General features: G+C 38.2%; 5 protein-coding genes across 5 annotated transcripts; all 5 read right to left on the bottom strand.

The window, feature by feature from the left end:
- Nucleotides 1-2,307: 2,307 nt before the first annotated feature.
- On the bottom strand, nucleotides 2,308-6,308 carry LOC121398945 (C3a anaphylatoxin chemotactic receptor-like). Its single transcript, XM_041578577.1, has 2 exons — nucleotides 6,255-6,308; nucleotides 2,308-3,718 (listed from the first exon to the last, which is right to left on the bottom strand). Exon 2 carries the CDS (start codon nucleotides 3,709-3,711, stop codon nucleotides 2,482-2,484), a length of 1,230 nt encoding a protein of 409 aa, XP_041434511.1. The 5' UTR covers nucleotides 3,712-3,718; nucleotides 6,255-6,308; the 3' UTR covers nucleotides 2,308-2,481.
- Nucleotides 6,309-23,226: 16,918 nt separating this feature from the next.
- LOC121398779 (chemokine-like receptor 1) lies at nucleotides 23,227-24,689 on the bottom strand. Its single transcript, XM_041578081.1, has one exon. It carries the CDS (start codon nucleotides 24,403-24,405, stop codon nucleotides 23,227-23,229), a length of 1,179 nt encoding a protein of 392 aa, XP_041434015.1. The 5' UTR covers nucleotides 24,406-24,689.
- A 14,641-nt stretch (nucleotides 24,690-39,330) lies between these two features.
- On the bottom strand, nucleotides 39,331-42,111 carry LOC121398952 (C3a anaphylatoxin chemotactic receptor-like). Its single transcript, XM_041578598.1, has 2 exons — nucleotides 41,900-42,111; nucleotides 39,331-40,659 (listed from the first exon to the last, which is right to left on the bottom strand). Exons 1-2 carry the CDS (start codon nucleotides 41,909-41,911, stop codon nucleotides 39,541-39,543), a joined length of 1,131 nt encoding a protein of 376 aa, XP_041434532.1. The 5' UTR covers nucleotides 41,912-42,111; the 3' UTR covers nucleotides 39,331-39,540.
- On the bottom strand, nucleotides 42,037-61,290 carry LOC121398778 (chemokine-like receptor 1). Its single transcript, XM_041578080.1, has 4 exons — nucleotides 61,279-61,290; nucleotides 59,082-59,917; nucleotides 45,331-45,484; nucleotides 42,037-42,117 (listed from the first exon to the last, which is right to left on the bottom strand). The coding sequence occupies exons 1-4, from the start codon at nucleotides 61,288-61,290 to the stop codon at nucleotides 42,037-42,039; spliced, it is 1,083 nt and encodes a 360-aa protein (XP_041434014.1).
- Nucleotides 61,291-64,561: 3,271 nt separating this feature from the next.
- LOC108702383 (chemokine-like receptor 1) lies at nucleotides 64,562-69,505 on the bottom strand. The gene is made up of 3 exons (XM_018237851.2): nucleotides 69,406-69,505; nucleotides 67,448-67,503; nucleotides 64,562-66,063 (listed from the first exon to the last, which is right to left on the bottom strand). Exon 3 carries the CDS (start codon nucleotides 66,052-66,054, stop codon nucleotides 64,903-64,905), a length of 1,152 nt encoding a protein of 383 aa, XP_018093340.1. The 5' UTR covers nucleotides 66,055-66,063; nucleotides 67,448-67,503; nucleotides 69,406-69,505; the 3' UTR covers nucleotides 64,562-64,902.
- Nucleotides 69,506-72,089: the final 2,584 nt, after the last annotated feature.

The following is a 72,089-nucleotide window of genomic DNA, read 5'->3' as shown; positions in this document are numbered from 1 at the left end:
CCCTTACAGGTTAATATATATATTCTTCCAAAGTGCTATCAATACCCTTTAGTATTTTTTTTTATATATATTTAGATTTTTTTTTTCCATTGTATTGCATTATTCATATGGCATTGTCATAGCAAAATGCTCTGTGTTATCAGCTGAAAATTATTCTCACATGTTAATTTGATTTTGCTTGTTTCTAGGGTGGAAATACTATTGCTGGTCTATGGACCATGAACTGCAATTATTTTGAAAATGGTATCAAGTATCAGTATCAACACATTCACTTATCCCTCTATGCTTTTCAGTTGACTGGGATATGCTATCGTTTAACAACTTAAAACCTTTGTGTTCCTTCTCTAAACCTGTATATGGGTAAGGCCACACTGGTCGTTTTGGGGAGCTTTGGTTGCCTGACGACTAATCACCTCGTCTTTGCGGCGACCAATCTCCCCAAAACGCCCAGAGTGGCCTAACCCTTAATGTGCCTTGTCCAAAATTGAAGGAAATCTGTTTCTGCTATAGAAAATCCACTAATCTGTAGTTGATGCTTAAAGGAGAAGGAAAGGTTAAAACTAAGTAAGCTTTATCAGAAAGGTCTAAACTAATAAACTAGTAAACCCTCAAAGTAATGCTGCTCTGAGTCCTCTGTCAAAAGAAACACAGCATTTCTTTCCTTCTATTGTGTATACATGGGCTTCTGTATCAGACTTCCTGTTTTCATCTTAAACTTTCAGGACTTGGGCTTGAGCATGCTCAGTTTGTTCCTCTCCCCCTCCCTCCTCCCCTCTCTGCTGTAATCTGAGCTTTGAGCTAAGCTATGAGTGAGCAGGGGGAGATATGGCAGTTGTTATCCTAAACAAATAGAGACAGTGTCTAAAGCTATTTACTCATGTATGGAAAAGCATTCAAAAGAAAAAATGGCGTTCTAGCTTGTACTGCTGTGGCTAATCTATTGACAATAAGCTGCCTTGGTAGCTTTCCTTCCCCTTTAATAAATTTGTTTTATAAACATTTTTTTTAAAGAAAAGAAATACATATAAAGACAGATTAATCAGATTTAATTTTAAAAAAATTTCTTATTTAATTGAAATGTAAAAAGTGTATACTTATTTATAAAAAAATACTCAAATGTCAAATACTCACGTAAAACATGAAAAAAAACAACTTGAACTTTCTACGATCATCATTTTCAATGAATCAAATTTTGAATTAACCTCAACATTGAGAATTGAATTTTGCTAATACACTTGGCATTGGCGTTGACTTGAGCTTGCCAGCTTTTAGGTGGCCAATTTTTATATTCACGTTTTTTTGTGTGCATTTTGCATTTTGCAATGTAATATTCGTCAACTGACATTCTGTGCAATGCAAACTTTTATTTTGCATAACACATTTTCAAGGCCTGCTTAAAGGTGTTTTAGATTTGCAGTAAGCAGCTATATTACTTCCACTATGGGGCAAACCATTTGCAATATTTCTTCCTCTGTCACTAAATCATTGCTTGGTTCAGAAAAGCTATATTTAATATGAGCTGAATTGTTCTAAAAAACGCAATCATTTTGCACATTGCCAATATATTTCTGTTGACATTTATTACATCTCTTTCTATGTGTTTTTACAGCACAATTTGATCTCCTTGCCAGACTTGCACAAATGCACAGCTTAGATGGAACATTGGTGCTTAAATTCCTTGCCTGGAGGCCAATGTGCCCCTTCCATTAAAAATCTACCAGCCCAAGGTTCTTTTTTGTAGATTGCTGCATCGCCATGTTTGTTCTGTTTCCCATGATGGAACCTATACAAATTGTAATATCTATAAACAGACATGCAACCATATATAAATGTTAATGTGATTTTTAAATTATTTGCATACAATCAATAAACAATCAATGGCCTTTAACTGACCGTGGCCTTGATTTGCAACATTTACAACTTTTTACATTTATGAAATATTTAAAGCAAAGTGTAATTTAAAGCCACATGCTGTTGCCAATATATAACACTAAAGGGGTTATTTATCAAGGTCCGAATTTATCTCAATATAGGCTGCTACAAACTCCGATTTAACTCGCTCGGGTTTTTAACGCTTATTTATTATTACATTTTCCCGAAAATTACCTTTGCGGGAAAAGCTCAGATTCTCACGATTTTTTTGTGAATTTTCACCTAAAACTCAGAATTTTTCGGAAGCTCCGAAAACATCGTGAAATTGCCCGAAACCCCCGACACAACCAAAAATCAATGGGACTGTTCCCATTGACTTTTATGCAACCTCGACAGGTTTGAGATGCCATGTTTTTATATTCAGGCTTTTAAGCCCTCGGGGTTTAATACATTTTTTTTTTAAAGCCTATTATAACACAAAAAATCACGAATTTTTCGGAATTCGGCTAAATTCCGGGTATTCGGAAGCTTAGTTAATAACCCCCTTAGAATGTGAATTGTAAAACTGTTAATTTCTATTTGGTGTGATATTTACATCATGTTGTGTTTTCACTCATTAGTGCCCTTGGATGAACTTTTCAGTGTTAATTTCTCTGTGTTGTCGGTTCCCTCATTGGTGCTCCTCTTTGAGCTGGTCTTTGTGAAACTCCTTATGGAAACTGACAACAGATCTCGAGCTTGCTTGCCTATCAGCACATATATAATCGGGTTTAGGCAGCTGTTGGTATAGGCAATGCTATTCAAGAGAGTCAAAAACACACTAACCTTAAAGACCAGTGCAATATTCATAGTGGACAGAGCTGTCAAGAAAACAATGTAAGCGATAATCAGCGGTGTCCATGTTATGAAATAAACCAGGACCACTGAAACCGTGATTTGATATAATTTGGAGGTCTTTGTTGACTGAGATTTCCATACCTGGCAAACAATGACTCCATTGGAGATTAGGATAACACAGAGTGGGATAAAATATCCAATAACCGCAACAGAGATGATAAAACAAAGTGTTTTAAATATCGATGCAGACCATATTGCAACTGTTTCTTCATTAGCACAACACTCATTGTCTATACACTGTTCTCTCAAACTTGGAAACCGGATGAATGTCTCATGATCATTGCTTGTATTGCTTGTCGTATTAGATATTGACAAGCTGCTCACAGCATAGCTAAATAAATTTTTTTTTGCAGCACTGTTATATTGTTCCTGATCATCCTGCCCAAGAATAAGCAACGAGCAAACTGTTTGATTGTCTATTGTATATATAGCACTTAAAAAAGGCGCTGGAAGACTAGCCAGAGCTGTTAGTATCCAAATACATGCGCAGGTCCTGTAACAAATGGTTCGAGTAAAGAACTTGTGATGCCACAATGGTTTGGCCACTGATATGGCGCGATCAACATTAAGGGCCGTCATGATGAAAATACTCGAGTACATGTTGAATGTTGAAAAGAAATGATAAAGTTTACATACATAGGATCCAAAAGGCCAGTTGCCTGTTATCGCAGTGGTTGCATCGAGCGGCAACCACAAAAGGAAAAAAAAATCTGCTACAGCCATGTTGAGGAACCAGATTTTGGATTTTTGCGTATTCATTTTGAAACCAGTGATGTAGATGACAATGCCATTGCCTAAAAGTCCGAGAACACACGTCAGAACAAAGATCCCAAAAGTGACATAACTTACAGGCATTGTGTCAGTGTTTGTTTTTCCGCCATTAGCATAGAGATGGTCCCACAAATAAAAGCAAATGTTTTCCGAGGCTTTCTTAACATTCATAATTGATCTGAAAATTGAAAGTAAAGACAGTTTCTTTAGACACAATAGAAAAACAGTGCTATTAGCATTTTTTTTTATTTCTCTATTGATTCAAAGTCTTTCTAGTTGTAGTCTAGTTGTTCAAATTTAAAGTAACTTGTCTCTAGTAGGATGTCAAGAGAGATAAGCTGCATGGTTTTTTTTTTTATTTGTGCTTTTTTAAATTGTTTAGCTGCTCTTTAGTTTGGAATTTCAGCAAGTTACCCTAGCAACCAGGCTGTGTAGGGTTGCTACCTTTTCTGGGGCCAGAAAATGGGCAGGGGACAGGGCGGATGATGTCTGAGGTTGGGCAGGGGGCGGGCAGATGGTGTCAGGGCGGGATCAGTTCATTGGGGCAGGACTGATGACGTGGCAATCAGCAATTGGCTGATCGCCATGTCATTATTTTCAATGTCTGGATTTCCTAATTTGGAAATCGCGTGCCAGGAAGGTTTCACACGGACAGCCCTTCAAAATACCGTGCTGTCTGGGTGAAATCCGCACAGGTGACAGCCCTGTGGTTTGAATACAAGGCAGGAATATGAATAGCAAAGGACCTGAACAGAAAGAAAAAAAAAATAAATTTTAGCCTCATGAAGCTTATGGGATTTATGAGTTACTGGGGTCAGTGACTCCAAATTGAAAGCTGGAAATAGAAGAAGGCAAATAATTAGCAATGAGAGTTTTTGTTGAAAAAGCATGAAATGAGTTGAAATCAATGGGTGCATTTTTTTTCCTGCAGAAAATGCGTTGAAGTCAATGGGCATTCTTTTGTGGCAACTTTTACACTGAAAATGTAAAAATTAAAAAGTGGTAAACTACCCATTTAACTTCTCAATACCAGCTAAATCCTCCATGCAGAAGCACTTACATTTACATGGTATAATTGATGACCCCATACTTTGTCAATAATATAGAGAATAATGAACCCCTGTTATAAAATATAAGGATATTATAAGTTTACTCTTGGATAATATTTTAATACTTTAATGGAAATTGGTTGCAATAGGTAAGTTCCCATGGGAAAATTTGCCCAGCATTGATAAATAAGCCCCACAGTGGGTGCAGCAGTTAATGGCTTCTTTTGGAGCTCCTTGATGAGTGTTTCCATTCTTATCAGTACTTTGCTTGAAACTTCAATATATAAAGTGCAGGCATTAATTTACTTTTCTGTAACACAGTAAATTAAGAAACAGTATATAGTCTGTTTAGAGCTCTACGTATATCATACCATACTGTATATGCTTGTTTTTTTTCAAACTAAATTCACATCCTTTAATGACAAAAAACAAAACGAAGATAAAACAATGGTGTCCATGGAAGTGTGCAAGGAGTCACAAAAGGGTGTAAGTACAGGAATGGGATCTGTTATCCATAAACCCGTTATCCAGAAAGCTCCAAATGTTTGAAATCTCAACTAAACCCACATTCTCTAAAACCACGAATGCCATGGAATTTATTTAAAAAAAATCCCAATATAAAGTACGAACAAATTTTTTTTAGAGCTTTTAAAAAATTTAAAAAAAACCACATTTTTCAAGACTCATGGAAAAAATTGAAATTTCATTGTTCGTAAATTGACCTCTTGGACAAAATATCACTCTGATACTGCTGTACAGGGAATTCTGCCTCCTCTTGAAATAGTGACCGCACATGCAGAGTGAGCGCAGCGGAGCCATCTTCTTCTCTTTGGTAGTCTTTGTGAAGTGAGCTGCATATTGGCGCATGTGCAGTTAGAGCAATCTTCCAGTTCGCGACAACTGTGCATGCACAGAACGAGACGGAAATTGCAGAAAGGGAATTGCAAAATATGGCGCCTGTGAGCTCTGCTGCGCTCACTCTGCAAGTGCGGTCACTATTTCAAGAGGGGACAGAATTCTGGGGTAAGACTGTGCAGAGGGGAGGCAGGGAGGGGGCCAGTGGGGACTTAACATTGCGGGGTTTAGTTCTCTTTAAGGTGAAGGTCACAACAATAAAGATGAAAAGAAGAACAGATACAAATAATAATAGATGCATTAAAAATTAGATCTACAAAGAAAGTAGGATTGCAAGCAAATTTGTCTTTGTCTGTTCCACCCAGTAAGAAATTAGGATTTTCTTTAACCATTGAAGTATAGCCAAATGTACCTATTCTGTCACAATAAAAGTTTGTATTTCTTCAAACTCTCATTCCAAAAAGTAATTATGTAACAAATAATATATATATATATATATATAATAGTCCAGAGAAAGCACTCACGGCCATGACCATCAGCTATATATCAAAATATATTTATTCGTGCATGGTGCATAATGCACCATGTACGAATAAATATATTTTGATATATAGCTGATGGTCATGGCTGTGAGTGCTTTCTCTGGACTATTATTGATAAATTTGGTAAGCACCCGGCGAATAATCGAGAGATTGGTGAGTCCCGTTTCCTTCAACATATATATATATATATATATATATATATATATATATATATATATATATATATATATATATATATATATATAAAAATAAAGAAGGTGATCCTTACCCAACACAGCATGTAGTATGTTCGTAGCGAAACCACACGTACTAGTGCAAATAAGAAGAAATGAACAGTGGATATCTTTTATGTCAGTATCGAGAGTCATAAGCCAATCCCCTTAAGGTCTCTCACTATAGGCTCTGCCTTTGTGTGTTTTGTTTAAGTTTTCTCTTTAATTGTATCTGCAGAGGGCACTGGGACCACACATAAAGATTCACGCAATATTGTTATGTCAAACTGCTTGAAAAATTTCTCACATAATATTCTGATTTGTGTTGTTTCTAGGGTGGAAATACAGCTTGTTCACTCTAAAGTGGGACCTTTTTCAGTGAGTTATTATTTTGCCAAATTTATAAATAAATATTCCAGTTTTCTATTGAAGTTTACATGCAAGAAATTTTAAATATTCTGCTGACGCAAAATTACCAGCACTGTCATAGTTGCTTCATTACATTACACTGTATTTAAACATGGGGATGAAGCTGGCCATAGATGCAAAGATCATTTGAATCCTTGAACGATCTCCCGACCTGCCATTAACCATTCCGATCAAATAAAGTAGTAAAAGAACAGATCAGCCGATATTCTGCCCCTGACAGCAATCGTACTAAAGTTATGTCTGGCAAAGCTGGTGTCTCCCACTGAAAATCGTCTGATCGGCAATACATGCAGAGAAATTGAAAAAGAAACTGCTGCGGAGCGCTGACACAAGTAACATCAAACTTCGGCTTTATTCAGACGCATGTGAGGTTGACAGTGGAGGGTGTACAAATACGGAGTGACCGGTGTATCGCGAGAGCAGTGATCAAACAGGCGACGCAGTGTTCTGGGTGAGCTCCGCCATTATCGCATCGGTAATTGAAAATTATTGGCAGCCGACAGAAATCTTTTAACCTGTCCGATCGACCAAAGGACCAATCTACGCGGACGAAAAATGTCAGGACTCTCCACACATGGTTTGAAAATCGTACGAATCCTCTATTCGTAATATCGGATCTTTGCGTCTATGGCCAGCTTTAAGGACACACTTGTAAATTATTGGGAAAAATGGGTTTCTTGCTTCCAACTCCAGTTGCAGGAACAAAGAACATGCAGCCAGATTTATGCAGATCAATTGGGACTCTTATTAAGGGATTATTTTGCATTTTCAGGCAGTCTCTGACTGTGGAATTTTGGGGAACTGTTTTATACAGTCCTAAAGTACAATATTCCTTTAGGTATACAACCCTGATGTTGCTGGACTATAGCTCCCAGCATGCCTTAACCTTGATCATATGTTATATTATTCTGGGATTTGTAGTCCTGCAACAAGTGTGTTTGAGCAGTGCAGTGTAGCATTGCTTACATCCCCTTTAACAATGTGTTTGTGAGATCTTCAACCTAACATTGTCTTCTGACTGCAAACAATACACTCATGAATGCAGGATCGGACTGGGCAGCAGTCCTGGTGGGCCCCTGGTCCCCCTCTGGCCCCACGGCCCTCTACTGTGACGCGAAGGCGCCGCTCGGCACGCTTGCTTGCGAAAAATTTCAGGAGAGGGGGTCTGGCACGGCGGGGTCGGGCCCACCGGGTTTTTTCAGACACTGCATGAATTGAAACTGCATGAATGTTTGAAACAGGATAAAATAGTAGGTTGAGGAAACACATTCATGAATTTCTCAAAATCCATAGTTACAATGAATAACACCTATTTCTGGAAAATAATTTGTAAACTTTTGCATTAGTGTCAGTTTACAACCTAGCTGTTGAACCCTTCTAAGGCCCATTTGCCCCAAAACGACATATACTTATGAGATCCATGAACACCTTCTGAAAAAAGCTGTATATGGCCTCAAGCTCCTTCTACTGACCACAGATAATACTCCAAGTAGTACAAGGTTAGATGCCCATTTACTAAAGGTCCAATTTTAGTGGTAGAGCTTTCTGAAACCACAATTTAACTCTATTTCTCTAAAATACCAAATGCCATGAATGTTATTAAAAAATCTGAATAAAAAAAGTACGAATGGAAAAAAACCCTTAACGATCTAAAAAAAACAAACAAATATATCTTTAAAATTTCTTTTTTTTTCTGGACAATTACTAGTGAAAAAAATATCTTAAAACTTCTAAAAGTCTGAATGGTAAAAAAAAAAGGTCAATAGCATTAGCGCAGCTCCCATTGACTTCTATGGGACCTCAACTACTTTTACTTGGCACAGTTTTGTATTAGAAGGAGTTTTAGAGAAAAATACGATTCGTGAAAAATAAAAGGAAGTGTGAATTTTAGTAAATTGACCCCATAGTTTCTAGTCTTTTGAAGAGATTTGTAGGAGACATACCACAACCACTAGAATAGTGGTTTTAACTATCTGTTTGTACTGTTCTGTAGGTTTCGGTATTAAGTGTGGGCATGAACTATTATGTCTCAACAACCCTTCTTCCTTGTGTTAATGGTAAGTAGCCAGATGGTAGGGCCCATTTATGAATGCAGTGTAAAATTCAGAAGCATATCCCTGTTTTCTACCCACAATGCATGTTTTTCCCCCTCAGAATCCCAATGAAACTGTATTATTGTCGCTAAATACAGTTCCCAACAATATAATAATATATTGTGCTGTCACCTTAAAGAAACAGTAACTCAAAAAATGAAAGTGGTTTAAAGGGGACCTGTCACACTAAGAAATAATTCCAAATTCATATCTATTTTGTGTTTGTTAAGCAAAATAAACTTTACTTACACTATATAAATTATTTAAATATTTGTTGGAGTCAGCCTTGTAATTCACAACCACAGCAAGCAGGCAGCAGCCATTTTGTGTAACCAGATTTGGCTGCTAGAAGTATGATTTTTTCGGTCGCAGCTCATAGGGCCTTATGGCTTAAGGCTTGGTTCGCAGATACTGCCTCCAAGAATGTCCTCTGTAAGCTCCTTTTGAAGGACAGATGCTCTTTGGAAAGGCCTTAGAGGAGATCATTAATAAGTTGTCAGGAGGGTAGAATACCTTTCTTCCTCAAACTCCCAGACATTTTAGAAAATCCTCCAAAGCGTCAGGATCGTTTCATGCCCAGACGAAGAGATGACACAAGATCTTATAGACCAGGTTAAGAGTTTTTTCGTCCCACTGCTTGGAAGGCTGGATAGTCAAATGTGTTCAAAGGGTTTAGACCCAAACAATCTAGATCCCCAAAGGGACAATCCAAGCAACAATGATATGAGGTTATAAAAGTTATTCAAGCTGTTTTGAGTTCGAATTAAACAGATGTATTCTATTCCCGCCCTTTTTTATTGCTTGGGTATTACCCGTCAGTTGATGCTGATGGGGGATGGCCAGGGAAAGGAGGAATTCTATCATACTTACCGTGATTCTCCTTTCCTGGCCATCCCCCTAGTCAGCATCCCCTCCAGAAACCTTTGTACAGAGACAGGGGAGAAGTAGGTAGGTGGGGTTTTAAACTCTGCTAGGGGACACATCTGTGAGTGGGAGGAATTCTGGTCAGTTAATGCTGACTAGGGGGATGGCCAGAAAAGGAGAATCATGGTAAGTATGATAGAATTCCTCCTTTGTGTAAAACACCTGTTGGCTGTGCTCTTGTTCACTATCTTGCTTACATGATCCAGTGAGTTTCCTGCAAAGCCTGTGTAAATTTTATATCAGATGGATAGATATATGATTGCCACCTTTGTGTGGTTCACGATCTTGGCAAGGGATGGCAGGTCAGTGAGGTTGCAGGTGGGGCGTGCTATGTCACATGAGCGGGGGCTATGGTGGTTATTATTGGCTGATTGCCATGTCAATCAGGGGAGATCCTGTCTGGTTTTCTTGACCCAGGCAGCGATTCTGAAAACCCGGGTTGTCCAGTTCAAATCCGAACAGATGGAAAACCCTAGATAGATAAAAAGAAGGAAATTAGAAATTTCCTGAAAGTTCATTGGCCTGTGGCTTCATGTTTTTATAGGGCTCAATTACAATGCCCTTTAATTGTTGAACTATTACGTGATGTGATCAGGGCCACGTCTGCCGTGAGGCAAGGTGAGACCCTTGCCTCAGACGGCAGCGAGCGGCCAGTTACAAGGTGCGACAAAAAGCCACCTCTTGTTTTAAATTCGGCTCCGCTAGTGCAGAGAGCGCCATTGCGCTTACTGCACTAGTGATACTGCCCCTTAGACCTGCTCCGATGCTAATTTTTAAGTGCGAAGCAGGAGAGGAGGAGGGTGGCCTCTGGGCTGCTGCCTCGGGCGGCAGTAGCCCCAGAATCGGCGCTGGATGTGATTTTTATATTTTCAGCACTACCTCCTGTTTGGGGCAAATGCACACTATGAATAACAAATGGCAATCACGGAGCTGAATGGACATGGGAAAACAAACAAAGGAGCATTAATTTTAAGGCATTTTCCTGGACCATAACTTTGTTTTGTTTTGTGTAAATATACATCCCATGTACTGTATATTTTATGTGTGTTCATTATGTAAAAGTCCTATGGTTCAACTTTTAATTTATTCTGAGATCAAAACATTGATGATTCAAGCCTGGAGTTGAAAATTATATTACCCTGAAATTTACAGAAAAGTTCAGCACAAGCTTTTATTGTATTCTTCAACTCAGGCTGCCTGAGGGGCAATAGTTTTCCCTTGATTAGGAAAAGTTAAAGGTCTGACATTTGTTTTGCAACAAAGCGGGGAGGTTGTAGCATTTACAAAAGCTAACTTAAAGGTGAACCACCCCTTTAATAGAGATTCATTAACATATGCAAAGATGTTTATCTGTACAATTTAGCAGCACAACACATGTTGTTGTTGGGTGGCTTCTAGAACTAAAACTTTCCATGTCTTGCTTTCAAGTCTTATATTTGCAGGTGGGTTGTTTACTAGCAATTATACAGTATGTCCAGTACTTTGGCTGAACTGTATATTGTCTTGTTCTTGTACATCTAGGGCCTTATTTATCAAAATCCAAATGTTTCTAATAATTGTATTAAAAAAGTCTGAGCAAACTAGAATCCACGATTTGACCTTATTTATTATTTAAAAAAAGAATGATTTTATCAGATTGGGGAAAAACTCGAGTGAAAATCCGAATCGTACAAATTTTTTTTTTGCCCAAAAAGTCTGAAATAGTCTGATTTTCGGGCTAATTCCAGTGTAGACCACAGAAACTTCAAAATAGGACAAGGACCTCTCCCATTGACTTATATACAACCTTGGCAGGTCTGAGATACCAGATTTCTGATTCAGACTTTTTCCATCTTTAGGGTATAATACATTTCGAAAACTTTGAGTTTTTTTTCCAAAAAAAAAAAAGTATGTTATAGGAAAAAAACCCTCAAATTGTTCGAGTTTTTGACATTCGGACTTTAATAAATAACTCCTTACAGTCTTGGAAAATCAGGTTCTAGACTAACAAATAAATATAAAATGAGAAAATGGGACGCAATCCAATAGATCAGTTTTTATTCAGTAACACAGAACTGGTAGATATAAATCAGAGGAAAAAACAAGTGCAACACACTCAGTCATATTTAGCTTGGATGATGCAGGAGGTTGCGCAGTTTCATTTCTGAACAGGGATGGCATATGCAGGTATTTTGAAATAACCCTTTTGGGTCCTATACAGAACCCAATTAATATCTATTTGTCAATTATTTGTCTATTCTTTGTCAATTTATGGTCAGTTTATTTATGCGTGGCTTGAATTTAGGCATGCAATTTTACATTTACTCATAAACCTTGTACAGCAGAGGTCCCCAATGTTTTTTTTACCCATGAGCAGCATTCAGATGTAAAAAGAGTTTGGAAGCAACAAAAGAATGAATAATGTTCCTGGGTGGTGCCAAACAAGGGCTGTGATTGGCCATTTGGCAGCCTACAAGAGTTTCTATTTGACAATACATCAGGTTTTTATGCAACCAAAATTTGCCTGGAATTTAAAAATAAACACCTGTTTTGAGGCCACTGGGAGCAACATTCAAGGGGTTGGAGAGCAACATGTTGCTTATGAGTCACTGGTTGGGGATCACTGTTGTACAGGTATTGCTGGAGAACCCTAAATATTTTACATAAGACTTTCTGCACTAACCCACAGATATTTCTGTTCAATTGCAGAAAATATATTTACCTATAATGTTGGAATCCAAAGCCATCTTCTTATGACTTCTCATTAGCAATAAAGAAATGTAACCAAATATATCGAGGTTGTTGCACAGTGGTGGAAACCTCTGCATATTTACTTAAATATCACTTTTAAAGCATGATGCAGGGTGTACAGTTTTTAGTAAAAACCTTGCTATAAATAGTATATATATATATATATATATATATATATATATATATATATATATATATATATATTTTATAAAGTCCTACACAAGCACACTGTGGATGTTATGTTTTCCACCAATGTCTCCTGGTGAACATTAAATTGGGGTTCTACTTTCTACACCCCAAAAAATACTGTAACTATGGTTGCCCTTGTAATAGATCACACTGACACAAAATTTTTCTTTCTTTATTATGATACAAAACATATTTAGGGTAATGTGTTTTCTACAACCCATAATATAAAATACACGCACTCTGTTTAATTGATATTTAGTCTGAATTTCTTGAAAATGTCAGTCTGGTATTGCTTAGAAAATCTGAGAGTGCACCCCTAACTCGTGTTCCAGCCAGCACATATATGATGGGGTTTAAGAAGCAGTTAGTATAAGCTATGCTAATCAACAGGGGCATTATCATAAAGACCTTATATACCAGTTCAATGTTCAGTTTGCTTAATGTGGCTAATAGTATAATCTCAGAGCTCACCAGGGGAGTTCAGGTTAAGAAGACAAGATTACAGCAGTTATAATCCTGTATAGTCTGGAGATTTGCTTCCTTGCAGAGCAACGATTACATTTGAAGACACAATTAGGGATGTAGCGAACGGCGGAAAAAATGTTCGCGAACATATTCGCGAACTTGCGACAAAACATGCGAATAGTTCGCGAACGTCGCGAACCCCATAGACTTCAATGGGAAGGCGAATTTTAAAAGCTAGAAAAGACATTTCTGGCCAGAAAAATGATTTTAAAGTTGTTTAAAGGGTGCAACGACCTGGACAGTGGCATGCCAGAGGGGGATCAAGGGCAAAAATGTATCTGAAAAATCCATTGTTGACACAGCGCTGCGTTTTGTGCTGTAAAGGGCAGAAATCACACTACGTCACTCAGGTGATGTTTCTGGACACGGAATGTGAAAAAGCTCACACAGCTAGGTGGCACTTGGTTAAAGACTGGGCAAATAATGCCTGCAAGGGCAACGTATACACTACAGCCGTTGGATACGGAATATATTATTGCTGCTTGAAAAACGTCACTCGGGTGGTGTTTCTGGAGACGGTATTATTATTGATATTTAGACAGCTAGGTGGCAGTTGTTTGAAGAACAGATGCAGATGAGAGATCAGCAGCAGGACAGACAGCTGCCCACAGCAGCTACATACAGAGCACTGCAGTAGAAGGTAGATTACTAGCCAGCAAAGCTACCTAACCTAAAATGTCCCTCAAATCCCTGCAGAGTTCTGTCCCTACAATACAGAGCAGTATCAAGTAGATTACTAGCCAGCAAAGTTACTATCAACTGTCCCTCAAATCACTAACAGCTCTCTCCCTACACTAGCTCTTCCAAGCACACACAGGCAGAATGAAAAAACGCTGCAGGGCTTCAGTTTATATATGGAAGGGGAGTGGTCCAGGGGGTGTGGGGGTGGTCCAGGAGGGAGAGCTTCCTGATTGGCTGCCATGTATCTGCTGGTCTGGGGTGAGAGGGCAAAAATAAGCGCCAGCTAAGGCGAACCCAAATTGGCGAACGTCGCGCGACGTTCGCGAACATTCGCCGAACGCGAATAGTCGATGTTCGCGCGAATTAGTTCGCGGGCGAACAGTCCGCGACATCCCTAGACACAATCACGATCAATGGGATAAAGTAACCAATAACTAGACAAGGAATTAAAGAACATTCTGTTATAAACACTATATCATCAAAGTCACGTCTACACCACCCCATTGGCTTTGGAATAAACACAAGTCTTGAATTTCAAAGATCTGTGCTTTTATTCCCAATGTGAATATCCTTCTCTACACTGTGACTCGGTTCTGCTTTATTGATATGGAGCAGGGGTCCACAAGCTTTTTCCACCCGTGAGCAACACTTGGATGTAAAAATAGATGGGGAGCAACACAAGCATGAAAATGTTCCTGGTTAGTGCTAAGTGAGCGTTGTGATTGACTATTGGTAGCCCCTATGTGGACTGGTGTTTATACAACCAGAGCTGACTGGTAGCTCATTTTCTGCCTAAAGCACTCTTTTTTTATTTACCACCAGAATCCTTTTCAGGCTATAGAAATCACTGCTTTGTGTACTGACCTCCATGACCTCCATGAAATAATAGCCAATAAGAATATGGGATATGGTGCATTTTTGATGACAGATGTAGGACTGAACCATCCTCACTGACCAGTCTGCACAGGTGAATGAGTACATGCAACACTGACATCCATTTCATTTCAGGTGTAAAAATCATTGTAGAAGTATTAAGAGAAGCACGACTTCCCCAGTTAACTTCTGAATAACCTATGTGCCCCACAATGTCAATATTTTAAAAGATGTGATTATCTTTTTTTATACGTTTGCCGACATTTCTAACATTTTGGAAAACATGCTTTGGAATTATTCTTAAGCTGTGTGTTTGTCCATTAAAAGTAGTGAAAGGATTATATAAAAATATTTGTGCTGGTACATTTTTAACATTTTCAGAGACATTTGTTTTACGATTTATAAGTAAATGAATAAATTGAGACAAGATGAGATAACCAGTAAATTGTGAATAGCAATATCGTTTGTTTAATGAGTATATGTGTGAGTTTATTACTTAATCAACTTATTATTTCAATAATTTCATGTCACTTTTGTTCTCTTCTTGTTGTACCCATTCTTTATCCTTCTACAAATCGTAACCTATGCTCCCTAGTCTTCTTACTTCTGGATATATTTGCAAACATATACAGGTGACGCTATATTTTTTTTGGTATAACATTTGAACCCCACCGACATTTCATTATTAAAGGCCATATCATCCCACTCATGATGCTTGGTGTATCCAGTATGGCAAATAAAAATGTTCCCATGTCCTCTTATTATATATTTTGTGTTTCAGCCCTACAGTTTGGGATCCTTTGCATTTTTTTCATAGTAGACACTGCCGCTCTGCCCACTCATTGTACCCTAAAATCATAATCTATAGAGTATTCCAGCTCCAAAAATCTACTGTACATTTGTATATCTGTATTTATATTGTGCTACTTGTGTATGCAGTAGTGTCCCCACAAATCTCCATCTACTCTACACATATTTTGCTACCCTCGCTGTATACCCAAAGATCTTGACCTATACATACACCTAAATATTATTCCTGTTCATTGACTCTTTATATCCAAATATTAACCCACACATTTTATTCTGATGTTAATCCAATAGTATCCCCATGTCCCCTTATATATGTATACATCTACTTCCTACTGCTCTTACACACACACAGGTAATGCTTTTGTTACTTAAAAAACTGAACTTTAATAGTTTGCATAAGATGCAATCACTTACCTTAAGGGGCAGCTAAATCTTATCCTGGTTCCTCTTCGGTATCAGACTGCACAAATATGTATCTTCTTTCCTTTGTCTTACAAAAGTTTTTTCCCCTGAGCTTTTAGCTAATGGAAATGGAATAAACTGACTAATGCAACATCATTTAGCATTTTCTGTAATTAACAAATATTTGTCATAATAGAACTGGATTGTTTTGTGAGCCAAGTGGTATCCATAAAAACATTCTAATAGCAAAATGGTGTGCTCTTCTTCTCTATTTAGAGCCATGTTCTGGCAAAGACAATAACATAGACATCTCATTTCAACTTGATGAAAAAGAATTGGCGCTTTTCTGTTAAATGAAAAATATGGCTCCATCTACTTTTTTCCAGTGACACATCTCTAATTGAATTTTACCTTAAATGAGACATCCATTTTTACTGTATGTGCTTCAGCTATATAGACTGCTCGACTATGGAAGGTAATAAAAGGCATTCTAATACCTTCTAGTGTTGGGTGTATAAAAATTCAGCACAAGCTGAATAAATAAATTCTTCTTCTAAAAAAAAAGTGTCTATTGTTTTTAAACTTATTGTATGGCACCAAAGTGGTTAATGAAGGGTGCCAGTGACTGTGGGGAGGTGGTTGGGAGGAAAGGAAACTCTGGGCATAACTACAGATGCAGCCACTTTGGTTTGTCTGTTTAACACAGAATAACTAAACACAGATATCCCATTTATCTCAATTAACACAGAAAACTGCGTCACAACATCCCATCTAATTAAAGCATTCACCATTGTGAACAATGGTGCTTTGGTATGCTAATGAAAAGGATAAATGCATTAAATGAGTTAAGATGACTTTAGATAACACAGTTTCTTCAATTACCCCTGAGTCATGATGCATTTAACTCACAAATCAAAGTGGCTTCATCTGTACATGGAGGTGAGGGATTGGTGATGGACACTAATAGGAGGGCTGATATAAAAAGGGAGATCACTTACCCTCCTCCTCTTTTAGCATCACAGGCACCTGGAGTGCAGTGGAGGCTTGGCAGCATGTCTGGTCTCCCATAATAGTGTCTGACCCCCCTCCCCACCCTATTGCATTGTTATATTTTACAATGTGTTACTGTAATATGTTTTTATTTAAAAAAAAATTGCTTACATTTGTCAATACGATATTAGTTGTATCACTGTTGATGTTGATGTCACAGCTGCTGGCGGTTATTGATTTTAGTCCTTGCCATTTGGGTCTGGTTAATAAAGCTACAGTGGCTGGCACTTAGGGTATCTGTGTTTTGGCATAATATGGCAAGGATGGGTTACTCTGTTTGATTAAACATGGTTTAATAAAGCTGTGGCCATTTTTATGTCAAGGATTAGGTAGGGGGCGCTGTGGAGACTGATAGTCCTTGAGGTAGGAGCTGTATATGCCTAGGGAACACTTAAAGGGGAGGAAGGAACAGGTTGATGAGGGCGAAGAGTCAGTCTGGATCAGGTGCAGAGCAGAATAGGACGGAGAGGGCGAAGATCTGGACTGGACTAGGCAGGAAGAAGAGGGTGACGACTCAGAACAGGAACAGACTAGACGGAGCAGGAGTGGAACAGGAACAGACTGGATGGGACAGGACGGTGTGGGCGTAGATCAGATCAAACTGGGGATAGAGTGCAGAAGGAGACTAGAGCAGGATAGCAAGAGAGGACTGGAGCAGGATAGCAAGAGAGGACTGGAGCGGGATAGCAAGAGAGGACTGGAGCGGGATAGCAAGAGAGGACTGGAGCGGGATAGCAAGAGAGGACTGGAGCGGGATAGCAAGAGAAGACTGGAGCGGGATAGCAAAAGAGGACTGGAGCGGGATAGCAAGAGAGGACTGGAGCGGGATAGCAAGAGAGGAGTACTAGGTAGGTTCAGAAAGCAAGAATCAGGAACAAGCAAGGCAGGGTCAGGTCAAGGCTGGGAAGGTACAAGATAGGGTAAAGCAGGACAAGACTAGACAAGGACAGGCAGACAAAGGCAAGGAGGGATAATAAGGGGAAAAGGGGCAAGAGCTAGAACTACCTAGTTAGGGGCGCTGCTGCAGTACTAGGGAGAAACAATATAATGCTCTGGCAAGGAGTGTTCTAAGTGCTGCCCTTAAATAGGGAAGAGTCAGCCCTCATTGACTGATTGCAACTAGGCAGCAGCTGGGCTGGGACTGCAGAGGCCAGGTAACACATAGGGAGCAACCCTACAGGCTGCTCACCTGGCCAAATGGTTAAGGTATTTAGCCAGAAACCCAAATGTCCCTGGCTTGAATTCCAGCAATACCTGACATTTTACAACACAAATTAAGAGTGTTAAAACAGTAGGGCTCATTAAGGGCTCTTATTTTATTATTATTATTATTAACATGTATTTATATAGCGCCAACATATTGCGTAGCACTGTAAAGTAAATGTGATTATACAACTACATCACATGAATTACATACATAGAATATATGGAGTAACAAACATCACAATCAATACAGGTACAAGAAGGTGAGGAAGGCCCTATGCATAGGCATACAGTCTAAAGGGAAGGGAGTAATACACAAGGTGTGGGAGTGGGCAAGATCGAATTGAGTGGGTGAGAAATGTGGTATTGCGTTTGGTAGTTAAGCAGAGTGAGGGTAGGCTTCTCGAAAGAAGTGCGTTTTCAGAGATTTCTTGAAAGTAGAAAGGTTGGGAGAAAGTCGGACAGACCGTGGGAGAGCGTTCCAGAGGAGGGGTGCAGCCCTTGCAAAGTCTTGAATGCGAGCATGTGAGGAGGTAATGAGAGAAGAGTTGAGTAGCAGGTCAGTAGAGGAGCGTAGTAAGCGAGTGGGTGAGTATATAGAGATGAGTTCAGAGATGTAGGGTGGGGCAGAGTTATGAAGTGCTTTGAAAGTCAGTGTCATTAATTTGAATTTGATTCTGAAAGGTAACGGAAGCCAGTGCAGGGATTGACAGAATGGCGAGGCAGAGGAGGAGCGGTTGCTGAGGTGTATGAGCCTCGCAGCAGTGTTCATTATGGACTGGAGAGGTGACAGTCTCTGGAGGGGTAGGCCAATTAAAAGAGAGTTACAGTAGTCTAGACGCGATATGATGAGAGAGTGAATAAGAATTTTGGCAGCGTCTTGGGTGATAAATGATCGTATTTTGGATATGTTCTTTAGGTGGAAGTGACAAGATTTAATAAGTGACTGGATATGAGGAGTGAATGACAGGGCAGAATCTAGGATAACCCCAAGGCACCGGGCCTGGGGAGAGGGGGTGATAGTGGAATTGTTAACTATGATGGATACTTCGGGGATGCTACTGGTGTTAGTTGGAGGAAAGAGAACCATTTCAGTTTTAGAGAGGTTTAATTTAAGGTAGCGTTGTGACATCCAGGTAGAGATAGCGGACAGGCAGGAGGAGACGCGAGTTAGGAGTTCTGGGTTGAGATCAGGAGATGAGAGATAGATCTGAGTATCGTCAGCATAGAGGTGGTAGTGGAAACCATAAGAATTTATTAATTTGCCAAGGGAGGAAGTATAGAGGGAGAATAGTAATGGTCCCAGGACAGAGCCTTGGGGAACTCCAACAGAAAGAGGTAGGGGAGAAGGTGCTACTCCATTGTAGGAGACACTGAAGGAACGATTGGTGATGTAAGAAGAGAACCAGGACAGGGCTGTGTCACGAAGGCCAAGTGACTGGAGGGACTGGAGGAGGAGAGGGTGATCTACAGTGTCAAATGCGGCTGAGAGATCAAGCAGTATTAGTAGTGAGAAGTGATTGTTGGCTTTAGCGGTTAAAAGGTCATTAGTCAGTCGAGTCAGGGCAGTTTCCGTGGAGTGTTGTGGCTTAAAACCAGATTGTAGGGGGTCCAGCAGGTTATTGTCAGAGAGGAATGAGGTAAGTCGGTTGTAGACTAGGCGCTCAAGTAGTTTAGAGATGAAAGGTAGCAGAGAGATAGGTCGGAGGTTGTTAAGATTGGAGGGATCAAGAGAGGGTTTTTTCAGAATGGGGGTGACAAGAGCATGTTTTAGTTGAGAAGGAAACAGTCCAGTTGAGAGGGAAAGATTAAATAGGTGAGTTAAGGCTTTGATTAGACACGGATTGGTATTGCGGAGAAGTTTTGAGGGAATTGGATCAAGCGGGCAGGTGGTAAGGTGAGAAGAGGCCAGAAGCTTTGAGACTTCCTCATCAGTGACAGGGGTGAAGGAGCACAGGAGGGACTGGGGAGTGTGGAGGGAGGGTGGTGGAAGTCTAGGGGGGTTGAGTAGTGTAATGTCCCTTCTGATAGTGTCAATTTTGTTTTTGAAGTGCTCAGCAATATCTTGAGCAGAGACAGATGTGCATGGAGGGGGTGGAGAAGGGGAAAGGAGAGTGTTAAAGGTGGAGAAAAGTTGTGCTGGTTTTTTAGAAAGGGAGTTAATGAGTGAAGTAAAGTATGTTTGTTTGGCTTGGAAGAGGCTGGAGCTGCTTTTGCAGCTTCAAAAGCTTACAGACAAGCTTTTGAAGCTGCGCTCCCCTGCATTCCGTTTTTCTGCGTTAAGCCGCAGGGGAGAGCAGGAGTAGACGCATTCAGTTTTTTTCAATGGGGCTATACTCACACAGTCACATGCAGACGCCAAAAGCAGAAAAATGCAGCATGTTGCGTCTCAACCTGCGTTCGGCGCATACATGCGTCTGTGTGAGTACAGCCCCATTGAAAAAACTGAATGCGTCTACTCCTGAGCTCCCCTGCGGCTGAACGCATAAAAACGGAACGCAGGGGAGCGCAGCTTCAAACGCTCGTCTGTAAGAGCCCTTATGACGGCGACCATAGCTGTGATTGAGCAAAAATGGTTGCAATGATTGCATCAATTGATGATGATTAATCGATTCATAAAAGGTACTTACACAAACATTTTCCCTTTACTTGTGCATTTTGGCACCAATCACCAAGAAGACAATCATACAGCTGTATGGATTCTCAGTCAGTGTTATTTGGTCAAAAAAGGATTAAATACAGTCCCAAGCTTCATGACTGGAATTCATTTGGAACGATTTTCACACGTATTCAAATATATTGGCACGGAGCTGCCAGTTACCAGGGGTGGCCCCCCTCAACCCCCTCAACCCGCTTCAATGCCAGAAGTTAGAAGAGCGGAGCAGGATGGGGGCGGAATCGGAGCTGCTGCCTTAGGTGGCAGCAGCCCCTGAAGTGCCCATGGATATTGGGCACTTGAAAACTGCAATAACCTCCTCTTGGAATAATTGTTTTCCAGTTTTACCTTTTCAACAAAATACTCTTTATTGTGCTTATTTTTGACAAGAACTGAGGTGTAATGTATTGTCTTCTTGCTGACTCTCAGCATCGACCAGTCTTAATTGCACTTTGTCACCATGTGACAATGAGCACTGTTATCCTCTTACTCATCCTCAGCTGCCCAAAACATAACAGCTATCATCTTTCATCTTTCAGAAACAGTTGAGCTGTATCAGATAAAAGCACACGTTATGATAACATGCTATAAATATAACAAACAAATCAAGAAATCTCACATAATCATCTTATGGGAACTAAAATGCTTTAATAGCTAGAAACTGAATGCCTTTTATAAAGGCAGCAGGGATAGGAGGGTAAAAATGATGAATCCGTTATTACTAGCGGCAATGGCACAATTATAGTAGGCCAACAGCGTCAATAACAGCTCTATTTCTTAAACAATGTTGTGAATGTTTATGAATAGAATACAACATGTCCCTAGACAAAATGGAGAGAATTAATCTACAAAAAAAATAATGAATGCATTAATGTCAAAAAGAACAATTACAGAAAAACAGATAATTACATTTCTTTTCAACCCCCTAGGCAGCTGGGGTTGTAAAAGCCATATAAAGAAATTCTTGTTGCAGTAATATTGTTCTAAAGCCAGTGCTTTGATGTACAGTATTTGTACCTTTTTAGACGAAAACATCTGCATCTCATGGACTATTAAATTCATTGTTTCGTTGCCATTTTTTTGTGTTGATACCTTATTAATAAAACATATCGATTTGAGGCAATATTACAATCACACCAACTAATGCTGCAGTCTCTCTCTATTTTCTTAATATTAGGCAGTTAAGGCATGTTTAAGAAGACAGCACATTTAAAGACGGAGTAATTCTTGCACTTGTAAGGAAAGGAAATAGACAACAAAGTGAGCCACTTTTAATCCAGGTACATTCAAAAATGAATTGGCACAAAAGACAGACAAATGATCTAAACAAATAAATAATTGAGGGGGCTGGTTTCAAATGGGGGTGATTAACCCAGGCAGCCAGAAAACCATTGCTCTGTGGGTTTTAATTTTATCGTTATTGTTACTTTACTTGTTAATACTTTTTTCTATGTCGGGATCTCTCTTAGTCATTCTCCATCCTCTCACTGAAGCCACTGCCTGATTGTTAGGGTAAATTGGATTGCTGAAATTCCAATTCCCTGAAAAACTCAACCACAAATATTTGAGGCTTGTTAAAAAAAAAAACCCTACCCCCACCCCACATAGACCCCCCTCCCTCCTCCCCGCCCCCAGCCTAACTGCTACCCCAGGCAATTGCCCCTAACTTTCCACTTACCCCTCAGTGCAGATTCAGGGATCGGAGTTCACAGCAGCCATCTTCCGGGTCTTCAGTAATCTGAGAATGAGACCGGAGGAGCGGCGCATGCGCAGTTGGAGCAATTTTCTGATTTGTGACTACTGCGCATGAAATGGAGGGAAAGACACGAAGACCTGGATGATGGCTGTTGGAAATCCAATCCCTAAATCTGCACCGAGGGGTAAGTAAAAAGTTAGGGACATTTGCCTGGGGTAGCAGCTAGGCTGGGGGTGAGGAGGGAGGGGGTCTATGTGGAGTAGGGGGTAGGGTTTTTTTAATAAGGGATTTGTTTCTCCATTAATATCCATTTTATCTGGCTATGTCCTCAGGGATATCATAACACAACTCACTCCTTGTTGGCTGCTTGTAAATGCATGATGACACTACCGAAACACTTCAAGGGGTCATATGAAAAGTTATAGCCAACCACAAGCAATGGGGGTTTACACTAGTCTCAAATAGAGTAAGTTAAATGGCAAATAACTGAAATACTTTATAGTAATATTTGGGATTTGTAATAGAATTAAAACGTGTACCATTTGCCCAAAAAATATACTTATATATTACGAATATTATATCAGCCTGAAATGCCAGAAGACACCCCTTCCTTTATTAGCACATATTTTAGAGTCTCTTCTTGAAAAGAGAAAAATAGTTTAGCACATTATGGATACTATATTAGCATGTACTGGCAGAGATATTCATCTTTGATGAAAATAAACAAGCTTTTGGGATCCTCATAATTTAAAATGTCTTTGTTCAGACTATGAACTTAACTTTAAGTTCTCTGTTGTCACATGTGGACGTGTGACTGTTGTCTTGGAACATGTGAGCACATTTTGGACCCTTTGGTCCACTAAAACATAAATTAGGGGACTGAGGCAACAGTTGGAATCAGATATAATTTCCAGCAGAGGCAAATAAGTACCAATTTTAATAAACAGTAGGAAATCCATGCTGAAAATGGCTTTGATCAAAATAATCAGACCTATGACATTTGGAATCCAGGTAAGGAAATAAAGCAGGACCACTGTAATTACAATTTTGTACAATCGAGGAGGTTTAACTGTTTGGGATTTACTTATTATTATGGCAATAGTGAGGTTGGAAAACACAATAATGCACAGAGGAATAAAGCAGCCAAATAGAATTAATGGGATAATAACAGACTTTGCTAAAAAGATAAGGTAAATCCACCATTCATTCATCTCTGCACTATAACAGCAACTGCTGTCTTTGCATTGCTCACGGCTATGTGGCAGCCACTCATATTCATAATTGAGGTTATAAGATTCTGATGCTGTGCTGTATCCCCCAGAAGCCATATCATATACTTCTTTACTAGTATTTTGTAGACTGCTCCTGAAATCATACCATCTGCACTCATTCTTTCCATCATCATCAGAAGAGATACTGCTATATAATATTAAAGGAAAACTAAAGATCACTGTTACTGACCAAATGACTGAACAGATCCAGAAGCAAATGCGTCGAGAGAAGACCCTTAGATGCCATATTGGTTTAGCCACAGACAGGACACGTTCAATGTTCAGCGCTGTAATGATGAAAACGCTGGAGTATTTGTTGCATGTGTAGAGAAAATTGTACGTTTTACATAGAACCAATCCAAAGATCCAATTCCCTGTAAATTCACTAATAGCATCAAGTGGCATGCACAGGAGAAATACAAAATTGGCAAAGGCCAAGTTCAGAAACCAGATTTTGCATTTATGGGTCTTCACAATAAATCCAATAACACAGATGACTATAACATTGCCAGTCAAACCAATGACACAGATTAGAATAGACATCACAAACAATACATATTCAGCAATTGGTGATTGGTCACTGATGCCTTCTGTGTCTTGAAAGTTGTTTTTTTGATTGTTATATCGGTCCCAGAAGTAGTAACAAAGATTTTCAGAGAGCAGTGCTTCGTCCATTGGGAGAATCTGAAAATTAAGACTTTATAATTTTCAAATAATCTTGAATTAATAGCTTTGGTCATTGTACATTAGGACAATCCTAAAACATTTGTAAAGCTTTAAAAGAGGAGTTACGGTGGCTAAAAGGTCCTTTGCTACAGTGGCTGTTATCACCGTTTAGATGAGTTACCCATTAATAAAACAGAAGAAACTGAGGAGGAAACTGAGGAGGGAAGGAAATTTTTAAATTAACATTGATAAGCAATTTTATAGACTATTTTGTGAAGAAATGTAGAATAGAGACTTTGGAGTACTATAAGGTTGTTGGAATTAACAGTATTAAATTTAGCTCCCCACTTTATCATTCTCTGCATCATTATGGGGCACCAGAAAAAATACAACCAACTACACTAGCACTTTGGAAAAACAAGTGTAAACCTGATTTCACATACAGCTGTCCTGTTGACACACACATTCACTCACCTACTGGCAGTCTAACACAAATGTGTGCACTCTGTTATGCACATCACCAATCTCATGCAAGTACATATGTTTTCTCCAATGACACACCTCCCTTTTTTTTACAGATATACATTAAACTCTCTCAAAAAGGCACAAACTCATATAACTATATTTTCCTTTTAAAAAGATCATGGTGTCCAGACATGGCCTCGTTTCTTTATAATGATATTTTTTTCTTGTTTTAAAGAGATGAAGAGATGGTTTTTAAATAGATGAGAATGCGATCAACTACTTTTGTGCAATTAAGCCATTCTTTAAAACTTGTATTTGCCCAAAACCAAATTCTGCAAGTGGAACTGTGACCCAACCCAAAGTCCTTCACAGAGGGAGTTGAGTCACTTAAATGCTTCTATTGAGATGATGTGACTAATGAAACATATACCCACAAGATGATGAAAATTGGGCTTTTTGCTGGCTTAGGTTATAGTGTTTGTCCAACTAAACTCTTATGCAGCATATACAAATATATTTTTTAACAATAGTATGCTGCAGTTTATTCAAGTCCAAGGAAGACGATGTTTCCATAACTACGATTAATATTATTAATGGATAGGGAAGGATCTCAAACTTATTCTGGCTCAACACAATAAGAGGAACCAACATTGTGTCAACTAAATGCAACTTAGCTCTTCTACCTTGTAAATTGACTGTTTTGTTTGCTCAAGCTCTTGCAAAATGGCCAGTTACCAACAAGATTGTTTATTTGTTTCAATAAAGTTCCTCTATTTTCTTGTGCAATAGAAACGAAAAAAATGAGCACTAACTAATCCAAATAATCACTAACCCAAATAATGGGAAAAACTATTAACTAATGAAAGAAAATTAATGAAAACAGTTGCTGTTGAAACAAGTATCTGGCCATGCTAATTCCTTCCCTGCCGTTTCTGAATCTGGAAACAATGTAGCAAATGTCACACATTTGTAGTGATGGGCGAATTTAGCTACGCTGAAAAATTTGCAAATTTCCTGTGAAAAAATCTCAAAACGGCGAAAAATTTGTGAAACGCGAATTTTGACAATTTTGAAGCTGGCGACAATTTTGCAAATTTTTCGCCGGCGGCGAAACGCGGAGATTCGCCGCATATTCTCGCTTGGCGAATAAATTCACCCATCACTACACATTTGTAATGAATACATACAGGTATGGTACTATTATCTAGAATGCTCAGGAGCTGGAATTTTCTGGATAAGGGATCTTTCCATATTTTTCAAAAAAAGTCTACTAAAAAATAATATAAACAGAAACCCAATAGGCTTGTTTTGTCTCCAATAAAGATTAAGTATACCTTAGTTTTGATCAAGTAAGGTACTGTTTTATGGTTACAGTGAAAAAGGAAATAATTTTTTAAAAATGTGATTTATTTGGATAAAATGGAGTCTGTGGGAGATGATCTTCCTGTAATTCAGATCTTTCTGGATAATGGGTTTCAAGATAACAGATCACCTTCCCTTTATTGGAAGGCTGCTTTGAAATACAGTGAATTTTCATTATTGTGTTTATTATTTGGCTGGGGTTCTCCTATAATAATAAAAAGATTGTTGTGGAAAAAGCAAAAATATGATGTATCTAGACATTGAACCAAGTCACTAATAAAAGGAGCTCAATACCCCAGTAATATAAATATAAATCACAAAGAAAAGTTCTAAATTGCATGTTAGAGAACTAGGCTGGCTCTTTGGCCTCTGGGTTTAAACACTGTGTTCACAGTAAGGAGGACAATAAAAATGTGCTATGACTTGTGTGGGTTTTAAAAACAAGGATGAGTAATGGCAGGTTGAGAGGACATAGGGTAAAAAAATAACATAGGATTAATTATTAACATTAATAAAGTATACTTTTTAAAGCATTAATATCTTATAAAAACAGCAAGTGTAGAATTGTAAGAATCAATGTCAATTAATATATTAAAAAATCTTATAAATATATTTTATTATAGTCACTCAAATGCCAACTCATTTACTGTAACTATATTTTAATTTTGTCATTCAAATGACAACTCATATACTGTAACTCAGTGCTGTCCAACATCTGTGGTACCGAGGGCCGACATTTTTCTGGCCTATGTGGTGGAGGGCTGATAATGGAAGTCAGTGTTGACCACTCCCCCTTTTAAACCACACCCACTGTAAACCACACCAATGTTACCACAAGAACTTTTAAGATCATATCCACATTAACGGTGGTAACACAAAGAAAAAAAAAATCATTGCTGCTCACTACAGGGATATCCCTCATCACTCATATGTGAAAAATTGAAGTCATGATAAAACATACCCTTAAATCCATATGCCTCATCCTCCCCTGTGGATAATACAACAACCCCCTAATACATGATTAAACACCTTAGGGGCCCTTAATAACAATTTCCAGATGCTAACAAACCCCTACCAGGCTTACATTCCACAGGTAGCATAGGGCAAGCAGAAAATGGCACACACAAGCAGCACTGGGCAAGCAGAGAATGACACACACAAGCAGCACTGGAAAATCAGAGAATGGCACACTCAAGCAGCACTGGGCAAGCAGAGAATGACACACACAAGCAGCACTGGAAAATCAGAGAATGGCACACTCAAGCAGCACTGGGCAAGCAGAGAATGGCACACATAAGCAGCACTGGAAAATCAGAGAATGGCACACTCAAGCAGCACTGGGCAAGCGGAGAATGGCACACACAAGCAGCACTGAGTAAGCAGATTATGGTACACCCAGGAAGCACTGGGAAAGCAAAGTATGGCACACTTAAGCAGCACTGGGCAAGCAGAGTATGGCACACACAGGTAGCATAGGGAAGGCAGAATAGAGCAGAAGCAGGAGGGTCTCAGGTGTGAACAGTACCGGTCTTTAGGATATAAACAATAGAGGTGTCACAAGTGTGAACAATGCAGGAGGATCACAGGTGTGAACAAAACAGGGGATTAGTCTGAATTTGAGGTTTAAACAATGCAGGGGCCAGTTAATCTTTGTAGTGATACCTTTAAAATCTTCCATATGGTAAGCATACACAGCAGGCAGACTTTCATGCGGTGGCCACACAAACCAAGAAAATGGTTTATATTATTTTTCCTCTATTGAAATGATATTCTTAATAATAAAAATATGGGGGGGGGTGATTAATTAGATCAAGATTCAGTTTATTTAATTAACTTAATTAAAATGAAATCTATTTAATTAACACTTTTGTGACTGTCAGAAAAATGTTTAAGGTCTCAAAGCAGATACATGTTGCCAGTTAGACTTAGGGGTTTATTTAGTAAAGTCCGATATTTTCTGGTCAGAGTTTTAAAGGGGAAAAACACAATTTTTTCATAGAAAAAAACCCTAGATTTTTTGTCTTTATTAAACCCCAAAAATGCTAAAAGTCTGAATAAAAAAGTAGAAGTCAATGGCAGATGTCTCATTTAAAATTGGAAGATATCATGATCTGTGCTGGGTTTTGTGCGAAAATCCGAATAATTTGTAGTTTTAGGGTGATAATCCAAAAAAATCGGAGTATTTTGGGCGACAAATCCCAAAAAAACATATGATTGTCTTTTCCAGCACCAGATTTTTTAGAGTTAATTTATTGATTAAAACGGTAAAAATGTGGATCGGAGTATGGTCGAGATGCCTTTAAGAAAATAACAAGAAATTTACAGATATTCGTAAATAACCCCCTAAATGTTTCCGACTGCTTTGAGCAAATGCATTCATTTCTAAGGTGTAAGATTATTAGATAAAATAAGTGATAAAGTACCCATAGGTATTGCTTGTAGCAGTGTAAAGATAGTTGGCAAATTAACGCCTTATATTTTTCAGTGGACATAGTTAAGGGGATCCATAATAAAGAGTCTTACATTTGTCTACATCTAGTAATCCAATTTAAGACCATTTATTAAATAAGCCAACTGCTATTAGATGGCCGATGAATGTTTCTGGCTACATTTCAGCTTTGTTTACATTAATGTGGTTGAAAAAATCTACCCAATAATATCTATAATTATTATTATTATTATTATAGCTAACTGCTTTCAAGCTGATTTTAGCCTAAAGACTAATTCATCACCAAGGGAAATGTTGGTCTCTGTAGATAACGGCACACTCCCACGCATGTTTAGACAGTTATTGCTCTGTTTAAAATGGCACAATTTAATAAGTTATTTTTGAATGGGTTGTTATACTACAGAACACATTGCACTGCATACAATATACGTTATAAACCATCCCACTCTACTTACATTTTTAGAATCTATAATACTTACCTATGTGGTTTTTCTCTGCTTACTGCAACTCACTGTTCTCCGTAACTAAAACCAGAACACAAGTATAGTTCATCGCTTTGTGTTGCAAGGGCAATGGGACTGAATTTCATTGGCATACAGGTATGGGACCTGTTATCCAGAATGCTTAGTACCTGGGATTGTCAAGATATTAGATCTTTACGTAATTTGGATCTCCATACCATGTCTACTAGTAAATCATTGAAACATTAAATATATCCAATAGACTGGATTTGCCTCCAATAAGGATTCATTATATTTTAGTTTGGATTCAGTACAAAGTGCTGTTTTATTATTACAGAGTAAAAAGGAAATCATTTTAAAATACTTGGATTATTTGGATGAAATGGAGTCTATGGGAGATGGTCTTTCTGTAATTCGGAGTTTTTCTGGATAACCGGTTTCTGGAGAATGGATCCCATTCCTGTATCGATTTGGAGAGTATTTTATGAGAGTATCCATGATCAGAACACGATGGAAATGCAATAGTCATTCTTATTCAGATGAAAGAGGGTGAGATGGAATAGAATTAGGTAATGGAGCAGTCCACTACATGGTGGTAGCAACACCTACATTTCATACTGCCTTTACTGTAGCTCAAAAATGTAAATACTGATGATCACTTCTTAAAAACTTACTAGAAATAACAGTAAAAGTTTAAATGCAATATTATATATAACATATATTCAACATATACTATTAGAGTAATTGACAAATTAATCAAAGAATTCCTCATTCTACTGGTTGTTACTTTTCTCAGACTTCATGGGAAAAGCTGATGTAGTTTTGTCTAGACCAATTCTAACCCCTTGGGTACCTGAGAATGCACTGCACAACCATCTGTGGATGTACTGTAATCCTTCTGTATTTTTAACAAAGATATTCTATTATTCTGAACAACCAGTTTGCTTGTCCAGCAGTATCCCTTTATTATCCAGCACACACTATTTGCCTACCTTGCAGTCCAAAGAACGTGTCTTTTTCACTGTCACAGCCACACAGAGTGTGTGCTCACAGGGAGAGGCGAGGGTGAAAAATGGGTATTATAAGATTGGCACGGAGCTGCTTAGCAAACTGATTGCATATAAATCTGTAGGAAGAAAGAGGAACCAAACTGGAGAATTGTGACCTACTCTGTAAAATAAAGGGCAGAAAATAAGGTTCAAGAACCAAAAACAAGACAATTCCAGGATAAGTGTCACTTATACTTTATAATAAAAGGCAGTAAAGTATGTGTAAGCCATGATCACTTATGGTAAAATTAGTGTTGTGTCTTCACTACCTAACAGGTATAAGCTAGGATCTAACAACCCAATGCTAAAATAACGGTACCTTGAGGTGCCATCTAACTATACATGAATCATAGCTTTGGAGGGATTATTTAGGACAGCCATGTCCGACTTCTGTGGTACAGAGGGCTGGATTTTTTCAAGCCTACATGGCTGAAATCAAAATAATTGGAGGTAAAGAGACCAATTCAAACTTGCAAATTGTGTTTTCTGGCATGAATAGATGATATTTGTGTTTAACAACAATGAACAACATAGGTAAGAGCAGCATTTTCTGATGTGTTTTGTATTCATGTCAGCAACAATAGTGCCTAGACATAATTGCATTAAATAAATGGCACTGGGTCTGAGCTACTTGCTTAAGTTGGCAAAATGATAGCATATCTGCCCTTAACTGCTTTGGATATATAATATGCCTGAATAACAGTATGTCCTTCAAAATGCTAGCCCTGGAAAACTGAAGGCCCATGGACAGTGCTGATCTGTTTTTGACCCCCCCCAACCCCTTGTAATCATTTTACCCAACCCATTATACTTTTTTGCTAACCCTTAATGGCTGTGCACCATCCTTTGGCCTAGAGCTTTTGAAGATCTACCCAGTGTCTCACATTTACTCATGTTTCTGGACAATATGACTCTGATATTGTACAGTATGGCTTATAAAATATTTATAGTTGGTATGTTCTTCTCACATTTCTCTCTACATATGCATGAGATTTCTTTCAGAATTCCTATTGCTAGTGGGAGGGCATCAGAGCTTTCAAAAGTGTGATTTTTGTGTATATTTTGCTTAAAACCCTACATTGTCCTGAATGACTACCTACAGCCACCCATTCCTTCACAATAATTGTATAAATGAGCAATTATATACAAATGTATGTGGCATGGAGCAAACTGGAATAACACTTGAAAATGGTTCTGTTTTGATATTGAAAATGTTTTTAAAATCAAATATTGTCAGGCAAACCTTTGTCTCTGCACATATATGCAATTAGATTGTTTATGTACTTAACGTCGGTCCTTTAAAATGCTTCTAAAGTGAAGATATTTTAGAAAGAGGACCTATTTGCCTTATTGCTACACATTATATTGATATGATGTATTTAGGCAGGTGCAGCTTCATCATTCAGTTTGCAGAGGTGGCCTGGTCCTCCTTGGTGGTGCATGCTTTCTGGTACAGTTATAGGACCTGTTATTCAGAATGCTCAGAACCTGAGGTTTTCATGATAATGGATCCTTCCATAATTTGGATCTCCATACCTTCAGTCTATTAGAAAACCTTCAGTTATAGGACCTGTTATTCAGAATGCTCAGGACCTGGGGTTCTCATGATAATGGATCTTTCCATAATTTGGATCTCCATACCTTCAGTCTATTAGAAAACCTTCAGTTATAGGACCTGTTATTCAGAATGCTCAGGACCTGGGGTTTTCATGATAATGGATCTTTCCATAATTTGGATCTCCATACCTTCAGTCTATTAGAAAACCTTCAGTTATAGGACCTGTTATTCAGAATGCTCAGGACCTGGGGTTTTCATGATAATGGATCTTTCCATAATTTGGATCTCCATACCTTCAGTCTATTAGAAAACCTTCAGTTATAGGACCTGTTATTCAGAATGCTCAGAACCTGGGGTTTTCATGATAATGGATCTTTCCATAATTTGGATCTTCATACCTTGAGTCTATTAGAAAATCCTGTAAACATTAAATAAACTCAATAGGCTGGGTTTATTAAATATATTTAGTTTGGATTAAGTGCAAGGTACTACAGAGAAAAATGAAATCATTTTTAAAAATGTGGATGTTTTGATTATAATAGAGTCTATTGGAGACAGCCTTCCCCAACTTGGATCCTTCTGGATAACAGGTTCCCAGATAATGGATCACATCAGGGGCGTAACTACCGGGGGAGCAGGGGGTGCAAATGGGCCAGGGCCCGCACCCCCGCAGGGCCCCCCCGGAAGATCGTGCGCGCTGCAGCCGGGTGGAGTCGGTATAATCGCGAACACGAGGGTGGGGGCGGGCCCGTCTGCACGGCTCGCACCAGGGCCCGCCCCCACCAAGTTACGTTACTGGATCACATACCTGTACAGTGTTCCCGCTTTGCCTCCCCTGAATAGATCTTGGAATGGTTTACACAATGCAATTATGGAGGAATAAACTGAAGAACTGAGCACTCTTGGCATCTGAGTAAAGAAGGAACTAGTAAAGACTAATGGCTAGAGGCAAAATTAATATTGTATCCAAGATGTAATTGCATTACCATACCAGACAAAGAAGATAATTGTTTAGTGTGAGAACGTTAACTCTGTTAGAAGAATGTTTAACTCACCCTCACCTGCAAACCTGGGAAAACGAACACATGATCAAAACTCAATCAGAGAGAGAAAATTAAATAAACTATTTGAGATGAAAACCATTTTGGAATTTGGAAAACAAAAGGAAAACTTTTTGACACAAGCCTATTTAGTTAGGGGCCTATTTATTAAACCTCAGATGTATCTGGTCAATATTTTAAAGGAGAAAATCTTGAATTTTTAGAGGACAAAATTTTTCCTAGATTTATTATGCTCTGAAGCTACTAAAAATCCAAATCCGAAAATACTTCATCTTAACCTGTCAAAATCATGTAGAACATGACAGATGGTCCCTTTTACAATTTTACAAAATGTTTTTCTTGATTTTCAGGATTCTTGATAGTTTCAAGTGTTTGCGCTGGCTTTTGTTCGATAATCCAAAATATTTCAGAAAATTTTAAAAAGTTGGCGCATGATTTTGTTTTGTCTTTTTCTCGCAGCTATTTTTTCACATTTTTATTGGTAAATTAAGGGGATTCGGGTTTGGGAGTTTAGTCTAATTTTTTTTTTTTTTTAATACAGTGAGAAAAAGTCAAGTTTTAGTTAATCCCCCCAGGGAGGCACATTTATCAAGGGTCGAATTTCGAATTTTTGCGAGTTTTTTTTAAAACTCAAAGTCCGTGAAGTGAATCAACCCAAAAACTCAAATCAAATTCGATTTGAATTTCAAAAACTCGATTCGAGTTTTTTTCTCCAAAAAAAACTTGAATGTCAGGAAGGCTGCAAACAACTCCAAATTGATCCCTGGACATCTCCCATTGATTTAAAAAGCAATTCAGCAAGTTTAAGGTGGCGAATAGTCAAATTTGAGTTTTTAAAGGGCCAGTGTATGATAAATCTTGAAAATAGAGTTAACATTTTTTTTAAAAACTCGAATTTGAATAGTCTAATTTGACCGTTTTGACCATAAAAGACTGTGAAACTCAAATTTCGAATTTTCAATTCAACCCTTGGCCCTCTGCCTTATCATCAGAATCCACCACTTCAACGATGGAGAGAAGTTGCATGACTTTGTGAGCCTAAGGCAAATTGAGTAATAGTTCAGGGAGTTTGTATGCATCTTTTCAACATAATGCCAACTGTAAAAAGGAGAGTGTTTTCCTTTAATCTTATGCAAGATGGGTTTCTGGCACTATCCTCTGCTTTACCACTTTTAAAGGAAATCTCCACCTCTATCAGAAATCTCCACCTAAATATACTAGTAAACCCTTATGGAGCATAAAGTGGACCCTAAATGTCATGTTTATGGTGGGTTCAAGCAGGCTCAGTCCAATTCTGCATTAGCAACTTTGGTAATTAATCTCATTAAAAGAGAAGAATAGGCTAAAATTAAGTAAGTATATATAATTACACCAGTAAACCATCAAAGTGATGCTGCTCTGAGTCCGCTGTCAAAAGAAACACCATAATTCTTTCCTTCTATTGTGTACACATGGGCTTCTGTATCAGACTTCCTGCCTTCAGCTTAAACCTCATTGCCCTGGGCGTGAGCATGCTCAGTTTGCTCCTCTTCCCCCCCTTCTCTGCTGTAATCTGAGCCCAGAGCTATAAGTGAGCAGGGAGAGACTCAGGCAGGAAGTGATGTCACACCAAGCTAATACTGCAGCTGCTATCCTAAACAAACAGAGAGCTTCTAGAGCTTTTTACTCAAGTATGGTAAAACATTCTACAGAATAAATATAGCATTCTAGCTTGCACTATTGCAGCTAATCTATTGGCAATAAAATGCCTCCGTAGCTTTCGTTCTCCTTTGTGTAATTTTCAAAAGGAAATCTTAATTAAAAATAAAGAATTAAAGAATTTACTCTTAAAGAATTAAAATTACATTTCAAAGTACTCAGTATGCTGACCCTTGTTTTTATGTTTAATAGGTCTGGGAATGATAATTGGGTATGCTGTATGTGTTAATATATTGTTACTGTGGACAAATATACCTCCCAATAAAGCACCGGTTCCTCCACGATTAGGAACATTATAAGCAAAAACTGTCTGATTTTGGCAAGTGACAATAATCTCCCCAGTATGTTGAAACAAAAACCCCTATAGGGTTATAAACGTGGTAGGAATCTTAAAGATATCCTGATGCCAACAGACCCCCTGGAGTGCTATAATGTTACACCATAGCAACGATGGTTGCTACAAATGTGCAGGCTGCGCCACGTGCAGAAACACGTTAACTGGAAAAAACTTCCGTCACCCACACACAAGGAAATTGATTGAAATAAAACACAGGAAAATGTGTATTACAACACATGTGATTTATATCATAACATGTCCCTGTGGATTAACATATGTGAGCAAAACCCAGAATTCCATACGTGAACACATGGGTAATCACAGATCAAAACAAACTGACATTCCCGTTTACAAACATTACTTAGAAAAAGGCCATCGTCCACCCACCTTCCGTTTTATGGGGATAGACACAATCCCTAACTCTTGCCATGGGGGTGACCATTGCCGAAATCTTTTGGATTCAAAATTAGACACAAATTGGGGGTCATTTATCAAAACTGGGCAAATTTGCCCACGGGCAGTAACCCATGGCAACCAATCAAATTGCTGCATTCATTGTTCTACTTGCAGTTGGCTTCAAAAAGCTAATCACTGATTGGTCGCTATAGGCAACTGCCCATGGGCAAATTTGCCCAGTGTTAATAAATGAGCCCCCACGTGATCTCCAAGGGGCCTAAATGAATATTGTTCACATCTGTCTTTTTTAGATGAAGCTTAATAATTATTTTTAACATATAAGAATATTTATGTACATCTTTACTCATTTGTTTTTGGTTATTTTTTTTGTGTTTCACCTTTAGGTGGCAGTATTTACTTCTAACTTCAACAAGGAATACAGGATTAAGTGGCTTGATGTTGGACACCGGATGGTAGCACCTGTCTAGGGGGAGCGTACCTGTGAGGTTATAAATTTGTTATTTTGGCTTATGTTTTGTTATCTTGATAAAGACCCCAGTGAGGGTCGAAACGTCGATTCCAATAAAGTTTTTTTTTACTGCAGAAGACCCTTAACTCTGTTGCATACAGGTGCAGGCAGGATTAGGATCAATGTATAGATAATAGATGTTTGTGGGGAACTTGTTCATGTCACGTGTTATAATATACTGTATGCACAATATGTACTTTATTGGATATTGGATGATGGTTTAGGGATGGAGAGTAATATATAAATTATTTGCACAGTAATATACATTGGTAGAATTGATGTGGATAAATAAGTACAGCCATAGTTTTGCACAAATAAATTGAAGAGTAGATAGCACATTATCCTTGAGATACCCTGTAGATTTGGATTGGAAAAGATTGTTATTTGTTTAAATTTATTGCTGTATAGGGTTTATCATATTGTGCTTCTTGCAGTAAATGCTCACATAAGATTATATCTCTGTGTAAGGCTGTGAGTAGGGAGGGAAAAATATGGTAACTTTGCTTGTTGTGTATGTTGTATATGCAGCAGAGATGACAATAAACCTTCTTGACTTAACTTGATAGTGATCTTATAAGTAAGGTGTCAGGCAGGGGATGTGCCAACCCTCCTAAAAATATTAATAGCAGGCTAATGATTTACGTACGGTTGGCCATACATGAGCCAACATTAACTGCCAACTTGGTATTGGCCTTGATGACCAGCACGTGCCTGGGGGTTTGCCACAGTATCTATCGGGAAAGTCTGAAAATCCTGTTGGGTGAGGACTGCATCAGGCTGTAGATAGAATCCTCTCCTAATGGGTCTGCCTAGCTCCTACAATTGTAGTTTTGGCCTCTTAGAAGTACAGTTATGAGACCTGTTATCCAGAATGCTCGGGACCTGGTATTATCCGGATAATTTTCCATAATTTTGATTGTCATGCCTTAAGTGTACTAGAAAATCATGTGAACATTAAATAAACCCAATAGGTTCTGCTTCCAGTGAGGATTAATCTTAGTTTGGATCAAGTTCAAGGTACTGTTCTATTATTATAGAGAGAAAGGATTATTTGGATAAAAAAGAATCTATGGGAGGCGACCTTTCCGTAATTCGGAGCTTTCTGGATAACGGATTTCCGGATAACAGATCCCATACCAGTACCAAAAATCTGCCAGCTCTGTCTGAAAAATCCAAACTTGCAGCTAATGTTGGCCTGTGTTGGTGAACTTTACATTAAGCCTTTATCAAACCTCATATACATATGACTTGTTAATACGTTTTTCAGACATTTATCAGTATAACTGTGCATGTCGCTTGTTTCCCAAATGAAACTTAAATGCATATTTTAGATTCCCTGCAGCAATATATGAGACACTGGAATAATGAGATATTTAAAGGCCATACATAATGCTGAAAACATGCTTTAATACATATTATTACATTCCCATGTATGTATACACTGGGCACATTGAACAAGTATCCAGTGTAAAAAAATACCGTATTATTAAACAAGTAATGTATACAGTGCAATATGACAAAGAGCCAGGATTTATTTGTTATACTTCTCTGTACAGCTCTTCATTAGCCTTGATGTTAATGCCAATGGTATAGTGTGAACAGCAAATAGCAGAGTTAATGGCAAAGCACAACTACCACCAACAGCCACCAGCCTAGATTATTAAAAAGATTGTATACTCTGTTTAAATGTATTCTGTGCAAAACAAAAAAAAATTGCTTATTTTGTATTTCTGTGTGAGGAGTACCACATACCTCCCAACATTTGAAAAATGCAAAGAGGGACAAAAACATCAACCGCTCGTAGTGTGGCAACATCTTTCTGACCACACCCATTTCATGACCACACCCCCTATAAATTGTGTCCATTTTACAAAATTTGGCAGGTTTTGTTTGAACACATTTCATTTAGAGCAATTTTTTTATGTGTTAGAACAAGTGTTCCCCAAGAGACCTGCTTAGCTTAAATAGTTACAATTTCTTTGCTCTCCAATTGTTCCGAAGTGCAGCTGCTCAGTGTTCTGGACTCTCTGCCAAAAGCCTCTGGTTTTAACAAAGTTTCAGAAATGTTGTATCTTTTTCTGTAAGGAGATCAAAGAGAAAACTCTGGACTTTTCAGTAAGAAACCCGGGACTGCGGCTGAGCTGTCAAAATCAAGACTGTCGAGCAGAAAATGGGACAGTTGGGAGGGATGGTACCATAGTTGTTGACATTGTTCACAAGCAACCAAAGCAATAGCATTAGAGCCCCAAAACTTCTTACATTGATTGCATGTCTACCCTATCTACGTGACATCAGTTCTCGTGTAAATGAAAGATGTGTTACACTCTGTACATTGCTTTGTGCAATCTCTAGAGCAGTGATCCCCAACCAGTAGCTCGTGAGCAACATGTTGCTCTCCAACCCCTTGGATGTTGCTCCCAGTGGCCTCAAAGCAGGAGCTTATTTTTGAATTCCAGGCTTGGAGGCAAAACCAGGTGTACTGCCAATTGACAATCCACATCGGGGCTACCAAATGGCCAATCACAGCACTTATTTGGCACCCCAAGAACATTTTTCATGCTAGTGTTGCTCCCCAACTCTTTTTACATCTGAATGTTGCTCACAGGTTCAAAAGATCCCTGCTCTAGAGTAACCACAGAGCTCTATTTACATTGTTATGGTCTATGACTGGCATAGGGCAGAATGGGTAGGGATGGGTTAAGCTGGTTACTGAAAAGGTGGTCATTCTGCATACTGGCAAGAGAAAAAATGGAAATTTTACAATTCATTACAGCTTTATTTTCTGAGTGTTCATGGTGGTGATGGTTCCTCTCCAAGGGCTTAATAACAGGTTTTATACATTGGTGGCTAAGCATACCCAATGGATATATTAAGCAGGTGGAATTGTGTATACCCATTTCACCAAAAGCTCATAAACTCTATGGGGCAAATTCACTAACATTCGTAGTTTCGCCAGGCGCAACTTCGCCGCACTTCGCCAGTCGTAGTTTCGCCAGCGCTCCGCAAATTCACTAAAATCCGAAGTTGCGCTCAGGGGTAGCTTAAGGTTGCGAAGTTGCGCTAGCGTTGATTCGCTATGTAAAGCGAAGTTACGCTAGCGAAGGCTAATTTGCATACGGCGCCAAATTCAAATTTCAATGGAGGAATACATATCAGCACTACAAATGCCTAGAAAACCTTCAAATCAGCAAATAAAAATTTTATTTTGCCCTACACATGTGCCCACTGTCTAGGTAAGTTGCCATGAGTCAGGAAATGTAGAGGGGAAGGAGGGGAGCCCCAAAATTTTTTTCGATCTTTTTCAGCCTATCACCCATCATGTAGAAAACACGCCAGCGTTTTTTGGGACTTAGAAAAAATTTTGACTTTTTTTGAAACAATCCCTATCTACTCTATTGCGCTTCGCCAGGTCTGAGGTGGCGAAGGAAGTAAAAGGTAGCGTTCAGTACACTGCGCAAGTTAGTGAATTTGCGTAGTTACGTCGCTAGCGAAAATTCGCCAGGCGTAAGGGTGCGAAGTAACACTAGCGAAACTACGCCAGCGTTCGTTAGTGAATTTGCGCAGTAACGAAAATGCCAAACGCTAGCGAATTAACGCTAGCGTTCGGCGCTTCGGCGCTTAGTGAATTTGCCCCTATGTTTGTCGGTGAACCACAATTTATTGTACCTAATGTTAGTATAAGTTTTGTACCTTTTCAGTGGAAAGTCGAACAGTTGATTATTTATTGTTCATTACAATATATTATATTTTCTGTGGCCAGTACATATTATAATCATTCATTATGGTTCTGCATAAGATTTTGCAGAGGTTGAGCTTCTTGAAAGCAGTCTTTTACTACTTATGAAATCCGTAATTTCTCCTCTAAGCTGGGTACCAACCAGTGCATATATGAAAGGGTTTATACAGGAGTTAGTGTAAGCTATGCTGGTCATCAGAGGCATAATCCTGTATATCTGAAACATGAGTATAAAGTTGCTATTGTGCAGAGATACCAACAATATTATCTGTGCTATAACTATTGGTGTCCATGTCAGAAAAAAAAACAGAATCACCGTTATTATAGTTCTGTACAGTCTGGAAGTCTTCACTGACTTTGATTTTCTCACTTGTTGAGCTATAATTACATTGGAAAATAGTATGACAAACAATGGGATAAAGTAACCAACCACTAGGAAAGGAATTACAATAAATTTTGTTAAAAGGGATATTTCTGCAACATTACTCTCGCATGGAGCAGGTAAAGCATCGAGAGCTGCTCCAAAAAGTGGTGTTGCTGTAGTCACCTGTATATTCCTAGTGCTTCGTTTAGTTAAACTCTGTTCAGCATTGACCAATTTGCACTGCACCTTTTCACCATAAGTAACTTCATCACTGAAAAAGAATACCGGAAGACTGGACAGAGCCGTTATTATCCAAATCACTGCGCAGGTTGAGTAACAAATACAACGAGAGCTAAACTTATGGTGCCATATTGGTTTAGCCGTTGCCAAAACTCTGTCGATGGTTAGGGTAGTTATGATAAAAATACTCGCATACATATTACATGTCGATACATAGTGATAGACTTTACATAGGTATCGTCCGAATATCCACTTGTCTGTAAATAAGGCAACAGCATAAAGAGGCAAGCAGAAGACAAAGGCAATATCTGCCACAGCCAAGTTCAGAAACCAAATCTTGCAAGTGTGTTTCTTCATGTGGAATCCGGTAACCCAGATAACCAGAGCATTGCCGACTAAGCCCAGAGCACAGGTGAGTACAGATAACACAAAGCTGGTGTAACGGATTGGATCTGATATTTCAGTAAAGTTTGCAGGTAAATTAGACCTGTCATCGCAAAGGTCCTTCGGCATCTCGCCTTTCAGTTTTAATGGAGGATTAAATGTCAGCCCATCCATCTGAAAATAAAACTGACAGTTACAAATGAAGACCAAAATACTGGGGAGAAAAAAAAACAAAGATTGTTTTCAGTATATACGTGAAGGATTTCCAATTGTTGTTAGGCAGGATTCTGTGAGTAGTATTTAGCAAAAGCTGGAATACCAAGAGCTGGCCATCTTAATGTATCTAATTTTGATTGTCAAATGTGGGGGTTGCCTTCTTGAGCTGGAAACAAATTTGCCCAAACTCTCATCCACAATTTTACTTTATTTATCAATAAAATAATTGAAAAATTGTGTGTGGAAAAAGACTTGATAAAAATGGGAAAAAAATTCAAAACATAGAAATTTTTCGGATTTTATGCTCGAAAACCAAATTCTTTGGACTATCAAATCACAAATTTTTCGGATTTATTGTACAAAACCCAGTACAGATCATGATATCTTCCAATAGTAAAGGGGACATCTGCCACTCACTTCTACATGACCTTGGCAGGTTTAGATGAAGTGTTTTCATATTTGGACTTTTAGCAGCATCGGAGTATAATAAATGTCGAAAAAAAATTTTCATGAAACAATTGTGTTTTCCCAGTTAAAACTTTTAGATATTCTATTTTTTTTTTTTTATAAATAACCCCCCCAGTCGAATTTCGAGTATATTTGAATTTAATAGAGTTTTAAAAAACTCACATGAATTCGAAATTTGACCTTTAATAAATGTGCTTTCAAGGGTTATGCTAATCATATTATACAAATACAGTAGATATCAATAGGGAATTCAGTGTATACTCATGGGCTTTCTCCCTGTAATACGCTTGCTTGCACTTCATCAAAACTATGTTGCAAAAATCCACATGTAGGGTTTAAATGTATTTTTGTGGATTTAAAAAATAGTGATCCAATCAAGGGGGAAAAAAACGATATCCATAACCACCCTCCCCCCCCAGAATCCATACCTACATCTTTTGGGATGCCATGAGGTGGTATTAATTCTTCTGTGATTTGGAGGCATAAACCTTGTTAGATAATATAATATATTGGAATAACTGACACCATGAAAGCTCATTGATGTATGTAATAAAAGTTTATCTATAAATAAAGAGTGCAAGATCCTGTTTTAATATTACAGAGAAAAAATAAATAATTGATATAGAAATCAAATTATTTGATAAAAACTGAGCCTGCTATAGGCTTCTAAATATTCATGCACTTTATTTTTGTATAATACATTCTGGTATGTGTTAATACAAGTACTTACCAGTGTGCTCATTATTCAGTTGGTGAATGAGTCCTATTACTGCTTTAGTCCGAGGCTGTAGGTGCCCAGTAGTGACCAGGAGTGTTGCTCCTTTGCCTCTTCTGGCAAGCTTTTCTATTATAGGCACTTAATAGAGTTTACGTGTAATAACGAAGAACAAACTGATCTGATCTGAGAACTGTTTTCATCCAAGGCAAAAAGGAACTGAGAACAAACACCTAGAGGCATGATAAATAGTATATTAATTGTATAAACGTATTAAAACAACAGCCAGAACTATAATTATGTTGTGTGGAATGTGTTCCGTTGCTCTGGTGGTTTTTTTTTAATGAAAAAGCCCTAGGCAACTTTTCCCATACATTTTTATTGTGGAAAAAAAACACTTTATTTTGAAGTATTGAACAGCCAGAGGGTGTCCTTCCCGTGGTAAATTGTGAACTACATAAAAAATGTTTTATTTAGTAAAATTAATTGAATTCATGTTCTAACTTCCACAAATGACAATATCTAATTGTAAACAACTTGCTGGCAAAATGCAACTTGGCACGAGTTACAAAGTAAAATGGAAATCCTTTTCCTTGGAAAAGCAAATAAATGAGTATTGTCCCTTAATTTGGAATATTAGTTTTGCTTCCTGCTTGGGACATCACCCAATAAAAGTGCTGCCAGTGTAAATGAGTGGCACTGGCCAGAAGTTACAGGGTTCTATAGGAGTACTTTAAAGAACCTGAGGCACTTACAGCTTCTCTTTTTGTTTGGAACCCCCCTTATACATTATGTACAGTATATATGCTTTTAATGTTAGTACAATCAATTTGGCTAAAGAGAGAGAATACGCCCAGTTGCCCAAAGCATTAAAGGGGAACTATTGCGAAAAGGAAAATTTAATTTAAGCTTCATCATACTGAAATAAGAAACTTTCTAAATACAACCAATTAAAAATTCTGTACTGTTTCTGAAATAATCACGTTTATCTTCACTATCCCTCCCTCTGCATCTGTTTCCCTTCATTCTGTCTTCATGCAGCAGTTGGGTGTTAGATATTCCTTTACAGTTAGATCCAATATATATTATAGGGGGCTTCCTTTCCTAGCAGATGTATTAGAGCTCACTCAAATAACTGATTCCAGTACAAAAAAAATCTAAAAAAATAACTGCCTTTTGCACAAATTCTGCATGTAGAGAGACATGATGTCTGGTGATTTTAATAGACTGAGCTGTAATATATCCTGTAGGCAAAATGAGTCCCCCTATAAGATATATTGGATTTAACTGTCAATGAATAGTTCCCCTTTAAGGCATTACATTTTTTTAAAATAAACATACTGTATATAATTCCTCTTTTTGAGTAGACCTAATTTACATCAGGAAACAGGCACAACTTTTTATTTAGGCAAACCATTTCCCTGTCCTCACCAGGATATGAAAAACATCAACTCAAAACTATTGTTTGTAACAAAGGTTTATGGGACTTTCTGTACCTGAGGAATGCAGAATGACTGTTGGTAAAGTTTATGCTTCTGGCAATTCTTGTAATCTCTGCTGCTGCCTTCTCTTCTGCTGCTGTAATTGTGGCTGGATGAAGTAAAGGAGCCGTACTAAAACATCTGATGTGGTCACTCTACTTACTCCAACTGGAATTACAGATCAATAGAAGAGGAGGTAGCAGAGAGGAGTTTCAGGGAGGGGGCATTTGTCGGGGGGAAGGGGAGGTCAAGGTTAATTCAGATATTAGGGCTGGCTGAAGATATCTAGATATCTATAGGGCTAGAAGACCATTGTTTTGGCCTCATACCAGAGTCAGTCAAAAGGTGGCATCTAATGTTAAGCCTGATTTGGCCAGTTCTTCTGAAATAAAGTTTCTTCTAACCAGTAAGGCTAAGATGCCTCAAGGACTTTATTCAATAACCATGTGGAAGAACATAGATAACATAAGACACTAAGGGGGAAATGAAATAAAATTCGCAAAGAGTGGAACTTTGCGAATCTTAATTGCGCATTGCGAACCTTGAACACCTGCTCTGGAGTTGCACAAAAAATGGTTTGTGATTGAGAAATTTTATTACATACACTGCGAACGTTCTCAAAAGCACTTTGATTGCAAACTTTGAGAGGAAGTCGTTGAGGTCTTTAATCAGTCAAAAAAAAAAACATGGTCTCTAATGTTCGCAAAGGTGTTCGCTAACAAAACATATTACATTCCCCCCAAAAAAGTGGAAAATATTATTTTGCATCTTTGTGTTTTATTAAATGAAACCAGGTTGTGCCATTTTTTTCTCATTAAACTATAACTATATTTGTCATAATGCCCACCAGGTTTTTTTTTTTTTTTATTTGTATCAATAATTTTTATTGAGGAAATCGTGCATAACAACAAAGTCAGTAGCATTGTTACAGTTACTTCACAAATACAGATAGTGTTGAAAACGTTTCTGTAGCAAACATCAAAGCGGTTAAGTCCAATGGTAACAACAAGCATAGTATATGACATGAAAACTGAACATGTGTCAAGGCTAAATAATACTAAGAGTAGACAGTACACTTTTCCCTTTTTTACATAGAATTCAAGAGAAAAAAGGAAAACTACAAAGCACAGGACAGAAGAAAGAAAAGAAAAAGAGAAAAAAAAAAAAGGGGGGGGGAAGGAGGGGGGGGTTTAAGGTCCACTGCCTTATCAACCTAGGCAATATAAAACCAGTTTTTTTTTTAGTTTTTAGCTCTGTATGGTGAAATAATTCTCTTTTGGAGAAGCATCCAGATTCTTAGACAAAGGAGGGGTTAAATAAGAATTACATCATAGTATTATGAGATGGATTAACATAAGTTATTTAGCTTGATGCGATTTTAATAGTGAAAGATAAATGTAATTGTGAAGTATGATAAGTAGCCCCCTGCCCTGGGCCTTATACAAATACTCTATAACTTATCCTTCCATATAATGTCAGAAGAAATATGACCTTAAGGGGGTTATTTATCAAAGGTGGAATTTTGAAGTCATGTGAATTTTTTTTAACTCTAATAAATTCGAATGTAAGAAAAAAACTCGAGCTTCTAACATTCAATCGAATAGGAATTCAAATCGAGTTTTTCTCCGAAAAAAAAAACTCGACTGTCAGGATGGCTATTAACATCTTCAAATGGTTCGATGGACCTCTGCCATTAACTTCTACATGAATTCGGCAGGTTTTAGGTGGCTAAATATCGCATTACAACTGTTTCCAGGGTCGAGGTGGGATAAACACTCTAATTCAAATTCGAGTTGGTGGTTTTAAATTCGAAACTGTGAGTTTTGACCAAAATTTATCATTTGAACCTTAGTAAATCTGCACCTAAATGTCTCCAGAACAAACCGTGATCAAAATAACTTTAACTAACTGAATATCATGCTCCTTGCTGAAACATTTGCTTAGCAAATAAGTGCAATACTGTACCTGCTTCTGCCGCACAAGCTGCTCAGGATCTTGTCTTATCTCAGTCTTAGAGTCAAATGCCAACAGATTCACTTCAAAGCGTGCAATTATGAATTTCATTCCTTTTTTATGCAGTTGTTTACCCATCAAATGGAAATGGCAAAGCCCACAGGAGCTATTAGCAGAGGGAAAATGATAATGGAATAAAACCCCATTATTGTTTTTGGTTAAAGGAAATGCAAGAGATTTTACCATTTTAAAGTGTTTACCTTCATTTTGAAAAGGTTTAGAAAGAAAACCTCCTCGCCGATAGCATTATGTTTCTCGGCAATTAGCACTTTTAGTCTTGATGATGCTCATCTTTATGAGTCAGTTGTTCCCAATCCCTCTAGATTGTAATATCTCTGTAGCCCTTTGTTAATTTCTTGTAATTTCTGTGTTTGTCAACACATTATTATAGTGTGTTTTGTAGCTTGTTGGTGCAATATAAACGAACACTTCTGGTGATAGTAAAGGCATCGTGGATACCTTGGCTTACTTATCTTTTTGAGGTAATCTGGATAACCTTGGAGCCTACAAAGGACCCCCACAAGCTGTGATTAGATCAAAGATGATGTAAACAGACCTTTAACTAAAGCTGGCCATAGCGGAACGATCGTACGATCGTACGAATTTACCATCAACTAAAAAGACCAATTTGCCAGGAAAACAAAGGTTAGCTGCCTGCTTGGCCCTGCAATTTCCTGACAGATGTCGCCGAAAAATCGTAAGATGTACGATTGTTCGAATCCCACTAACCGCACGATAATTTCGAAGGATTGGTCAGGCTTCCCTAAAATCGGTCGTTCGGCAAGAAGAATCGTCGCCTCTATGGATAGCTTTAAACTAGCACACTTGAAAACCCAACTTAAACATCTCAATTCGGTGGATTTGTATCCAAACAGCAGACAAACAGCTTTGTCAATATTAGACAAGCTTTCCTGTCTTGTAGATGCTAAGGGATTGGAATGTTGCTTTTATCTGGGTGATACATTTGTTTCCATTTTCAGGTACTAAACACAGGTCTCTCAGATGAGACAAGGGGGCAAATTCACTAAGCGCCGAAGTGCCGAACGCTAGCGTTAATTCGCTAGCGTTTGGCATTTTCGTTACTGCGCAAATTCACTAACGAACGCTGGAGTAGTTTCGCTAGTGTTACTTCGCACCCTTACGCCAGGCGAATTATCGCTAGCGACGTAACTACGCAAATTCACTAACTTGCGCAGTGTACTGAACGCTACCTTTTACGCTAGACTTCCTTCGCCACCTCAGACCTGGCGAAGCGCAATAGAGTAGATAGGGATTGTTTCAAAAAAAGTCAAAATTTTTTCTAAGTCCCAAAAAACGCTGGCGTGTTTTCTACATTATGGGTTATAGGCTGAAAAAAATCCCCTCCTTCCCCCCTACATTTCCTGACTCATGGCAACTTACCTAGACAGTGGGCACATGTGTAGGGCAAAATAAAATTTTTATTTGATGAATTGAAGGTTTTCTAGGCATTTGTAGTGCTGATACGTATTCCTCCATTAAAATTTGAATTTGGCGCCCTATGCAAATTAGCCTTCGCTAGCGTAACTTCGCTTTACATATCGAATCAACGCTAGCGCAACTTCGCAACCTTACGCTACCCCTGTGCGCAACTTCGGATTTTAGTGAATTTGCGAAGCGCTGGCGAAACTAGTCAATGTTACACACAAAGATGATGAGACGTCAAAAGTAATTCATGAACAGAATAGGAAGGTACCTCCACTATTTGGTGACACTGCAAATGAATCACTCCCTAAAAAGGGTGAAACAAGGGGGATGATATTTTAAAACAGACAGCACACAAAACACAAATGATCACAAACACTTAGCAAGTGAGGGTGATAATAAATCAGATAATTAACCTTTCTTCTTAGGTCCTCACCAATGTACAGATGAACATCCTGGTGAAATTTTGAAATAGGAAAATATATCCATTTATTTGCTACAAAACAACAACTTTGTGTAAAAGTCTCACAGCACCAGCCTATAAGACCTAAAATCTTAGACAACGTTAGGATGATCCATGTGTTGAAGAATTCCAGGAAGCTGTAAAGGAAGCAGATCTAATTAAGGAAGTTTCATGCGGCACATGGGGACCCAGATTTAATAAAAAGCCCAAAAATTATCCTAACTTGGGTTAAAATTATTGTATTCAGATGTTTGTAAACATGGTAGTAGCTGAAAGGATTAATGGAGTAAGTAATTAAAAGTAAAAGTAGTCTTTTGGAGGGGGAAGTTGAGGCCATAAAAACACTACAGGAAAATGAAAAAATTACTGTTATTAAGCCTTCACATAACACAGTAAATACTGGCTTTGTTAAGAGATCCTAAAAATCGAGAGTAGAACCCCCACTTGCTTCATCCATTAGAGAGATATAGATAGATAGATGATAGATAGATAGATAGATAGATAGATAGATAGATAGATAGATACAGTAGATAGATAGAAAAATATTTATGTACCATAGTTGACAGAGGCTTAACTGATACAAAAATGTTCTTTAGAAGGTAAACAATCCATGGACCCCCACTTTCTCTGCACTTATGAACCTTCATAAATCAGTCAGGTACCTTCTGGGTCTCCAGGAAAGGGTCCCAATGTGTATACTAACTGATCTTATAACCAATATTAAAGAGATTCATAATAAAGGAGTTAGTTAGGGGTGTTTATAGATTTTGGTTGGTCTGGACATGGAGGCTTTTAATATGCACATTCCAGACAAACTTGGTTTGGAAAGTGTGATAGAGGTGTTACTGCAGAACCAATAATACTCCCCTAAATATCAACAACTTTTTTTATACTTGCTGGAATTAGTACTTAACATACACATAACAATATATTTTCCAATGACATGCATTACTTCCAGGTGCAGGATGTGGCAATAGGGGCCAAATGTGCACAAAGCTATGCCAATCTGCACCTGGGTGTATGAGAAAAATGGGGAGGTGCAAATAGAGATGTACCAGTATTCTCTGTCACAAACCAGAGATTCCCTCTTGTACAGCAACAATAGAAAGTAAAGAAGTAAAGTATAGTAAGTAAAGAAAACAGAGCAGTTAATAGAATGATGGTAACATTCAATGGTCAAAGTGTGGCGGTGAGACATTTTTAACAAGAAAAACAATGGAATAGTTTATTAAATAATAGTGCTGCTAGAGGTCAGGGTACTTTTTAAGTGTGGGAGTTGTACGTATATTGTTACAAGTTGGGTTATAAAAGACTAAAGTCCATCAAGTTTAATCCCTCCAATAAAACCCAATGCACATATATACACATACATATACCAACAATTATCTGCACAGATATAAACTCTATATACCAATATCTATATTAATTGTAGATTTTCCTACCACAGTAGTCTTTAATATTATTCGTGTCCAAGAGATCATCTAAGCCACTTTTGAAGGCAACAATTCCACAACCTCTCTGTCCTCACTGTGAAGAACCCCCTATATTGCTTCAAATGAAAGTTATTTTCCTCCAGTCTGAAGGGGGTCTGCGGTGATCTTTTCTAAGAGAAAAATATCCCCCCGCTATCTGTCTATAATGCCCTCTAATGTACTTAGATCCCAATGTAAGTTTCTTTTTTCCAGAGACAACAACCCCAGTTGAGAGTTGCATGTCTCTCAACCTTCTCTATCCTTCTTAGGCTAATGACTAAGATTCGGGGCGGTTTAGTCGTCCGGCAGCAAATCGCCTCTTCTTCGGGCACACGGAGCGATTTGTTTTCCGAAGTTGCCGAAGTTGTCGTGAGGCAACTTCAGGCTACTTCGGAAAACAATGCACTCCAAGTACCATCCCTCCGGCGATTTAGATTCTAGCTGGTGGAAAGACTTTTCGGGGGGGGGTTTAGTAGCCCGAAGAAGAGGCAATTTGTCACCGGGCGACTAAATCTCCCCGAATCTTAGAATGTGTCACTAGCCTTAATGACTGGAGCCCAAAACTGCAATACATACTCTAGTAGCTTTGGATATTAAAGATTTTGCTAATTGCAATTCAACTCGTGTAGTGAATCTTTTTTTGTACCTATGAGTGCACCCTGCAATATGTAGGTAAGACCAAACACCCATTTAAGAAAATAGTTTACATGTGGCAGATATAACAAATGGTAAACTGTTTTCCAGCATTGTAAAACATACTTTATATGTAGTGTACATGCTGGCAACTATAACCACATCACATTCCAAGGTATTGGATGGGGAGGATTGGGATGCCATACTGCTGCAATATGAGATGCAATGGATATATCAGCTGAATACTCACAAGCCAGAAAGGTTTAAATGAAACAATTAAAGGACCATTAAGGAATAACTTACTCCGATTGTCCTCCTCTTCAGAAAAGGCGTTCGCAATCCATCATGTGGCACTCAATTTCTCCTCCCTGCCTTCCTTATAGGAGATAGACAGGGAGGAAAAATCAAGCGCCACATGATGGATTGTCGCCCTGTCGCCTTATCTGAAGAGGAACGGAACCGGAGTTTCGGTAAGTTATTTCTCAAAAAAGGCTTTTGCGATTTTAAAGTTTAATTTGTCCTGATGGTTTTTTTTACATTGTATACTAACAAATTTTTTTAATTTTTTTTTGATGCTACTGGTCCTTTAAGATTTGATTAATTACTATATTTTTTGTACTGTTTTGTACATAGTTCCTTAATCTATTTGAAAATGTATGTGGACTGTGCTGGAATTAGGCCAATAATCTGACTATTTTGGATTTTTTTTGGCTAAAATCATAAAAAAAATCATACGATTCTGGAAAAAACTCCAAAAAAAACTACAATACAACTTTGCAAATGATTTATTCGGGTTTTTCTCCAAACCGCTTAATTTGTGCTTTTTTAATAATAAGGTCAAATCGTGGGTTCTAGTTTGGTCTGACTTTTTTTTATTTAAATACTCAAACATTGATATATAAGGTCCTTAAAGTCAGTCCATTTATTATGCAGATTTAAAGGCTATAGCACTGGGACTAAGAGTTTTAGTTTCATTCCGTAACTATATTATTATATAAAAGCTTACAAAGGGGTTTATACTTGTGGAAATTATTCCCAATAGATTACCTCACTCACCAAGTACTTTTAAATTGCTAAGAACCTGCTCACATTTGAAAAGATGAAATATTAATAACCATTAAAATGTTGGTCTGACAGACTTATTTGCAGGGTGATTAACAGCAGATGTGGTCAAAACACAATTTATGATTTGATTGACTTTTGACAGGGTGAGGATTAGCTAATTTGGTCCAGTGTCGGACTGGGGTGCCTGGGGCCCACCAGGAAACCTTAACTCAAGGGCCCCCCCCCCACACAACCCTGTTAGAATCCTGCTATGACTCCTTCAGTTAAATTGAGTAGGAGAAACAAACAGCCTGCCAGAAAGCAGTTCCATCCTAAAGTGCTGGCTCTTTCTGAAAGCACATGACCAGGCAAAATGATCTGAGATGCCACCTACACACTAATATTACAGTTCCAAAAAAATACTTGTTGGTTCAGGAATTAAATTATACATATTAGAGTAATGTATTTGCAGTGTAAGTAATGTTATTTAAAAATAAAAACTACACCATAAAAATCATGACAGAATCCCATTCAAATGTTAGCATGACCCAGAGGGTGATATTCTAAGACAATTTGCAATTGGTCTTCATTTTTTTATTGTTTGTGTTTTTTTTAATTTCTTAGCATTTTATTCAGCTCTCCAGTTTGGAATTTCAGCACTGATCTAGTTGCTAGGGTCTAAATTACCTTAACAACAGGCAAATGATTTGAAAATTATACAAAATGAAGACCAATTGAAACGATGCTAAGAATTGTCCATTTTATAACATAGTAGAAGTTAACTTAAAGGCAACTTTTTTTCTGTTCATCCCCACCCTAGTAAAAGTCAGTGACACACAGAACATTTTAAGAAATATTTTAATTTTTTTTTTTTGTTTAGTTAGACTTAACCAAAAGTCAGTACCTTCTGTGATGCAGCAACAAGGGGTTCAATTGGAGGCTTCAGAATCGGTGAAGTCAGCCAGTCCTTGGTTGGTTAGGTATGACGTGCCAGTGCCAATTAGGAGGACAGGGAGTGCCACTGTCAAGCTGATGCTGCCTGGTGTGGTGCCTGCTGAACTGATGTAAAGAAGAAGATGAGAGGAGGATATCACACCCACGATCGTTGCTTCCAGTTCCAGAATGTGCACGAAAAATCCGCACCTAAATGCGCATGTCAGGTTTGCTGGCTGCCTCAATCGTATATTTAATGTGCAGCCTGCAGCCAATAGCAAATGATGACACACACGCACATCACGTGACAACAGCGGCGGCGTCCTCAGTCAGCAGCAGCCTGAGCCTCGGCTTCAATCCCACAGCTGTACTGGCAGTCTCAGGCAGGCAGGCTCTAAGGGCGGAAGTGACGGGACGATCGATGGACACTACCTGGCTTCTACTGACGAGGGAGGCGGTGCGTGGGCCCACTGCCAAAAAACGGAGCGGTGCACTTCTGATTTTGGTGAGGCCCACATGCCGCCTGCATGCTGCATTCCAAATATGAAAGGGGCATACCATTTCCTTCCATTACATCTCACACCGCACGCTGAACACAAAATAAATAATTTTTATAATGCATTCGCAGGTCATTAAGTATAGGTCCAAAGGGCCCACCAAGGCTGGGGCCCACCGGGATTCTTCCCGGTGCCCCGGCAGGCCAGTCCGACCCTGATTTGGTCAATAGCAGCTGAGTTGGTTGAATATGTCCTGACAGTTTAGGTTTACCCTATGATTCTCTAGCTCTAGAATGTCATTTCTCTGTGGGCTGCTGGTTTGGGATATGGATATTAGGTGGGAGGAGTTTTAGTTTACATTGGAAAACTATGCATCATTTTTTTTTCAGGAGAACATGAGCTTTCAAGTTTATCTGCCACATGGAATTAGGTAGGAAGAAAAAACATCCTAAATATAAATGCCAGGGGTCCACTGAATGCCCATTGTGTATAGGTTTATCATAATATCTAGCATTCAGAGAACTAACGCATACAAATTCTCCCGGAGGTCACTTAAAAACATCTACACATTTACTGCATTTTTTGTGGGATAAGAACACAAAAAATACATTGACAACCCCCCCCAAACATATTTTTGGAAGGTACACATACAGGCGAATCTAAAATGGGGAACCATGTCTTTCTACTCACAATGCTTTCCCAAAATTGGTGGTTTTGATGAAATACCTGTAAATCACCTCAAAGCTAAAACTTTCAAGCATACATGTGGTGATAATTTAGTAAATTCATTTTGTTCCTTCTACTTTGTTTCACAGCAAAAAGAAAAAGTCACGCAAATGAATTGATTTTATGGACAATGGACTGTTTTGTCACGAATGAGAAACACTACTTGTCACGACACAGGTATTATAATTCTGATATGTTGTACACAGTACCACTTACTGATATATTTTTGCTTGTATATAGTGATGGGCGAATTGATTCGGCAGGCGCGAATTTGCGGCAAATTTGCAAATTAACTTTTTAACCTGCCTTACTGCTAGTTGATCCAGAGGAAGGCAAAAAACCCCATTTGAAGCCTCTCCAATTTGCCACAGAGGGGGTGGGAGTCCTTCCTGATTCCAAAATGGACTAGTCCCTGGATCAATTTGTACTATGAGCTATCTTCCATAACAATGGCTAAAAACTTGCTAAACTTGCTAAAAAAACATCCAACCCCTTTTTAAAGTCATCATCCAGAGAGCCCCAAATTATGGAAAGGCGGTCTCCCATAGACTTCATTATATTCAAATAATCCAATTTCTTTTAGAAATGATTTTCCTTTTCTTTGCAATAATAAAACAGTATTTGTACTTGATCCAAACTAAGATATTATTAATCCTTATTGGAAGAAAAACAATTCTATTATGTTTATTTAATGTTTAAATTATTTTCCAGTAGACTGAAGGTATGAAGATACGAATTATAGAAAGATTTGTTGTCTGGAAAAATCCAGGTCCCAAGCGTTCTGGATAACAGATCCCATGCCTGTATTTGCTTTACCCATTTGCTTTAGGCAGTAGAAATCTCCATACAGGATCAATATGTCACAACTAGGATGAACAGCTTTTTTTCATAGATTTCGATTACAGGTATGATATTAATTATCTGCAATGCTTGGTATGGGGATTAGTTGACTTTTTGTCTCATGCCTTGAGTCTTCTAAAAACATTTAAAAATGTAACAAAATAGGAATGTTTAAGAAGGACAGTTTAGAGACACTCGCACTGTTTGTGAATCTATTGATTGGGACACCAAAAATGGATATCCAGTGTAAATACCCGGTGTAAATAAATAGGTTTGAGCTACAGTACATGAAAGTTCATGAGTCTTTCTTATTTAAATGTGTATATCTATTGATTCCCATATATGCTTTCCAGGGAAGAAGGTTAGGGAAAACTGTGTTAGAGATCGCTGATGTTGCTCTTTCAAGCTGTTAAATCTAGGGATGCACCGAACCCCCGAATCCTTTGCATAAGATTTGGCCGAATACCGAACCGAATCCTAATTTGCATTTGCAAATTAGGCGTAGGAAGGGGAAAACTGTTTTTACCTCCTTGTTTTGTGACAAAAAGTCACACGATTTCACTCTCCGATCCTAATTTGCATATGCAAATTGGGATTTGGATCCGGTTCGGCCTGGCAGAAGGATTTGGCCGAATCTGAATCCTGCTGAAAAAGGCCGAATCTTGGCTGAATCCTGAACCGAATCCTGGATTTGGTGCATCCCTAGTTAAATCTAAACCCACCTCCTCTCATTCTTCTAATAAGGTTGACCCTTTTTTCTCACAGTTACCCTGTTCTCAGCTGACTATAAAGGTTTGTCTCTTTGCTCCACAGCAAGATGTACTCCGCAAAGTCCAGCGGGCTTCACAGTGCAATAGTGTCACAGGTGTCACAGTGCAATAGTTCCAAAATGTTTTATTAACCTGAACAAGATGAATCCCTTGAGGCAAGTCCACCATCATCACATGAGTCACCTCTCTCCCCAGATGCTTTTCCATTTCTTAGTCAGAGTAAACCATCCAGTGCCACAGATCTGTGCTCCAGGCCTGAGTGGTCTCCTTGTCTGAATTCCAGTATGATTGACACTTACAGTTCATTTCAGCATACAGTGGCCCCATGGTGTTTTCAGCAATCATTAACTGTAATAATCAAAATAGTTAAATGAAGAAGTATCTGAGAACGAGCACACATTTTACACTGGTTTCCCAGTCTGCTGCTTAAAGGGGTTGTTCACCTTCCAAACACCTTTCTGTTCAGTTGTTTTCAGATTGTTTCCCAGAAATAAAGACTTTTTTCAATTTCTTTCCATTATTTATTTTTTACTGTTTTGACAGCTAAGTAATTCAGGCGCAGACTCATTTTGCTACATTTAGTTGATACATTTCTCAGCAGCATCTCTGGAGTATTAATTAATTGTATCAATTCTAACAGCTGCCTGTAATGAAACTCAGGGATCCTGCTCAGCAGGGACAAAGATAAGAAATCTATCAATTAAATGTATCAATTTAGAACAGGGTCGGCGACCCCCCTCCCAGAGTTGCTTTAGGAGGTGAAAAATGACTTTACCCTTCAATATAAGAAAATAGAAAGTAATTAGAAAAAGTGATTATATCTGGTGATCTATCTGAAAACAACTAGTTGCTTGAAGGTGAACAACACCTTTAATGTAGCTCCTCCCCTCACTAATTAGGCTGACCTCTCGATGGGTAGGAAACATTAGAATGGGGGCCCTGTTACCTTAGGGACCCCACACCACGCCCCGGGCCCCCCCACTGCAAAGCACCCTCTGCCGCCCCAGCTGCAACCTCCCTAATAGGAACCACCCTCTGGCCCCCCTCTTACTTATTGCTTCACGTGGGAGTGATCATGGCAAGGTTTAAAGGAGAATTCAACCCTTAACTAAAAAAAAACCTACCCCCCTCCCTTACGTAGACCCCCGTCCCCCCAGCCTAGCTGCTACCCCGGGGAAATGCCCCTAACTTTTCACTTACCCCTCCATGCAGATTCAGGGATCGCAGTTCATGGCAGTCATCTTCTGGGTGTTTGTGTCTTCTTCTGGCGCTTTGCCAATCTCTGTCTATTTCGGCGCATGTGCAGTTGTCGCAAACCCGGAAATTGCTCCAACTGCGCATGCACCACTTCACCGGTCTCAGTCTCAGATTACCGAAGACCCAAAAGATGGCTGCCATGAACTGCGATCCCTGAATCTGCACCGAGGGGTGTTAGGGTTAGCAGCTAGGCTGGGGGGAGGAGGGGTAGCGGGGCAGGGTAGCGGGGCAGGGTTTTTTTAAGTTAAGGGTTGAATTCTTCTTTAAGGCAGCAATGGCCAGAGAAGAAGGTAAGGAGAGTGGCAGTGTTTCAAGTAGGGAACTGTCCAGCAGGGTCGACGAGAATCAGGGTACCAGTAAAAAATCCAGTCCAACCCAGGAAGCAGATGTATAGAGACAGAGTGTAAGAACTATGTACAAGTACAACAGCCAGGTAGGCTTTGTTCAGAGGTGGCAGACACTATTTACACACTGTTCCTCCCCTACATGCACAGAAGTCAAATATATTGCTCTAATCTTCACACAGCCTCATGTGCAAGTCTGGATCAAAAACCTAAACAGCTTGCTGTATCAGGCAGGTTACGGTAATTTTACACTGGAACCTCCCCAAGCCTTTAGCAGATCTACTTAAGACGATACTATACACAATGGTTCTTACTAGATATATGACCCCTCTAAAAAAAAAAAGAGAGAAACCAATTCAAGCATAAAAAAAGATACTTTCTGGCACAAAACTTTATTATGGTGACGTCACTTCCTTAAGTGGTTGATTATCACTATTTATACTTGATGAAGTGTGGGGTGTGGTTGCCACTAGAAAGGTCCCAGAGCAGCCCGAAAAGTCACTTTGACTGTTTATGCTCTCATACATGTAACGTTTTTGTCTTGCACAAAATCCCGGCGTTGCTGATCTTTTTGAATGCTACGTATATATATATATATATATATATATATATATATATATATATATATATATATATATATATATATATATATACTGTATGCATATAAATAACAGTAAATACAATGTTTTATGACATTAGCTACAGCGGCCCTAGGTACATCAGTATGAGAAATAGCATTTCATAAGGATCTCAGAGGAACAAAGCCTAAGTAATGAAAAGCATTTACAAATCATCCTGACTGCGATGAAGAATAGTTTTGTAGTTGGAGGAGTTATTTGGCAGGTCTCCCAGACTCAACTCAATGCATTTGTAACATTTACTTGTCTGTAAAAAGCAGTTTTTCCGATGTCACGTTCTTTCTGTAAAAAGCTATGTGTACTTTGTGCCACCTGGTGACCATTTATAGTAATGCGAGGGAAGGAAACAAAAGCCACTGACACAAGGTAGAGGGTTTTTTTTAATGTCTTGTAACCTTGAGAAAGGTCACTCCATCCAGTCAATCTAGCCTTTATAATTCAATTTTTGGCTAACTTACTATATTAGAAATGTTTTTTTTATTTTGCACATACTATCTATTTACCCAAAGAAACTGTTCATTTAAGTTACTATCCCTATTAAACATATACTTTTGATGCACGCCCTTAATACCAGTGTTCTGCCATCTGTCTTAATGTTTTATTTGGCTCTTAGGATGTACAGGTATGGGATCCGCTATCCAGAAACCCATTATCCAGAAAGCTCCAAATTACGAAAAGGCTACCTCCCATAGACTTCATTATGAAGAAATAATCCATATTTTTAAAAATGATTTCCTTTTTCTCTTTAATAATAAAACAGTACCTTGTACTTGATCCAAACTAAGATATAATTAATCCTTATTGGAAGCAAAACCAGCCTATTGGGTTTATTAAATGTTTACATGATTTTTTAGTAGACTTAAGGTATGAAGATCCAAATTATGGAAAGATCCTTTATCCAGAAAACTCCAGGTTCCAAGCATTCTGGATAACAGGTCCCATACCTGTACTTGACAATCTACTGTTTCTGGACTTTTTTATGTAGAGTTTGGTCTTCTCACCTTTTCCTCCAAAAGTGCATACAACTTCCATCAGATATCCCAGTGCTTGTGGAAGCATTATGGAGTGCAGTTTCAGAGACTTCAACATAAATTGTAATAATCTCATGTTATTATAATTATCTAAATAATTATGTTGTATAACTTGCTAAATAAAAAAAAATTAGAACCCTCCTTTATCTTGAATGTCATCAGCCACAGCTCTTTCACAAACATATTATTTTAATGACCAGTTGTGTACAACATATATATAATATAACCATGATAACATATTAAAGCATTTACTATAGACTAAGTACAAATTGAGCATGCAGAAATGGCACATTCAATAAAAACATTAAGCAGTAAGATTCACTGAAAGCACCCTTTCAGTATGTTGTGCCAAGTTATGGAGTAAACTCAGCTCAATGTTACATGAACCACCATCTCCATCAACTCTTAGCTTGGAGGATACATTTGAGCACATATCATGGTTTTCCTTCTGGCAGCCACACACAAGACAACGGAATAAAGACCGAATGTTGACATTAAGACCACTTTCAAGCACATTGTACTGCAGGTGTAGGACCTGTTATCCAGAATGCTCTGGACCTGGAGTTTTATTAATGGAGAAGGAAAGCTACCAAAGCAGTTTATTGCCAAAAGAATAGCCACAATAGTGCAATATAACACTATATTTATTCTGCAGAATCCTTACCATTCCAGAGTAAACAGCTCAAGAAGCTCTCTGTTTCTTTAGGATAGTAGCTGCCATATTAGCTTGGTGTGACATCACTTTCTGCCCGAGAGGAGCAAACTGAGCATGCTCAAGCCCTAGCCCTGGAGGTTTAAGATGAAAACAGGAAGTCTGATACAGAAACCCATGAATACATAATAGAAGGAAAGAAATGTGGTGTTTCTTTTGACAGAGGACTCAGAGAAGCATTACCTTGAGGGTTTACTGATGTATTTATATAGACCTTTCTGATAGAAATTACTTAATTTTTGCCTTTCCTTCTCCTTAGTAAACCCAATAGGCTAAGTGTGCTTCCAATAAGGATTAATTATATCTTAGTTGGGATCATGTACAAAAAAAAAAAAGAAAAAGGATTTTTTTTTTAAAAAATTTGGATTATTTGGATAAAATGGAGTCTATGGAAAACGGCCTTTCCGTACTTATATATAAAATGCTTAGATGTAGAATAACATACAGGTACATGATCCATTATCCGGAAACCTGTTATCCAGAAAGCGCCACATTATGGGAAGACCATCTTCCATAGACTCCTTTTTAACAAAGTAATTTGAATTTTTTTAAAAAATAATTCCCTTTTCTCTGTAATAAGAAAACAGTGCTTATACTACAGCATAATTAAACCTTATTGGAGGCAAAACAATCGTATTGGGTTTATTTAAAGTTTCAATGATTTTTAACAGACTTACGGTGCGGAGATCCAAATTTCGGAAAGATTCCTCATACAGAAAACTTTAGGTCCCGCGCATTCTGGATAATAAGTCGCATATCTGTATTCAGTACACAAATAGATAGATAGATAGATAGATAGATAGATAGATAGATAGATAGACCAGCAATATTATCTGTGCTATAACCACTGGTGTCCATGTTAGAAAAAAAAACAGAATCACCGTTATTATAATTACGTACAGTCTGTGGGGCTTCACTGATTTAGATTTTTTCACTTGCTTAGCAATAATTATATTAGAAATAAGTATGACAAACAATGGGATAAAGTAACCGACCACTAGTGCAGGAATTAGAATACCATTTGTTAAAAAGGATGTTTGGAGAACTGGTAATGTATCCAGAATTGAGCCTGTAGAAAGTGTATCATTTCCAGCACTGTAATTTGCTGCTCTTTTCCTAATGCTGAGTGTAGTTAAGCTCTGTTCTACATTGACCAATCTGCACTGCACGTTTTTACCGTAAATAACTTCATCACTGAAAAAGAATACCGGAAGACTGGACAGAGCCGTTATTATCCAAATCACTGCGCAGGTTGAGTAACAAATACAGCGAGATCTAAACTTATGGTGCCATATTGGTTTAGCCGTTGCCAGAACTCTGTCAAGGGTTAGGGTAGTTATGATAAAAATACTCACATACATATTACATGTCGATACATAGTTATAGACTTTACATAGGAATCGTCCAAATGGCCACTTGTCTGTAAGTAAGGCAACAGCATAAAGAGGCAAGCAGAAGACAAAGACAATATCTGCCACAGCCAAGTTCAGAAACCAAATCTTGCAAGTGTGTTTCTTCATGTGGAATCCGGTAACCCAGATAACCAGAGCATTGCCGACTAAGCCCAGAGCACAGGTGAGTACAGATAACACAAAGCTGATGTAACGGATCGGATATGAAATTTCATTGAAGTTTGCGTGTAAATTAAGGCTTTCACCAAAAACATCTAGGCCAGAAATTGTAGTCATTGCCTCATCTTCATAGTCATATTCATCATCATACAGTGATCCTTCTGCCTGAAATTGCAAGAAATTACAGTTACAGATGAAGCTAAAGTCGCAGCTTGGTTTTCCGGATGGTTTAGACTACACCTTATGTACATACACATGAGGACCACATGAGTTATAACTGTTGCTTTTGGATCTAACCAGCATGTTAAGGATCAATTGCAAAATCACTGAACAATTATGTCCCATGTGGCCCCCCTTCAAGTCGCTGACTAACTTAGAGTTAGAGAGCTGAAAAGCAGGAAGTAGTGTTATGACTATTCCAGACACTCCAGCCTTTATATATTACATTTTTGGCTAACTAACTATATTAGAAACATTTTTTATTTTGCACAGCCTATCTATTTACACAGTTTTTATTTTTACACTGAACTGTTCCTTTAAATACTAAGGGGGGTTATTTATAAGTAGGGATGCACCGAATCCAGGATTTGGTTCGGGATTCGGCCAGGATTCGGCCCTTTTCAGAAGGATTCAGATTCGGCCAAATCCTTCTGCCTGGCCGAACCGAATCCGAATCCTAATTTGCATATGCAAATTAGGGGCTGGGAGGGAAATCACATGACTTTTTGTCACAAAACAAGGAAGAAGAAACAGTTTTCCCCTTCCCTTTGCATATACAAATTAGGATTCGGATTCGGTTCGGTATTCGGCCGAATCTTTCGCAAAGGATTCGGGGGTTCAGCCGAATCCAAAATAGTGGATTTGGTGCATCCCTATTTATAAGACCGAATCCAAAAAACTTTATAAATTCTAGTTTTTTTAACTCTAAAATCCGAATTTTAGTGGGGGAAAAAAACTAGTTTTTAATTTTAAGATTTATTATACCCCGAGGATGGAAAAAGTCTGAATCCGAAAATACCCCAACTCAGACCTGCTGAAGCTTTACATAAGTCAGTGGGAGAGGTCCCTATCCTATTTGGAAGTTTATGTGGTCTGTGTGGGATTAACCAAAAAATCAGACTATTTCATACTTTTCGGACAAAAATCCTATAAAATTCTGACTTCTGACCTCTGACTTCAGGGAAAAATCTGAAAAAAAAAGTACAATATGGATTTTCACTCAATTTTAACTGAGTTTTTACGAGAAACAAATAAATTGTGCATTTTTAATAATAAATAAGGTCCAATCATGGACTCTAGTCGATTCTAGTCTTTATTTAAATTATTTTGATAAATAAGGCCAGGCCCTAAATGGTATTTTTTTTTTTTTGTGACACATGTTCAATGGGGTCATTTGGAGGGGTTGAACTTGATGGACATGTGACCATCATTTTTAAACCCAAATCAACTACTGTATATAACTATATGTAACTAAAATCATTAGCAATGTTCCACAGAATGTAAATTGGGTTAATATGTGGGTTTACCTGGTTGTCCATTATTTGGGAGGTCAATGTGTCCTATAATCAGCCAAGCTGCTGTGCATGCTATCTCGTACTTCTCAGACCTTTTCTACTGGCTATTGACCAGTGTTGCTTCCTTGCCAATAGATAATGGGACTTTTTGTACCTGAAAAACAGAAAATGAACTTATTTCTTTGCATACATTGACGTCATGTATTAAAGTTGAGATGTTGAACTTTAACATTCTATAAAACAATTGCACTTAAGTATATGAAGAATTCTGAAGAATTCTCAAGGTCATGTCAGTGAATCACATACTTCACATCTCAAGTAATGACAGCGAAGGGACAGGGAATTGGCCTGAAGCAATACATGGGATGGAAGATGGTTACAGGCTAGTTAGTGTTAGTGTAAGGAATAGGGGATATTTCAACTATGGCTATTGGTGGGATTTTTCTGCAGCATGAGTCATAGGTAAAGGTAGGCTATAAATAGAAGGGCACAGGTGAGGTACTTACCCGAAAACAGACTTTGAGGCATCCAGGACAGAATGGAGAGAGATGTAGCATCAGGGACAGGAATCGTCCCTCCCACCCCCCTCAAAAAATAAAAAAATTTTTTTGCTCCTTTCAGCAACTTGCTTTACGGAATATTGTACCTGTTTTCCATGGTGACCTTACTTTTCAAAATGTGTGTAAGGTCTAATGCATGTATAATGTATTATTCTGTTTTCCATTGATAACCTCTAATAAAGAGAAGTTACAAAAAAAAAAAGAAAAATTAAAAAAAAATTTGTCGCAGCTTGGAAGAAATTGATTATTTGAATGAAGTAAAACATAATAAAAGAAACAAAGAGGCTCCTGGCAGTTAAGGTGGGAGCAAGTGCTGAGAGCACATTATTATTATTTTATGTTATCTAAAAGAATGTCATATACAGAGACAAAAGTTTACGTTGGCTGAATGATTTACAAATAAAAAGCTGCGGCCTTTAAAACCTCCAGCTCCAGAAGTGTCCGTGTGGTTATTTGTATTATAGTTGAGTATCCATCATTCTTATCCCTTGAGATATTCCAGCATTAGTAACTGAATATAAGCCATAGCTCTCACCCTTCCAGATTGTTCAAATGTTTCTAGTGAGGTAGGTGAAATAATTATTTTTAAAAGAAGGATCCAGATTCTCAGACAAAGGTAGTGAATAAGAAATACCGACAAAGAAGTTAATGGAACCTCTGTCCTTAGACACTACACGTACCCTATAACTTTTCTCTCAATATAATAAAGATGCTGTGAGTTACATGACTAATAACCAAATATAAGAAGAACAGCAGGAGCTATGATAAAATTACATTTAACTGAATATCACTATACTGAACCTTATACTGTAGCACCTGTACCCATGATCCTGTCGTTACGCAGTCTTGGAGTGGAATGCCTACAAATTCTCTTCCCCGTGTAAAATCATTTCTTGTTTATTTAGTTGCTTTCCTATCAAGTGGAAATGAAAGTAACCACAGGAGCTATTAGCAGAGGAAAATGATAATGAATAAACCTAGCTATATCTTGAGGTTGAGGGAGAAGCCTGAAAACAATTTACAGAGCTTTCCATTTGATTTGGGCATTTTCGGTAATGTTTTTCTAAAATAAATTTGACATTACTTTTACAATAAAATGTTCACCCACATTTTAGAAGGTAATTGTCCCACCATATACACAACTGTTGAATCAAAATTTTTGAATGTGCACTTATTCATGTAAAAACTCCAAGATCAATAATGGGATTGCTTAAAACTGTAAATTGCATTCTACTCTTCATTGTCAATGAGGCTGCAAAATGTCTAATTTTGTAGCGAAAACTTGAGACTCGAGCCATTGGTTTTTTTTTTTCTCCACAATGCAAGATTTTTTCACATCGCCAACATCATTGCGGCCACAAGTGGGCAATATACTTAGCACCATTTCACTGCACTTACCTAATTTGCTGAAATTAACACAACTGCACACATATTTTGGCACAAAACAGGCCCAATAGGGTGGAAGTACATCTGCTGTGCGGAGTGTAAGGCACAAGTGTGCTTGGCCTATTGAAGCTGGGTGCAAAGGGAACCCTGGAGTTACTCCTTGGAGAAGCTATGGAGGAATCAGCCACCAAAGTGGAGGGGTTGGCACTAATACTTTACCGAAGGGTAGGATCTCTGCTTGAAATTTCACCTGCCCAAACCCATTTTCTTGGCCTGAACATCCCAACCTGTGCTCATCACTATGCCTTATATACCATCATTTTAAATGACATTTTTTAAATGACAACTTTTCAAAAAGATTATTTATTGTGACAGTATAGAAACAATAACACAATTACAGTCCATAAAGGATATAACATTTAAAGAGTCATTTGAAATATTTTTTATTATATATTGATATATTTGGGTTACATAAATTCTGTTTGCAAATCTTGCACTCATAAAAAATAATGTAATAAAGCAGTGAAAAATGTTTTTGTTTAGTCATGTATAATTTAGCCTTCTTAATAATTTGTGTCAACCAAAGGGAGAGGCAGCTCTCTTGCAAAAGTAAATCAAATCTTCCATTCGTCCCTATTTAGACACCTAGGGGCAGATTTACTAAGCTTGAGGGAATAATTCGAATTGAAAAAAATTCAAATTTCGAAGTATTTTTTTGGGTACTTTGACCATCGAATTGGTCAAATTCTATCAAATTAGATTGAATCGAATGATTCGTGTGATTCAAAGTAAAAATCATTCGACTATTCGACCATTCGATAGTCGAAGTACTGTCTCTTTAAAAATACTTCATACTTCGCCACTTTAAACCTACCGAGGTTCAATGTTAGCCTATGGGGACCTTCCCCAGTACTTATGTAAGGTTTTTGTGGTCGAATAAAAATCCTTCGATCGATCGCTTAAAATCGTTCGATCCGAACGATTTTATCGTTCGATCAAACTATTTTTATTCGATCGTTCAATCGAAGTATTTTCGATATTTTCGAATTCGAAGGATTTTACTTTGAGGGTCGAATTCGAAGGGTTTTTTAACCCTCGAATTCGACCCTTGATAAATCTGCCCCTTAAGGTGGCCATACACAGAGACATCCGCTCGTTTGGCGATGTCGCCAAACGAGCAGATCTCTCCCCGATATGCCCACCTTGAGGTGGGCAATATCGGGCTGATCCGATCGTGGCCCTAACGAATGGGAACGGCGGTCGGATCGCAGGGCCGCATCAACGAACAGATGCGGCCGCGATCCAACGGGATTTTTAGTCCCATCCGATCGACCAGATCTCGATTGGGGAAGCCCGTCGGGGGGCCCCATACACAGGCCAATAAGCTGCCGACTCGATTGCTTTTATTGCCTCGTATATGGACACCTTAAGTCTTAGAGTCCTGATTGTTTGACTAGATTATGCAGTTTAAACAAGCATTGTTGCTTAAAATTAGGTGGGATTTTAAATCTCATCTGATTTATTAAAATATAATTTTATGAAGGCCACAACATCAATGTCAGGGGCACTCTCCCTTTAAAAATTTTTTGCAAATGTTCTATTGAAAAGGGCTGAATCTATTACTGTATTTTTCCAGCACTGGTAGAGCTAACTCGTTTTTACTAGGAATGTTTCCGATCCCTGTGATTTATTAGGTACTTGTTAAATTCTCTCTTGTCTTCTTTCTTTTAGAACACGTGAGCGCAATTCGTACTCTTTGGTCAACCAGTACATAAATTAGGGGGTTGAGGCAGCTGCTCATATTTTCTATCATTCCCAGCAGAGGTATATACTTAATTATTTGAAAAAGCAGAGAGAAATCCATGGTGAAAACAGCTTTGAAAATGAAAATCAGCCCTATGACATAGGGAGTCCAGGTTAGGAAATAAGCCAGGACCACGGTGATTACAATTTTGTACAGTCTTGGAGGCTTTAGTGTTGGGGATTTACTAACTTTTATGGCAATAGTGACATTGGAAAGCACAATAATACAAAAAGGGATAAAACAGCCAAACAAGAGCATTGGGATTATAACAGTCTTTGATAAAATGATACTGTTACTCCATAATTCATGTATTTCTGCACTAAAACAGCAGTCACTGATTTTACAATGCTCACGGATATGTGGGAGCACCCCGTTTTCATTGTTGGGGATAAAAATTACTGTTGTGTACTCTCCATAGGCCATATAATCTTCCTCTTCATCAATATTTCTTTGGCTGCTTCTAAAATGAAACCAATTGCACTCTCTGTTCCCATCATCATTAGTAGAGAGAGTACTAAAATATATCACGGGAAAACTAAAGATCACTGTTACTGACCAAATGACTGAACAGATCCAGAAGCAAATGCGTCGAGAGAAGACCCTTAGATGCCATATTGGTTTAGCCACAGACAGGACACGTTCAATGTTCAGGGCTGTAATGATGAAAACGCTGGAGTATTTGTTGCACATGGACAGAAAATTAAACGTTTTACAAAGAGCCAGGCCAAAGATCCAGTTCCCTTTAAAGTCAGCAACAATTTCAAGTGACATGCACAGGAGAAATATAAAATCAGCTAAGGCCAAGTTCAGAAACCAGATTTTGCATTTATGGGATTTCATGATAAATCCAGTAAGATAGATAACCATAGCATTGCCTATTAGACCTATTGCACAGATTAGAATGGACCCCACAAGCACTATGTGCTGGACAATCAGTGGTGGCTCTGTGATGCTGTCTATGTCTTGGAGATCACCCTTCTGGTTATGTAGGTCCCAGAAGAAGTAACAGAGATTTTCAGTGAGCAGCCTTTCATCCATTGGTAGAGTCTAAAAGTAAAAATGTAATGGTATGGTTAGACCCTGGTTCATATTCAGGTTTCCCCCCATACACACATACACTCACTTTTATGCTGAGACACTGGAACAAACCACAAACACACAAACCTTTCCTCTTCACAAAGACACATTCACTTATATAGACACACATCTCTAGCACACAGTTCTTCTATACTTAATAGAGTAGTATTTTTTTTAAGTTGATAGGCCAGTGACTACAGTAATACAGTAATAAGTTTAGCCCGCTGATAGCCTATACAATTGCATAGCCTATACAATATCTTGCATTAAACCTGTTATTAAATGTGAAATTAATGAAAATTCTCAAAACTTTCTGAGTATGTTTACAATAATTTCCTGTTGGGGTGTATTCCCCTTTTAATGGTGGTAAACACTGGATGCTCAGCAAGCAGGTGTAATGTAAGGTGTCCCAAAACCGAGAACTAACACAAAGGTCTCGGTCAAGGCTCACACTTCTGCCTATAACTGCCGCCTTTCGCTTTGGGAGGAGCCCCCTGCTACTCAGATGCCACCAGGCCTTACAGTGAGAAGACCAAGGGGAGTGTTCTGGGCAGGGAAGGGAACCGAAAGTCTACTAGGATGGGGAACAATGAACCTGGTCGAGTGACAGGCCAAGTCGATATCAATCAGGAACAAAACCTAGAGCATTTCGGTACAGAAACAGGATCCAAGAGACTGGTCAATAAATGGGCAGAGGTCAGGACAGGCAGCAAACTAAGAATGGTCAGGGACAGCTAAGATCTGGAACAGTCAAGACATACTACAAATCGCACCCAGGATCTATGAAAATAGACCTATGTTGGGCAGAGTGTATTTGGCTGTGGGCCTTTTACATAATTGAATTTCTTGCCAATGCGAGATGAGACACAGTGCTCCGGGTCATTCACTGAACGGTGCTTGAGGGTAGCGGACATATAGTGGGTGTCCCCACCACACCACTACTGGACCCCAAGGTATTCTCACAGCAGACTTGCAAGAAGTGGCATACCTATAAACTCAAAGGTCTTGATGATGAATCGTAAGAAACCAAAGCCCTTATTCTGCAAGATATTATTTAATACCCCTGGCTGATTTTGAGCAATGGCACATGGTAACAAACAGCCCATTTTCATGTGATCACATGGTTTAAGTGAAATACCCATGGTTATTTGTATTTGGGGTATTTTGGAGCATTTTGTCAACCATGAAATCTGTGATTACCCTGTGAGCCATTAAGCACCTTGTGTGTCATTGCCTGGTGGAGAGAAGCAAAGGCTGCACTTTGTGAGCCTTTAGCTTAATGCTTATTCCCTGTTATAATATTATTATTGTTATATTAATAGGAGGAGAGTGATGAAGTCATTACATTACTTACCGCAGGGAGTAGACTGCTGAGTGGAACTCTGGGATTTCAGCAGGGACTGATAATGTCTAGTTGAAAAGACAGATGGTCAAAAATAACAAAAATTATATATTGCCTTTAAATAAACACTTAAATACCCTGCAGAGTGAAAGCAATACCCTGACTACCAGGGAACATTGGTATCCCAATCAGTAATGAACCAAATTGTATAAAATTTATGAGACCAATTAAGCCATTCCCTTGGTAGTTGTAAGTCCTCTATCAAGTGCCTTTAAATAAATCTTTTGAGTGCCCCAACAATTTAAAGTTGCCGGATTGCCAGTAAACATATGGCATCAACTTAAATAAATGGAGAACCTATAGGGGCTGACAAAGTGGATCTTTTTACATTCTCTGTATAACACAGCACGGTAGGTTTAATTTGTTTTTGTTAAAGGGGTTGTTCACCTTCAAAACTTGTTTCAGTTCAGATGGTTTCATATAATTCACCTGAAATAAAGATGTTTTTTTATTTTTTATTTGTGACTGTTTTTCAAATGTAGAAGGGTACTGTTTAATTTTTAAAACAGCTCGGGGCTCACCGACTTACTAAACTGTTCTTAATTGTTACATTTATAAGGTTATTTATAAAAATTATTATTTAAGTAAAAAACATCTGACCAACTTAGAATCCACAATGTGACCTTATTCATTATTAAAAAAAGCTTGATTTAATTGTGAAGAAACTTGATAAAATCGAGCGAAAACCCAAATTGTATGTTTTTTCAGATTTTTAACCCCGGAATGCCCTATTTTTTCTGTCTTTTTCCAAAAAGCCAGAATTTTTCATTTTTTGCCTGAAAAATCCGAAATAGTCGGATTTTAGGGCTAATTCCAGCGCAAACCACAGAAAATTCCAAATAGGTTAGAAACCTCCCACTGACTTATATACAACCTCAGCAGGTCTGAGATGGCAGATTTATGGGTTTTGACTTTTTGCAACCTCAGAATATAATAATTGTCGAAAAATATTAGTTTTTTTAATTAAAAATTAAGATTTTATAGTGGAAAAAAAATAGAATTCTTCTAGTTTTTAGCATTCAGACTTTAATAAATAACCCCCTTTATTGATACATTTGTTATCTTTGTCCCTGCTGAACAATGAGTCCTTTATTAAAAAGCAGCTTTTATCATTTATACAATAGTTGCTAATGTTCCACAGATACTGCTAAGAAATATATCAACTAATGTATCAACTAAATGTAGCAAATTGTAACAGTTCAGAATGCTCCTGGATCACTGAGCTGCCAGACTGAAACACCAGAGACACGAACATTCAACTTTAATTTTGGGAAAAACAGTAAAAAGTTAAATTGAAAAGCAATTGAAAAAAAGTCTTTGTTTACATTGAACCATCTTAAAACAACTGAGCTGAAAAAAAAAAGTGTTTGGAAGGTGAACAACCCCTTTACAGCAATAAAATAAACCACAAATAAAAAGATAAAACCATTGTAGACAGCAATGAAAACGTAAAATTACAATTATAGGCTTGCAATCAATTACATTTTATCAAATGAGTTTATTTTTATTTGTACTTAAAATGTTTTGTCTCTCTGCTACAGTGTACCAGATTGTTTAAGCTCCTCTCAAATGGTGTACTTGAATTGGCTAGGGCAAGACATTCAATGGGTGTTTGGGCTCTTTATTATAAATGAATAAACTAAAGACATCATATTTTCCGCAAATGCACTTTTTTTTTTTTTAATGAACATGTCGTATGAAATAATCCAGGGAAGGGAAAATGCCCTTCCTGATAATTGCTCAAATGAAATAAAACAATGAGATTTTTTTGATACATTCAAAGGTTAGGTTTTGATATTAAATCGTTTCTGGTTTCTTATCCGCTTCGATTAATCATTAAGTTGATTACAACGTAGGCACTGATTAATCACTATGATTTTATTATTATAATGAAAGCTATGAAGCCTTACCTAGATCTGTGCAGATTGTGATATACTCACAGTGCAGCAGTCAGATGACAGCACAATGGTATGTTTAAGTTCGCAGCCTAGTACTGACCCATTTATCTTCCCTGGGCTTATCTCCATTTACACTGAGAAGATAACTGTTTATAGGAAGGAAAAACAGCATTTCATGATGGTTATCTTTGTGTCAAATGTAAAATAAAGTTACACTCTCTGCACTAAAATATCAGTTCTTGCAGTTACCAGGAGGCTGCTGAGGCAAAATTCTCAGACATCTAAAGAAACCAACAATGTAGATTAGTTCACCTTGGTAACCAGAAATCATATATAAAAACCTTTGACTAAAGAAATAATCATGTTTATGATGACATATTTTTGGACAATACCAAAACAAATCATAAACATTAATATCTGCCAATATGTCAATTGTGGAATGAATTAGAATCATTTTTGCCCAAGAACATTAAACTAACATTGTCAATGCCACAGTTTGCTAAAATAGACCTCAATTTTTTTTTTTTTTTTCAAATTTAAAGTCAATATATTAGTCTGAATTAATAATGTCTGGCCACAAGCAGTGGTTAAACTAGATATTACTGGGCCCCACAGCAAATTATTTTTCAGGCCCCCAAAGTGTCTAGAGGTTGACTTGTTTTACCAATATTTATTGAAATTGTATATGAATTAGGACTTCATGGGCCCCGATACCTCCTGGGCCCCCTGCAGCCGCAGGGTCTGCTTCCTCTGTAGTTACGCCCCTGGCCACAAGTATGTCATTGTATTTAGAGGAGCTGTGCCAATGAAACAAAAATTCCGCTCTTCATAACCAGCAGGGAGCTGCTGCCTGACACGAGTTTATAACTCCTTTGGTGCAGCTCCCCTGAATACAATGAGTGGGTTTAGATTCCTGATATGTGCAACTCCTTTCAAACAAATTTAACTGGGTTAAGTTAAGCGGCCACGTCCCATGAATAAGGAACACGTCATTTTGCTTTTTTAGGAATTACAGGGTGCTACTGTAGAGTTATCCCAATTTTTGCCACTCTTGCAGTCCTCTGAAAGGGATACTGTCATGGGAAAACATGTTTTTTTCAAAACGCATCAGTTAATAGTGCTACTCCTGCAGAATTCTGCACTGTTTCTCAAAAGAGCAAACAGATTTTTTTTTAATTTAATTTTGAAATCTGATATGGGGCTAGACATATTGTCAGTTTCCCAGCTGCCCCCAGTCATGTGCTCTGATAAATTTCAGTCACTCTGTACTGCTGCACTGCAAGTTGGAGTGATATCACCCCTCTCTCCCCCTTACCCCAGCAGCCTTACAACAGAACGATGGGAAGGTAACCAGATAGCAGCTCCCTAACACAAGATAACAGCTGCCTGGTAGATATAAAACAGCATTTAATAGTAAAAAGCCAAGTCCCACTGAGACACATTCAGTTACACTGAGTAGGAGAAACAACAGCCTGCCAGAAAGCAGTTCCATCCTAAAGTGCTGGCTCTTTCTGAAAGCACATGACCAGGCAAAATGACCTGAGATGGCTGCCGACACACCGATATTATAAATTTTAAAAAATACACTTGCTGTTTCAGGAATGAAATGTTATATTGTAGCGTGAATTATTTGCAGTGTAAACAGTGTAATTTAGAAATAAAAACTACACCATAAAATCATGACAGAATCCCTTTAACTGATCTCATGAAAGGCAAAGAATCTGTAATGATAAAGTTGACACCTGAAGCACAACAGTCATTTAAAACACTGAAGGATTTGTGTGCCAAGTCAATATTTTTTGTGCCGGATTTTTCAAAAACTTTTATTGTGCAGATGCATCAGAAGTGGGCTTAGGTGCAGTTCTTTCACAGCATCAGAATGTGGAGGAACACCCAAAATAACATGGACACTAGAGGAACTTAGGTTCTACCTTCTTGGGGGAAAATGGGAGACCATTTCATTCTAAAACTGATGTACCAAAATAGAGAAACACACAGAGGGTTGCCCATTGGTTACTGGCCTTACAGGGATATTACTTTACTCTGCAGCAGAGGGCAGGTTATGTGGACTCTGTAGCCAGAATCTATTCCATCTATGGTGCATGTGTGCCCACTATGGGTTTGAAACAAAGAGGGATACATTATGTAAGAGGATGACTGACTGAATACCTGGGAAAGTCCTGGACACAATTTATATTTGTTCCAGGTTTCTGTCAGAATGGACTCAGGCCATGTAGCCGGCCCAGGTTTTCTTTTACTCTTTCTTTTCACTCTGTTGTGGTGATAAAGCAGCCTTTCCCAATCTGTGTGTGAGTGAGTAGCTGAGGAGGAGACTATGGGGCACATTTACTAATGGTCGAATATCGAGGGTTAATTAACCCTCGATATTCGACTCTCGAAGTTAAATCCTTCGACTTCGAATATCGATTTAGCGCAATTCGTTCTAACAGAGGCTACTTCCAACCTGTAAGTGCTGGATATTTTTTGTTTCTTTGTACATCAAACTGTGTTTTGAAGCAGGACCCTAATCTTATGTTAAAGGGCAACAATCATGACCAAAATCATTTACTAAGTCAATACACTTCAAGTTCAAGAAATCTGATTTTTAAAACAGTTAGAATTGTTTGTATAATGTAAATCATCCGCTCACTATACCTTCTGCAAGATCTCCCCTATCTCCCCTGCAGTTCTAGCTG

Source organism: Xenopus laevis, chromosome 9_10S (genome assembly GCF_017654675.1).
Source record: "Xenopus laevis strain J_2021 chromosome 9_10S, Xenopus_laevis_v10.1, whole genome shotgun sequence".
In the NCBI taxonomy this organism is placed as follows: Eukaryota; Metazoa; Chordata; class Amphibia; order Anura; family Pipidae; genus Xenopus; species Xenopus laevis.
This window is presented reverse-complemented; position numbering and strand designations above follow the sequence as displayed.

Excerpts from the sequence above, each read along its gene's own strand:
- LOC121398945 (XM_041578577.1), bottom strand. The coding sequence starts at position 3,711 with ATGAATGTTAAGAAAGCCTCGGAAAACATTTGCTTTTATTTGTGGGAC.
- LOC108702383 (XM_018237851.2), bottom strand. The coding sequence starts at position 66,054 with ATGGATGAAAGGCTGCTCACTGAAAATCTCTGTTACTTCTTCTGGGAC.
- LOC121398778 (XM_041578080.1), bottom strand. Across the intron at positions 45,485-59,081 it reads TCAGTGAAGCCCCACAGACT|CTCCTGTGGGCTTTGCCATT; the intron begins GTACGTAATTAT and ends CTCTGCTAATAG. Across the intron at positions 42,118-45,330 it reads AGCTTGTGCGGCAGAAGCAG|GTGTTTGTTCTCAGTTCCTT; the intron begins GTACAGTATTGC and ends TCATGCCTCTAG.
- LOC121398779 (XM_041578081.1), bottom strand. The coding sequence starts at position 24,405 with ATGGACGAAGCACTGCTCTCTGAAAATCTTTGTTACTACTTCTGGGAC.